Below are 72,089 nucleotides of genomic sequence, written 5' to 3'. Positions count from 1 at the left end.
ATTACTGTCATAGGCTAGGAGGAGTAAAGAGGGTTCATGCTTCACATTCCATTCTTTCCATGTTTTCCTCAAAAATGCATTTGCTGCTTGCAGCTCCTTCAGTGAGACATTCACACATAAGCCCCAGAACTGAAGTCATGCCATAGTAAGATTTCAAGTGAAACTCTTCAGCCCTCTCTTCTGATGCTCCAGGACTTTTGGGAGCAGACTTGACAGCTGCATCACCTCATACAGTCAGCTGTTTTCCTCATGTTTCCTGCTCAGCAAACTAATGTTATGACAAGTACTATGGTAGTGCTGGGTGTTGGCTGGGTGCCAACACCATATTGTCTTGTCACTAGTTGTTAAGTATGACTTGAGGAGAACATTAAATGCACGTTACAGTAAATGGACTCTGTACTGATCCCAGTTTTGCAGTGGGAAAGGGATTGCAAGGAATTGCTGCCATTTCCTCATCTTTTAACTTAAGTTGGAACATAATGCCTCTGTGATTTCAGAGTCAGTTTGTCAGTCTGGAAAAGGGCTAATGTATTTGTATTCTTCAGGCATTATTCTCCTTGCCTCAGTGCTGAAACGTTTTGTTTATTAATGTGGAGCCCCAACACTGTTGTTTACTTACAGAAATTCACGTGAATGTTATGTTCAAACATTGAGGAATGGGCAGAAATCGTCACAAATATCCAAAAATAAGTCTACATGGTATTGAGCCTAAATGAAAACATCTTCTTTAAGAATAGTTAGAAGAAGCTGTTACCAAGAAGAATTAATGTGAGTGTTTAACATCAGAACCTAGATAAAAATATCTTTATTGCTTTGATCAATCTCTATCTAGTGTTTGAGATTTGGTAGTCAAGCTAATGGATGCATCCTGGAACTTGGTTTTAAACAGTTCTTCAGGGTAAAACTTGGCATCAGTTCATTGGGTTTACCATGTCTAGAAGTGATCTATACAATAACTTTCATGTAGAATCCAACTACTCCTCCTTTTCTGAGGTTTCCAATGGAAATGGAGAAATTCCTTTCTGTGAAAGATTTTGTAGAAGTTTCAACAACACCTGTTAGATTGGGGTTGAGGACGATGTAGAAGTGACAGGCACTTGCAACCGTAAATAGAATGAGCAACTGAAGTGTGTTACTGAGACATTTACTACTTACTTTCTAGCAATTATTGAGTCTAGCATATATTTTTCTGTGATACTGTCCATGTCATTCATTCTTTTTATATATGTGTGTATGCGAGTACACACATTCATATGTGTATTTATGTGTGTTTTAGATGTGCACTTAGATTCTGAGTTTTGTTGTATAAAACTCATCTACATCCACTGGGAAGGCTATGACACTAGGGAAGGTGAAGTCCTGAATTACTATGAGTTGAGTTAATTAGTCAAGGGTTATCCTGGAACAAGCTAGGAATAGTATTTGAATTTCACTCAACAAAAGTCAATGCAAGCACTTCCAAAATATGTTTTAATTTTATATCATGTAGAGGTTAGTAAATTAAAATCATGTGGACATTTGAGTAATAAGAACAATAATAACCTTTTTTAGCCATAATTTTGGTAAGAGACATTTAAAAATAAAATATATCTACAAAAATAGAATGTCAGAAAAGGGATGCAAAATGCCCACATGTTCATTTTTATAGCATAAATAAACAGTGTTCACAAGAAAATAAAATTTTGATTATAAGTAATTTAGATCTGATTTGTTTTAACTGAGGAAAAAATGGCACCAAGCCTCACAGCTACTGTAGGGTTTTTTCATAATAGGCATGGCAGCCATGCAGGCATGGAATTAGAACAGTGAATACAAAAGACTCAGGTCATGTACTGCTGCCTATTTTTATAGTAGTTGGAAGAACATTTTTCATGTACCTGTTTGACATTTTTGCAATACTAGTAAGGAAGAAACTCATAAGGTACTCCAAGAATTTGAAGGAGAAACATCATTACTTAATAATATCAAGTTAATATTATTGACAAGTCAATGCTGGTCATGATGCCTCATTTACCCAGATCCGTTCCTGGCAACCAGGCATTTATTATCATGTAACATATTTTTCTACCACTAAAGCACCTCGACTGATAAACTGTGAATAAATTCCATGCTGAAGGTTAGATGATTGTCCATTTTTTTCTTTACTGGTATCTAACATTTGCTTATATAGATTTGAGGGTTTTTTTTCTATAAATGAAAGAATGTTCTGTTCTTTTAACCATATTTACAGTAGGAAAATTTTGTTTTAGATTCCATCAGCATCAGCAAGCATTAATCACAGTTGGACCTCCTATTATAACATTAAGAACATTTCAAAAATGGCATTCACACTTCATTCTAAAATAATCAGGAGAGTAGAATTACATCTATTGTTTAATTTGGTCTATAGTTAGCATATAAAGACATTTCTGCTGACCTGAAAAATCCATCTTTAAAAAAGTATATGCTTGTGACTTCCCCTTGTCAGAAATATTAAAGATATCAAGTTTTCTCTAAAGCTAATACCACCAATTGGCAAGGAAAGGGAATTATGAGGCACATTTTGCAAGAAATAATGTTACCATCTTTGAAAGGATTAAGTGTAATTATGAATTCAATTTATAAAACCTCGTGTCACAAAGAGATATTTCACCTTTCTACTCTGAGCATAGCAATATGCTTGGCTCTAATTTAAAGTGACTGGATACTCAACTGACAAAGGAAGGACACTGTGTGCTGCAGTACTTCAGGCACTGCTTAGCTGCTGTTCCAAGTCCTGTTGCCTCCTCTATTTCCTTGAAAACTATTTACCGTCGTCAATGTTGAACAAATTTCAGTCACATTTTTTATGGCCAAAACTTCTTTATAATTTCCAACAAGTACAATGTACTGAGTTCTCAGAAACACAAAATGACTCAGACTCCAACAATTCTTCTCCCCTTTCACTTCAGGTTGTAGACATACATCCCATAAAACGGCAAACTGCCTTCCAGGTGGGAAGGGCAGCCTATATGCAAAGGATAACATCCTACCAGTTGCAAAGCAAGCATGTCCTTAAAGATAGTTCAGATTCCCAATATCTAGAGATTGCCAAATCCTGTCCCAGAAATACACCACCCAGGGAAAAGAGTGAGGTTGTTATATTCTTCTTCCTTCCCTCATTTTATTCTGAGGTTGTTTTCCATTTCTATTCTTAAATCCTTTACAACTGAAATACTTTGCTGAGATTAAGCCTGAATGTGGCTGCATCTCAAATGAAGACAACATCTGTTTCAAGAGCAATCACGACAAAACTGGAATTGAGGCACAAAGCAAGATGTCTGTGCGTTCCATTTTCTTTCCTTTTTTATGTGCCTGATTCTTCAGGACTCTAGAATATTCTCTAAAAGTAAAGTGTTCGGGAAAGCAATCTCTTTCCACCTTAGGATATATTGTTCCTAGAATAAACATAAAAAAGAATTAAGGCATAGGAGGCTATTCAATCATTAATTATGTGATATCTTAGGAAAAATGCTCGTTCTACTTTTTAGGAACTTTCCAACCTTCCATTTGAATAGGGATGGCATTTAAACGTGAGTGTTAATTTGATTGGACTAAGATATGCTTTGGAATTGAGGAAAGGATATCTGGGTGTGTCTCTGGGGTTTTTCAAAGTTAACCACACCATAAAGACTCTGAAATAATTAGTGAATTAATATTGATGGGATCATAGTAGGATCTCAATTTATTGAGTTAAAATATGTGAACAAGTTGGAGGAGATGCTTCACTTAGTGTCCTGATAGGCTGTCTCTTACATTGTCCTACATTTCTCTGTTTCCTGGTACTAACAGGTTGGTTCCCTTAATTCTTCCCCCTTGTACTATACACCCATGCTGCGAAAATAAATGACCTGAAACAAGTACTTTCTCATCCTAAGTTGCTGTATAAAGGTAATTTTGTCACAGTGATGGGAGTAATACCTAACACAATAGATGTACCACTACCTTACAATAAATGAAAAGAGAATCGTATGTGAGTTTCACCCTGGGCCACCAGAATGGCTGGAAAAGAGATTCATCAGTCTAGTTTTGAGAAGTAAATTATTTTATGCTAAGATTCACATGACATATTTTATTACTGTTTCATTATTAGATTTTTTGGCATGACAAAATGAGAATAAATTCTGGCAGTTGTTTGGAAGCATTGACCTTGATATGAAGGTGTCTGTACTGCTGCAGGGTCTGCTGCCTATGACCATAACCAGAACTCTTGAGCCGTCACAGGACACTTTTCTCTTAGCAAGATGCATAAGCTTCAAGGAGACAAGTGGAAATATGCCTCCATTTCCCTAAACAACTCTCTGTCAGGGTAATAAATAATGGGAAGATATCTTCTTGTCTAAACAGAGGTCAATATTCCAGCTTTACAGTTCTAACAAGACTTTCCTTAAAGAGAGCAAGACAAGATTTCATATCAGTAGTCATTATCAACTACAGTTTGCCTTTCTGGAGCATTTAAAAAATAAAGTCATTACTAACTTAGCGTATTACCTGAAAGAGACAATTCTCCAAACATGAATGCTTCACTTCCTTATATGTATTTCTCTCTATACGACCAGTCAAGCTTCAACAACAGAGCAGGAATTTACCTTTGACTATACTGGCTTGGGATGGTACTTGCCTGGCTTATTTTTTTCTAGAACAGCACTAAACCAAACATTTACCTAGTTGATATAATATTTTATAAAAATATAAATTATATAAGTGCTGCTTTCTCCACTGAGTTCAGAAGCATTATTGTCATTACTGTATGCAAAATAAAATGAAAGTAGCATACAAAATAATAGAAGACTTTCTTCAGAATGATATGTATATGTATTAATATGCTTATATATAAAGAATGTCAGTGATTATCTCTATAGAGAAGGATGTGAGATACCATAAAGGAGCAGCCATTATACGTTGGAGGAGAGATCTGGCACTAGTGAGATCTTCACAGATCTACAAGAATGACACCAACTGGCACTAAGCCTACCCTAAATGCCCTCCCATGATAATGAGAATGATGACTTCCTTATATGCCATCCTAGAACTCTTATCCAGTGACTGATGGATGTTAAGGCAGACACCCACAGCTGGGAACTGAACTGAACTCCTGGAACCCAGTTGCAAAGAGGAGTGATGACCAAAGTAATCAAGATCAGGCTGGCAAAACACACAAAGGTATCTGACCTAAACAAGGGGTCACATGGATCCCAGACTGATGACTGACAGGCCAGCATGGGACTGATCCAGACATCCCCCACACCGAACCTGGGTGTCAGAGAGGAGGCATTGGCAATCTGTGGGACCTTGGATAGTAGAGTTGTATTTATTCCTGGCATACAGGTGGACTCTGGGAACGCATTCTACATGTAGGGATGCTCTCTCAGCCTGGACACATGGGGGAGGACCTAGGCCCTGCCTGGGATAATGTGACAGATCCTGAAAATCATGGAAGCCCTTCCCCTCCTGGGGGAGCAGAAGGGGTATAGAGTTGGGGTGAGGGCTTGGGAAGATTGGGATGTGAAGCCAGAGGGGAGGGAGAGGGAACTCAGAGTGACATGTTTAAAGCATTAAATAAAAAATGTGAAAAAAGAAAATCTATGTATTACTGTTTCCAATAATGTTGAAATATTTATTTTTATAATACTCTTATTTTTACTGTTTTATGGGCTTGGATGACCAATCAATGATTTGAAAACCAGGGACTCTGAAGAAGTTTTCCATGGTGTCTACTAACAATTGTGGTAGAAGAGAACTTCCTGTCAGAAAGATGCTCTGCTAACCAGGAGTATGTACTTTCTTTTGTGATTCTATGAGACATACCAGCAGCGTTGGCAGCCTCTGACAGCTTCAGTTAACTAGGAGTGAGAGCAATATGCAGTATCACACAACTACTGTAGCTACATAGGCAATGTAGGTAAATAAGCATGTATGCCTTTATAACCTGGGAAATGTTAACAGTAAAATTAGATGCAGTAAAACTAAATCAAAATTATTATTGTACCTATTACGAAATGATAAATTGAAACACAGAAGACTTGCTTTTTGCTTGATAAAAAGCATTACTATGCTTTGAAAAGAAATATGATTCCTGTCTGCCTTTTGCAAAGATTCCTGATTTTTTCCTCTGCCTAGTCTGATATTCTCTCGTAAATTTCATCACAGTATCTTTTAAACTCTGTTGCTCTCTGTGAGCTTAGTTTTGTTCTGTATGACTGTTTCTGTAGTTTTTCTGCACAAATAAAACTAATAATGAAAAAAGACACAATATATTTGGCAGGAAGAGGTTGGACTCAGGAGGAACTAAAGCAGGAGGAGTGCTGCAGATACCATGGTCAGATATGAATTTCAAAATTAAAGAAAGAATGTCAAGGCATGACCTGATCAACTAGCAATGTAATTTGGAATTCAGGTTCAGAGACTTGGAGAGGAATGGATAAATGCAGGGGCTGTTCCAAGCTCTGTTCCTGGAGTGTGGTCTCATACAGGTGTCCTCAAAGCCTCACAAATGCATTTTGCTGATTTGTTAAGCAGATACTTGCTGCCTGCTCCAGGAAGAGAGAAATGCATTGGATGGTGTTTATAAAGTCCTTATTTTAATATGTGCAACATAATAAATGTACAGTCATCTCAAAAATAATATTTCAAGGTGGAAACTCTATGATATTCAAACTGTGGTTATTGAAGATTGATACTTCCTTTTCAGTGACTGCCTCAAAATCCCCAGGACTCCCAGATATCAGAATTTCATTACCATTCATTATAGCACTCCAAATTAAGACTGGGGAACATTTTAGGACATAGGTTTGTTTAGGACATGCAGGTGTAAAGCATTTTGTCTTTATTTTGTCTAAACACAATCTTAGCCCTTAGGTTCTTCCACAGGCATTCATACTACAGGAAGACCTGCACCCCTAGCACTAGGATCTCCATTTGCTCACTGATGGTCTTATGGATGCCATCTAGTTATCACATCGTGACGACGGCATTCTTCTGAAGTATGGATAAATCTTTATTCCTTGGTTACTCACACACACACACACATACACACACACACACAGAGAGAGAGAGAGAGAGAGAGAGAGAGAGAGAGAGAGAGAGAGACAGACAGACAGACAGACAGACAGACAGACAGACAGACAGACAGACAGACAGAGATCCTTCTGGCACTGTGTTGAGGCTTGGGGCTTCCTGTGCTTTTATCTTTAGCAAGAGCTCTGCTGCTGAAAATTTTATCTCCCTAATCACAACTCTTCTTTCTCAACTTGAACCTGGTACCAAAATAATCTTTGTATTCACCAGGTTTCTGGTTGAAGCTGATAAGCAGCATACTAAGGAATTAATTTTGGAAGGAGCAGCAGGTAAACACTGTAAAAGCTGATACAGTAACAGCAACATGCTTGTATTCTGCCTGGCTTCATGGCAGTCTCCTGAGAGACACATTGCAGTGTTAATTTCAAATGCAGACATTAGTCTGGTTTTCATAGAGTCTTGTTTCCCAGATAGAATTTACTCATCTGCTGCTATCTAGCACAGTCCCAGATAGACAGCATCTTTGCTGCACTGTGAACACTGATCTTCACTCAGGCATCCCCCACCTCACACTGTGGAGAAACAGGAATGAATTCAGATCAACCTGTGACACTGTTTTCTTTGCCAATGTCCTGGTGTTCTGAGCTTCTTGCAATGTCTGTGATTTTTTTCATTTAATCAGCATTCAATAAACTATTTTTTCATTAAAATATGGATGAATCATCTATTTCCAGGAAATTACTTACACAGGAGTATTTCAAGACTCACCACTAATTAGGCTACTGTTGAAATGGTGAAATTAGTGTTTAATGACAATGTATTTTTTATAAGTCAAGCACTTTCATTTACATATACAAAGATATATACTTAGATTTTCCATCTTTTAAAATACCTATTCTTTTGCTATTTTGAAATATTTTGAAAATATTATTTGAGGTTCCAGGTGACTACTGACTTCCAAATAAGAATCATGAAGTCATGTGAAAACTTCATGTGGAATCAATTCTCACACTCTCAACACATCCAACAGGCACACAAATCAAAAGGTTATAATGTGTGCTCATTCCTATTTTCCATTTTTATTGTGGCATAGTAAGAAGTTTTGCTAGTTCCTATCATTTATACATTTTAGAATAATCACTCAATTCAGAGGATTACCTGAAGTTGGATACATGTAAACACAAAGCTATCCAGAAACTCAGTTATTGCGCTATATTAGACAGGAAATAGTTTCAACTTTCAGTCAAAGAAGTAATGTCCTATGGGCAGATATTATATTTGGTGGGGTTATAATGAAACACAATAACCAAGGAGGTAGGAAACAAAGCAAATCAACTTCTCACAGGTCAAAGGAATGGGAAGTCCATCCTCAAAGGGATTGCAGATTCTGTATCTGTTGAGGGCTGCTGTCTGTTCACTAGATGACTCCTCCTTGATGATCCCTCACAAACTAGAAGATGAAATGGTGTGTTTCTGAAGGTACTATTATCAATCATAAGGGCTCCACTCTTACAAAATCGGCTGGTGAAAAGACTGCAATTCTTACTGTTTTCTCTTTGGTGTTTAGGATTCCATATACAAAATTTTGGAATGCAGAAACATTGAAACCAAGGGGAAAAAGTTTTTCTGTGCTTGGAAAATTTGGGAAAGCATAGTAAAGTGAAATACAGAGAAAATTAAGTTAAAATATTTTATCTAGTATTAGTTTCATGTTTTAACAGTTTCCAAGAATGGAAGGGCTAGTAAGAAAAAAAGACAAGAATCTTTTGACCTAAGTTTCTTCAGAACATTGAATTGTTTTTGGAATGTATTTTGTGCTCCTGCCAGGTGTCAAAGGTAGGAGTGACTTTCTTATAGCTGGTCTTTTTCTCATGCATCTTTGGAAAAACATGTTTTTATCTTGTGTGTCTTGTCCTTATGATGAACCCATTACTCATGTGACTCTTCTCAAAACTCAGAGCACAAGTTGTCTGATGCTCTGAATAAAGTGATTATTGCATGGAACTTTAGTATGCCTCATTTTTAGGCCCGCTTTCCCATGTTCATGCTGCCAATTAGAGAGATAAGCAATTTTCCTATTTTTGTACAACACTTCACCCTTCCGTTTCCTCCCTCTAAACCCTTCCATATGCCTTTCCTCATTCTCTTTCAAATTCCTAGCCACTTTGTTAAAAAAACTATTTTATCACATATATATGTGTATACATACATACTCATAAATATAAAATCTTAAACTCATAAAGTACCAAATGTATGCAAGTTTTCAGGGCTGACCATTTGTAATTGAAAAACTAATTATTGTGATCTACTCTGGGGAAGGCAACCTCTCTTGGTCTCATCTTTTGTCATGGGCCTACAGTTCTTGAGGCCTCATGGACTTTCCTTGCACAGTTTGGCATGTCCGTTGATGCCATCAGTTTTCTGCTCGCATTTGAGCAGTCATGCTGTTGAGACATTACAGGTGTAGCTTCCGATAGTACTAGGAGACATAGTCCCACAGGAAATCCTTGACTTTGGCTCTTACATTCTTTATGCCCTCTCTTCTGCAATGTTTCTTTATATGTCTTAGGTGTGGCAGTATTTTGTAAATGTGTCTGTCACTGAAAGATTATGCAAAAACAATGTGCAGTGAACTACTAAAGTGTAAAGAACAGTTTCTTTGTCAGATGACTTTATTACTTGCTTTAAGAGAAGTAATTTCATTGTCCAGGAGATTGATATTATATTGAATTTTCAGCCCTACTGGATACATATAGAAAGCATCTCTTGCACCTAACTAAAACTTACAGATCATTGCAGAAGCAGTAGCAGAAAAAATTGTATGGTACAGAGGATCAAGGAATTTGCTGTAAAGTTTTGTTTTCTAAGAAGGCCAGGGGAATACACACAAAGCCCCTTCAACATGACTGCCCAATCATGAGGTCAACAAGGACAACAGTAGATATGCCAAAATGGATGGGGAAATCTCAGGGTGCCTCAACCCTACACAAAGATTAAGAGAAAAGGAATGTTGAGAATGAGGGAAATTATCATCCCCAGGGAAGAAAAAAAACAACTGGTTATCTAAATACCAAATGGTCAGGCCTGGAATCATACATACAACTAGCAATATACAAACTGAGCAGTGTATATTTATATATTCAGGAATACATGTGTATATACATATATTTATATAACAACAACTCATGAAAAAAGAGACCACTAATTTGAAAGAGGGCAAGGAGAGTTATATTGGAGTGTTTGGACATAGGAAAGGAAATGAGGAAATGATATAATTTTATTGCAGTTTCAAAAATAAAAGGAAATGATTTTCTAAATGATGTCTTAGTATATCCACTCAACAAAAGGAAAATGAAAACAGACAATGAAGGACAGTGAAAGAAATGGCAGTGAGTTGTCTGTGAGAACATACTTTTCCCCCCATTTTTGCATTACTTTTTATTTGCTTTTTAATTGGGAAAACTTAAATCAGTCTTGCATATATGGAAACAAGAGGAGACAGAAAAATAAAAAAACATAAGAGTCAAAGGCATAATTGAGCAGGGTAAAAGAAATCAAGAGAAGTAGTCATGGAATTAAATGTGAGTGGGCAAAGTACAGTCGTATGATTATGTGTTAGAGGACTGAAGGAGAGAGAAGACCTGATACCACTAAGAACACAGTATTACATGGCTGAGAGTATGTTCATGCTTAATACCATTGACATGTGTTTGGGAGTGAGGTCAATGTTTGTTCTTTGCTCTAGCCATAACTTACATTGAAGAACCCATTTTCCTGACAAGATACGTATAACTGTAAAGGATGAGCCAGCGATTTTTAGTTTGGGGAATAGAATCAATAGCAAAAGCTGTAGGGAAACGTGATCAGAGTCCTCCCTGTGCTTTTTTCTACCTTTGGAAATCCATGCTAATATTGTGTATTGATAGATTCAACAACTAGCGATTAAACATTTTGTCAGATGTAGTAATGATTTCCCGGGTTTATGGAGACAAAACAGGAGTTTTCAGGAAATCAGGACCCAATGAACAAAGCTACCTTTAGAATAGTAAATAGCATTTGCAATTAGGAAACCTAGCACAGTTCTGTTAAACATAGATCATGATAGAACAAAGCTACATCTTGGATTATGGAAACTTAGCTATAATTGATAGAATCTTTAGACATTATCCTTTTCAACATCTTGATTACCCAGAAGCAGATCAGAACTATCAGGAAACATAAGATTCAAATAAACCAGTGTTTGATTTTCATTCTTTATCTGAAGATATAACTGAAATGCCATAGAAAGCCAAATCTATAAAGACTCTAAAATATGTTTATGTTTATCAGGTTGGAAATCCAAATAACAGAGGAAAATGGATGCATTGCTTTCTAATACCTTACATTTAAAGGATAGGTCACAATTTCAAACTGATAAAATTAGCCTCAGTCCCATTTCTGGGAATGTGGGTGGAAAACTCTTTGAAAATGCCACAGCAGCCAACACGATATGGCAAATGTGATTTTAAAAAGAAAATTCTGCAAAGCAATAAAAATGCCTTATGATGGATCACTAATATGTAATGTAAGGAACTCAGCATTCAGAAAGGTACTCTTCTGAGACCTGATCTAATTTTTCAAAATAATTTTGGATGAGAGGCATTTTCAGCTGGCAAAGGTCCAGGAGATGGAACGTTTGATATATCTGCTGTACAAAAAAGATAGAACAGAAATATTTGAATGGTTATGATAGGGTTTCCAATATGGGTGGAAAGGTCCAAGAAGCTTAGAATTATCTTTTAGAAACATTTAAGTTTAATAAGTAGATAAGTTTTCAATTTGCTTATTGATTTTACATTAGAGAAAAAGTAAAATAGCTGAATTGGGGAAAGCCGTCAATGGGTATGTTGAAAAGACTCTGAATCACTGGCAGCTTATGACATTGTATAGCTACATCAGGCTTTAGTTAGTAATTGCAGAAAGGAGAAATTTGACCCAGCAGTTTATGCTTTTGAACATGACTATAATACCAAGCATTGAGTCTACTGATAATCAATTTGTACATGCAGGAATTACTCTCATATCAGTATAATGTATACATTTTGTGTGTACTCTAACATTACATCAATAGTTTGGAACTAATATGTTAGAAAATATTGATATGAGATTTTTGTGACATATTATAACTAATAATTTATTAACTTCTTTATTAGACTATCATGGAAAGTAAAAGGCATTAAGAACTCCCAAACACGGTAGACTACACTAATGTTAAGAAAATCGTGACCATCCCAAGATGACCATATTTTAATTGCAAGAATTTCATTTTGTAATTAAGTTTTTTCTCATACATTACATCCTAATGGTACTTTCCCTTCTTTGGCCCCACCCACTCACCCTTACCTCCCCTCTCCTCTATATTGTCTCTTCCTCACTTTCCCTTCAGAAAAGAACAGGCCTCTCAAGGATATCAACTGAACACAACATAACAAGATACAATAAGACTAAGCATATCAAGCTTCATATCAAGCCTGGACAAGGCAATCTAGTAGTAAAAAAATGTTCCCAAGACCAAGTAAAGGAGTCAGAGACACCCTTCACTTCACTCCCACTGCTAGAAGTCCCACAAGAATACCAAGCTACAAAACCATAACATATATGCAGTGGACCTAGTACAGAGACCTGTGTAGACTCTGTGATGGTGGATTTAGTCTCACATCTATGAGTACTGTTTAGATGGTTCTGTAGCCTGTGTTCTATGGTTCCTTGAACCCTCTGACTCAAAAAATCATTCCTCCTCCTCTTCCACTAGGTTGCCTCATTTCCAAGTAATGTTTGGCTGTGGATCTCTGTAGCTGCTCCCATCAGCTGCTGGAGGAAGTTGCGTTATTGGTGATTGAGCTAGTATCTGAACTATGGGTAGAATAGAATACCATTAGGAATCATTTTCTTGAAAATTTGAAAATGTCGAAGTCCAAACTGTCTTACATGGATAGTATTCTTTTCTGTATGGTTAAATGTAGGGCTGTTGAGACAGAGATATTTATATGGATGAGCCAAAAGACCTCAGTCTAATTATGAGTGTTCTGAAAAGTGGACAGCTTTTTCCAACAGAGAATAAGAAGACATATGACAAACACAAGAAGAAAAATGTAAACTGACATTGTGTTTGTTTGTGAAGGAAGGGACCTCTGCTAAGAAATATGTTTGCTCTCGGGTGTTGGGAAAATTGAGGAAACTGCTATGACCTAGTTGCCTCAATAAAGAACATGATGCTTGATAAAATTTTGATCTGAACCTTATTAGTTCTTTGTCAGACCCCTATTCTACAGAAATATAAAACAAAACATGTATAATATTTTAGTAGCCTACTTTATGATATCCCACTACAAATAAGTGAACACAGATTTTGTGTCTATTATCAAAATCACAGGTTTTTTATGAATGTGAAATTTAATGTGAATATTTATACTATGGATAGTAATATTACTGAGACTCAAAACAAATGGCGTAAAGAACATTCACAGACAATATATGAAATAAAGAAATAACACATAACACACTCAACTCTCAACTCTCTCTCAGACAGACACACACACACTCACACACACACACACACACAGACACACACACACATACAACATATGCTTTCAACATGAGAGAAAATACTGAAGAAGTTATTATTGTCATGGGATTTGGATGCTCACGTTATTAACTGTTTCACGTACTGGACAAGGAAGTGCAGTGTACTGTTTGCCCTTCAGTAAGTACAGTTTTCTGAATTATAGTGCAGAATAAGTTGCAATAATAGAATTATGAATAGAGGAGAGGGTAGGCAAATGACTTAGTCCATGAATAAAATTGTGGGGTAAGATGACTCAGTGGGTAAAGTTACTTGGCAAACAATGTTGATGAGCTGATTTAAATTATTGGAACACACACAATGGTGGAAGGAGATAGCCAATATAGTGAAAAATTCTGAGACTTTCACATGTTCAGTGTGGTATACAAATTCACACATGAAAGTATAATAGATACGTATACTCATACACAGAGTGAAAGAACAACATTAACAGAGAAATAACAACAATAAAGTGACTGTATGTGTCACGTTGTAAAGTTTAGAGTTTTGCTCTACTCTGCTTTGAAGAAGGAGATGATCGAATGATATCTATCTGAAAAATTGGTGCTTGGGTCCAGAATATCTTTCAGCAGAGTGATGCCATTTAACTTTGATCAAATAATGTAATTTTGGGAGATTTTATTACCCACAAACCTACATTGTGATATTATTAAAATATGTTAAGGCATTTTATACCTTGGAAAACAGACTGCTTCTTAAATCCTTGTCTCACAAATGTCACAATCATTGTGAGAAAAATTAGTAGCTGTAAGTTCAAAACACATTTTTTTAAAATCTAACCTAAATCTACTGTTGCCTTTTAGAGTTTCATTATGAGGACTTTTTTCCTTGTCCTGTTGTATCTTGGATATCATCTATTTTCCAGAGAGGCAAAAGACAGAGAGTGGATCTGAAGGAGAGAAGAGGCAGGATGAGTGGAAGGAGGGGACACTGTATTCAGGGTGTGTTGTATGAGAAAAGAATATATTTTCAATAATAATAGTAAATTCTTATCGAACAAAACAATGTGTTTGTTGCCTTAGATCTCATTAGAGAATGATAGAACAGATAGCAAGAAAGCATGTATACACTGGAGACACAGGGAGAGATATAAAATGTCCATAAGGAAAAAAAAAGAGAGATGAGAAAGTCCTAATCCTCTACCTCAGCAAAATTCAGGTTTTTGAGACAGAAACAGAAAAGGTTAATATATCACTGAATGTGGAAGAACAAATGGAAGATTAACTACTTTTCCTGTGAAATGTCTAGTGTCATGAGAAGCTCCTATCCTCTCTGTCCTTCCAAGGAATTGGTTGGATCAGTGGCATTATCTAGAGATAGTGAGTGAAGATACCCAGACTCAAGGCCTTGTGAGGTCATTGTTGTCTCACATCCTGGCCCTCAGAATGTTGTTTAAACTCTGTGCTTTTGTTTTTTGTGTCCAAAGAAAAAAATAATCCAACACCGAGCTTTATTCTGTGATGAAACAGTTTCATCAAGGAGCCTCAGAGGTCACAACGGGTAAGACGAGGATGAAGATGTCAAGCAATGGCTCACTCTTGGAAATACCAACAGTGTCTACTTACTTCAAATAAGAAGAAAAAGTAATTCTAAATTTCAAATAGTAGGGAACTTGGTGTTGAGAGGTGGCACTGTTGGTAAAATGTTTGCCAGGTGAGCATGACCACCTGATTTGCATCCCTAGCATGCAGCAAAATTTGGGCATAGTGGTGTGTACCTGTAATTCTAACACTGGAAAGTGGGAGACAGGAGGGTCCTCTGGGCTCATTATTGAGATATTCTAACCAATCAATTATATCTGTTCAGTAAAATGAATATTACCGAAAGTAAAGGTGAAAAAATGATTGAGAAATACACCCGGTTTCAAACTCTGGCCTCAAAAGCACTTGAAGGCATGGTTTTCAGCCCACACACATAAATGAATGAATGAATGAATGAATGAATAAGTAAATAAATAAATATAGATAAATAAATAAATGAAATTGGATAAAGTATCAGACATCAGACCGCTTTTAGGACAAAAGTATTTTCTAGGTCCATTTTTTTATGATTTAGCCTTCCCCCACACCTGCATTTTTGCTAGATATTTCTTTTTCTGATGACTTCATGGATTCTGTGAAGGCTACCTCCTATAAGAATAGCTGTCACCACTCTGCCATTTCAAAAAGATACATTCTCACGGCTAAATTCCTATCGTTTGTCTCTTCCAGTCATTCCTTCCATTATTTATTTGAGAACCTTAAGTACAGGAGTTGTTTTGTGTATGTGTGTATGTATGTATGTATGTATACAGGTATATAAATAGATTATATATGCACACATAAATAAACATGTATAATGAATATACTGTATATAAAACAATTATTGATAAAGGGGCTATGAATTTGAAGGAAAATAATGAGTAAATAGGAGAGTTTGGAGCAAGGAAAGGGAAGAAAGAATCAATATAACTATGTTATAATCCCAACATATTAAAAAGGATAAGTGTAAGCAAAGAAATTCAGTAGGAGATTATTCCATTTCAACAAGCCAAGTAACCACCCGTGCACCAAGACAATAGGCAAAAGCATATAAGATATCAGTATGGTATGTCTCTTTGTTAGACCCTTATATCTTCTATTATCACAGTTTTCATCCTCCTGTGTTTATTGAGATTTACATAAAACAGAAATCTCTAAAATTAGTGAATATAACATATGTCATTAATACTGTGAAATACTAGCAAGTTCTCGGGAATTCATGATGGGGAAAAGGTTTTAACTAGGACCCAGTAGAACTTTTGGGTTACTTACTTACTACTTGTTACTAATCATTTAATGGCCAATATGTGAGAGCTCCCAATCAAATGATGGTTTTTAAAATCATAGGTATAAGCATAAATATCATAAAGTAAAATTATAAACACAATATTCACAGATGTATTTGATATTTTTGTTCAAGAACATGCCGTTTTCTTCTGTTTGTTAAGCAACTGGGGACATGAGCACATATACAGGGGGTAGAGATAGTACCGTGACTTCAACAATATTAAAGATAAATGAGTGAGAAGAGGAGTGTTTAGAGGAAGAAGATAGAGAAGAGGAGAATAAGGAAGGGAGAGAGAGAAAGAGAGGTAGAGATAGAGAGAGAGTGACCTGTAGATGGGGAGAGGAAAAGGGAGAGAAAGTCATCCAATCTCAAGTCCAGAATGAAGAATTATCTTGATGCATGATATTTAAATCTGTCTGAAGGATTCCTGATATAATAGGTGATTGTCAATGAACAAAGTAAACATTTTAGTATTAAACAGTGCTTTTAGTATTCTTCTTAATCATCAATTATTATGTTTGGACTTTTCTGAGTATTTTTTACTATTTTAATTGTTAGTAATTACACAGAATATATATTTGACAATATCCCTTTATTTCTACAGATGCTAATATACTATAAGGGAAACTAATCATTATTTTTCCCATTTAATGTATAAAATGGTCTAACCTTTCAAATATCTAGTTTATGAGCACAGATATCTGTGAATCATTAATCATGCTGAAGTTGAAAACTCATTTTTTTCATAACACCAAGAGATTATATATTTTTAATTACAAATATATTTTTCAATAATGTGGTCAGAGATGAGATGGCAAAACAATCCCACTGTCACTTACTTGTGCTTCCTTACATTTCTGTTGTGAGATTCTGAGCAGCACCAGAAGTACATGACTGACTTGATCATAACAGAAAGTTCTCTGGATATTGACAATACACAGCTAAATTCTGACCACTCATTTTCGTCAGGGCTTGGGGAGAAGCAATGCTCTAATAAGGAAAGGGAAAAGCAATTCTTCAAAGTCTGAAGTTCTCTTTGAACTAGCCACCTACATTGCTGCCTTGAAAGTACAAGCCCACATCCATATCTACCTCTATTTTGGTGTACTGTCAAATTCTTGCATTCAGTGACAGTGCTGGTTACTTTTTCAACTTCACACTGGTTAGCATAATCAGAGGATAGAGAGAAAGACTCATTTGATAAAATGGTTCCAAAGGATCAGATATAGGCAAGTCTAGGACATTCTTTTACTTATTAGTGGTTCACGGGGGAGGGTCTAGCCAATTGTGGGTGTTGGGTCGGGTTGTATGAGAAAGCAGGGTCAAGCCAGTTTTTAAAAAAGCTCACGCCGGGCGGTGGTGGCACATGCCTTTACTCCCAGCACTCTGGAGGCAGAGGCAGGTGGATCTCTGTGAGTTCGAGGCCGGGCTGGACCGACAGCCTCCAAAGCAATACAGAGAAACCCTGTCTCGTAAAAAACCAAAAATTAAAAAAAAAAGGCTCACTATGGTCTCCTCAGCTTCTGCCTTCTGGTTCTTGCCCCAGTCTCACTTACTTCAGTTATATATAATGATATATAATTGCAAGCTCATGAAAAGTAAGCATTTTCTTCTGAAGTTATTTTTGGTCCAGGGGTTTCATCATGGCAATAATAATCCCAAATCAGTGATAAACACACTCTTAGATTACCTATTTCCTTGACCAAAACTCCCATTTGAGTTATCCTGAAACATTTATTTTTTTTCCACCATCACATTCACAGTGTTGAGATGTAGAGTTGCTTTGAAAACTCCACTACCATTATTTGTTACCTTGTTCCTTAAATAATTTCAAATGTAGTGAAGTGATTTAACAATGTAATCAGTACTTTGTAGAATATTTTTACCATTTATTTTATAAAATGTTTAGCCAGTGTTTACTCATGCTGTTGCCTTCTAAAGCAAAATAGTAGCCAATTAAGAAATGAGCATTAAAAATGTGTGTTTCCTGTTGAGTAAAATCAGTGGCATCATAGTTGTTTCCTATAAGCATGAAATGTGTTTATCATTTGGTGAAGCATGCAGTAGCATCATTTTCTCAACATAATATGAAGCATGTGTGAGCATCATGTACTCATCATACTGTGAGTCATATGCTAGTACCATGTGCTTATCAACAAGTGTTATAATCATGTGTTAATCATAATGGTTAGTATATTAGTACATGTTTTCATGAAAGTAAAGTATATGCTAGCATCTTGTATTCATCAAAAAGTAAAGTATTCACCAATGTCCATAATACATCCCTTTTCTTCCCTAAAATAATATTTTTTTACAAAATTGCTAGTTCTTAGAAGGAATTAAGCCATAGCATCAAATCATTTTACATATTTAGTGACCATTTTCTTCTCCAAACAATAGCCAGCTGATAACTTATTCCAGCTTTAACTATTGTGCCTGACAATTACTTGATATAGGATTTTAGGCAGACCATTTAGATTCACGTTGCATAGTATTCTGATAATTAAATCTCAGAAACTAAATCTGTCAGTCCTCAGCACTTACAAAACGTTTGTGATGATTAAACCAGAAACTACAGCTAAAATGTTTAAAACAAGACTACTGATGGTAAATATGGGGGAATACCCTTCATAAATAAATGGTTAATTCTTTGAAAAGCTAAAAAAACTGTATTTACAAAATATGCCTCAGTTTTACATGTATAAATTGAAGTAGTCACATAATTCACTCAACAAGCAAAAGGAATCTTGATTTTGTTTGCTCCAAATTAGGCAACTGTCTTCTATGATAGTTCATATTTTCGGTCTTGAGATGTGTTTCACAGGAGTGACCAGGCATAGATAGATATTCAAGCACACACTAAAAGGTAGATAAAAAAATATCTAAGATTGAGACACACTCAAAATGTTTCAAATGCAAACTTTGTAATCACCATCCAGCACACCTATTAGTTTCACCTGATATTTCAGTAATGGCTATCTTCCAATACTGTTATTTGTAAAATTTTTAGGAACATCAGCTATCAAGATCATGTGCTGATAGATTGTTTATGATCTAATAAACCCACTGAAGATAAAAATTCAAGGACAGTCACACTAAACAGCCATAGAAGTTAGGCAGTGGTGTCATATACCTTTAATCCCAGGACTCAGGAGACAGTGGCAGATGGATCTCTGTAAGTTCGAGACCACCCAGCGATACATGAGAATAAATAAGTCTGAAAGATAAGCAGAACCCATGTCATTATCTCAACACTAGAGAGATATATAAAATAGGAGTGGCGCATTCCGCATTCAGTCTCAGGGCAATTAGCCTCTAGTCATGTTGAGGAAAAGAGGGATTTAACCAGCTAGGCTGATGAATCCTGAAGCCAGGATGGACCCCTCAGTCTGAGGTAGAGGTAACAGCTAGTGGCTGGATGTTTTGTTTCTCACATCTTCATCTTGATGTCCAATATCTGTTTCTGGGCTTGTATTATTTGTACTACTGCATCACATAAAAGACAGGACAAAGCTAAATAAAAATTAGTCATTGTTAACTAACACAAATATTTTGACTAGGCATGAACATGTAATATAACTCACATTAGTAGCTTCTTTTCTATGAAATAAACAACTAACTTTGAAGACAAATATAAAGCTATTTGTGCAATAAACTATATGATGGATTTATGGAGATGGCTGATAGGGTACAATCCTAACCAGGCTAGCATAGTTTCTTGAGTTTGGATCCCCTGCACCCAGTACAAAACTTGGTAAATTGTCACATCCCTGTAATCCTAGTGGCAGGTTGGGTAGGTAAGGATACTTGCGGAAGGCTGGCCAGTCAGCCTAGAGGAGTGAATATGCCCCAGGTTCAGTGAGAGAATATCTATCTAAAAATATGATTGGAAAACTTACAGAAAAACCTATTTTTGACCTTTGAACTTCATATCCATGTGAATAGAGAAGCATGGACACACAGAGACAGACAAAGAGTGACTATATTAACAGTATTTGGGTAAGTATCATTATGTAGACAAAGAACTCAATGAATATCTAAGTTAAAAGGGCCAATCTTATATTTTTCTCTACTGACTGGAAAAACAATGGTAAAAGGTGAGTTGGGTCATGTACCCCAGGATATTACTTACCACAAAGAACAGTTAACACAATTTCAGGTTACACAATTACATTGACTTTCTGCATTTTCTTCTGAAAGGAAAAAAAACTCAGGTAAAATGAATGAAGAACCTGTGGGAGAAACTGTATCCACCAAGTATAACTTCTGCTATATCCTAGCTTTTGGTTTTTGAAATCATAGAATGCTGGAGTTACAGGCTGTTATACACCACTTTACTTGGCTTCTACAAATCAAACTTGGGATTTCTGAAAGAACAGTATTTGCTCTTAACTGCTGGAACATCTCTCTAGTCTATGCCCTTAACAGTTTTTAAAGTTATCACCTTCTCACAACCCTGGGACCCAATATGATACAGACTCACAGAGGCCCTGTACATGCAGCCAGTTTTATTGAGTTCATATGTGTCTTTTTCCTGCTGTATTTAGAGGGCCTTACTTCCTTGGTGTCCTCTACCCTTTTGTTCTTACAGTCTTTCAGCCTCCTCTTTAACAAAATTGTCTAAGCTCTGAATAAAGGTATTTATTTATTTATTTTTGTTTATTTTTATTTGAAATTATTTGTTTTTTTGTTAAATTGAAACACTTTTTCCTTATTACAAGACACCCTTCTGTATCCACAGAAAATAAATTTCTTTTTTTTATTCTTTTTCATTTAAATTATAAACAAGCTTACTTCACATGTGAATCCCAGCTTCCTCTCCCTTTCCTCCTCCCCTTCCTCCCCACCAGCTTCCCCAGTCCCTACCCAATCCACACTCTGATTCCCAGGGAGGGTGAGGCCCTCCATGGGGGATCTCCAGAGTCTGTTATTTCATTCAGGGCAGTGCCTAGGCCCTCCCCCAAGAGTCCAAGCTGAGAGAGAATGCCTCATTGTGGGATGGGCACCCAAAGTCCATTTTTATGCTAAGGATAAATACTGAAAGGTATTTAATAAAGAATTCTGGTTAGGACTGTGTGTTCCAAGATCTCAAAATCTTTTCACATTGTCGAGCTCTGAATTCCTATATTTGTTTCCATCTACGGCAGGAGTGAGTTTCTGTCATGAAGCCTAAGCCAGAGTCTATCTCCAAGATGAAAAATATTTTTCTCCAATGGATTCTTTCTCAGTATACAAAAAATTCTTCAGGACAGGCCTGATTTCCAGAAGTAAATGGCCATCACAAAACAAACTCAGAGACATCTTTGGAGGTTCTTTTTCTCATAATATTTTGTTAGGACATTTTTTTCAAACATAATAGTTGCCATACAAAATCCAGTAGATTCTGTGTGACAAGTTCCACAGATTAAGGCTATGGAACTGGTTGTGGAACTCTTGAGCCATAGTTCTCATGGCAATTTATCTTCATCTATTCTTTTTTTTCATATTTATGAAATATTCCTGAAATCGTACGTTGAGTCTTTAAGCAAGATAATTAGATAAGAAACCATTTCCTGAGATGAGGTCACTAGCCATGACCTCATCTCCTTGAAAGCCAGGATTTTCCAAATCAGTTACATAAGTACAAATAGTATGTTAAAAACTTTCCCAACAATAAAATTTCCTATGTCTGTACATGTGTCATCAGGAGTAGGCTAAAGTGTTTGGTAAAGAAAGCTTTAATGTGAAAGAATTACAATAGCTCAATATGAACTAGGTAATAGATGTTAAACAATAACTGACCATAATAAAAATTTATTAAGCTGATCTAGGAAAGATGCAGTTAGCGTTGGATAATTGTATGCTTTACTATTATGGTTAGCCTTGAAAGATTTTGTATTTTGGTTAGCCTTGGATGATTTTGTTCCTTACTGTGCCAAGTGACAATGATGTCATCAATTCTATTTGGGTTTGCTTCACTAAACACAGCCTCTGTGAGAACTAACATCTGTTTCATTATGTATAAAAAGCCTTGCTTGAGAGCTGCAAAATACCCTCAGATTCATACTGACTCTATGTTTGTGCTGCTTGTCAACTATGAATCCTGACCTATGTTGTCTTTGAAGATCTTTATCGCAGGGACCCCCATAATCAACTGGGGTGGTCTGTGGCAACTAGTCTTTTGTGCATATATCATGGCATCCAGTTTTATGTTTTTATGCAATTCTCTGTGTATGAATATGAGTATCTTTGCATCTATCTTGTGCTTTCTCACTGGCTTTTCTTCTTCTGTATGTTATTCTACTTTGGTTTTTTATCTTATTTTATTCTTCTTCAGATGCCATTTTCAGTATCTCTTAAGGAAATTGCAGTCTTCTAAGACATAACAATCAAACATGACAAAATAAATCATAACATAAGACATATTTTCAATAAAAGAAAAACAGAAAAAATGAAGAACCAAAATCTAAATCTAAATAAATAAATAAATCTAATGTTCATGTAGACTTGTCAACAAGAATTTCTCATTTCTTTGATTATTACGTATTTGCTGTGGTTTGGAAGTGAAAAAGCAACTACCTGGTGGCAGATGTCGATATGTACATAATGTTTCTCTTATTGTTTGATGACTAAAACACCAATTAACCAATAGCCAGGCAGGAAGCATAGAAGGGGTTGCAGGACAAAGAGAATTCTGGGGAGAGGACACAGAGAGGAGCTGCCAGAGAGATACCATGTTGCCTCTGAAAGAGTACCATTCTGGAGTATTCTCTGTTAGGCCAAAACCACGTGGAGATAGGCAGTTTAATAGAAATTGTTGACTAATTAAGGGAGAGCTAGCCAATAAGAAGCCTGGGCTACTGACCAAACCATTTGTAATTAATATAAGTCTCTGTGTGTTTATTTGGCACTAAATGACAATAGGACTAGGAGGGAAAGAAACTCTGTCTACACCCATATAACAATGTGTTAGAATTCTCAGTTCCTGATAGTGGTGTTCTTAGCAGACCCTTTAAGAGCTGGAGTCTTCCTGGCAAAAGTAAATCATGGGGATTTGAGGTTTGGTGTTGAACAGCATGGATACACTTCCTGTTTGTGATTTGATTCTTCACTGCCAATGAACTATCAGTAGGCAGCTTCCCTGCAATGCAACTAAGAGTTTTCTGCCATAATGGATGGTTTCTTTAGATGGCAGTAATGACGTCTCAAAGAATCAACTCCATAAAAGCCTAGCTTAGCTAAGCAAGGTATTGGTGCTACAGACAGTAACATTTGTGATGAGTTGCTTATTAGTAATGGATACCCCAAAGACATTGAAAAACTCACCACAGGATATGGGATGATTCAGGACAGCTGCATCGAGTTTGCCAGGTAGGTGCCTAAGCAGGTCAGAGAGCCTCCTCTGCCTGACATTCTTACATCTTCTGCAACACTGGAAGAAGGAGCATTTGAATCTTCTTGTAAATTTTAGGAGCTTCCTGATGTATATAAACTTTTTTCCTAATCCTTGTAAGATTATTTTGTTTGTTGTTTCATTACTTCCCCCCAAAAAAAGCCATAACAAATCTCTTTGAGAGAATATCTCTAATTCAGAGTAAATAGTGACAATACATGTTATTTGTCTCTTGCTCCTTCTCAGTTTTCAGGTTGTTTTAGGGCTTTCAACGTGGCAATTTTCTTTGTCATTTTGATTTTATTCATAAAATGTATACAATTTTAAGATTAAAGTCTTGATTTTTAATTTTAACTTAAATAATTTGATACAGCTATTTATATCATCTTTGAATTTCTGTCGTCACTTTTACTTATTTTTTTTTCATTAAATATGAAATTTTATTAATTTTCTACAGGTCTATTTCGTTCATGTATCATTCCAAGTTTTTCAAATATAGTCACTTTAATGACTGGCAAAATGATTCAAAAAGGGGCGTGCTTTTCTAAAAAAATTCCTCCTTTGTCAATTTTTTTATATTATTGCCACCATTTAAACTGATAATTTATTTGGCTTGGGGGCTGGTAATCAATTTTAAAAAGTTATTAAAGATACAATTCATACAAAGAAAACTGTAACGTTGTCAATTTAAGAGAATTAGGTGGAGCCTTAATGATGGATCTATTTCTGTGCAGCAAGCAAATGTGAAGGCTGACATGACAGAGTGTCTCACACATACATCAGATTTGATAATACAAAGTTCATATGGGGGACCAATGGCCTTTGCTTAGGGGTCCTCTCAATTACCTGCTTACATGATGGATGGAGACATGATTCAGCTGGAATTGATTCCTTTTGTTCAGAAACGGGTGTTGGATGCAAACCACAACTATATTACTAACTGTATATCACTACTTAACATTTAAACATTCCACTATTTTGTCCATGTTTTGCCTTAATGCTGATATTTTATTCATATAAGACCCAAACTTATTGCTCTACATAGACAGATAGCCTTTGTTTGCAATGTTCACTGAATGAATCCTATTATTCTATGATTCCTTTTCCATCTTGAAATTCAGAATCTTCTGCAGAGAGCTGGCAGGTGTTCAACTAGGGTTGGCATTCGAAGATGTTCTTGACTATGAGAGTAGTATGCATCACATGTGAACTACCTGGAAGGGAAGTTGGTAATTAAATATAGGTCCTTGGCTATGTGCCTAGAAATTACAGCCTGTGTGAAAGAGGACATTATTTTGTATTTAAGACACTGCTGACTCAGCCACAAGGCCCTGGGAATTAAAAAAAGGAAAATGTCAGTAGATTTTCCATTTATCATCAGTTTAAGAATAGTATGTGTAACTTACCAAACCTCACAGGACCATCAAGGGTGAGTTGGCGAGTATGACCCAGTATACTACTGTCTCATGATTTATTTATTGTTCTCTTAAGTCCCTTTTATGAATATTTACCTTTAATGATAAAGCTACAGTACACTGACAGTAAATTGGAGCTCACTGATAATGAAAATTAATTACGAAGTATGCCAAGGTAATTTTCATTTTGAATAAAATTCCTTTAATTAAAATTGCAAGTTTAAATCTGCTACACAAGGGTAGTAGAGGTGAGTATTTAAAGATGCTTTATTACCAGAGGGGTAACATTTAAGAGTAACATTTAGGAGTAACATTTCCCTCTTAGAAAATCATTCTTGGCCAGACATTGGAGTCTTCTCAACTGTTTGCTTATGGTCTGGAAAAGAATGATTTTCTTTACCTTTTGTTTTCAAGACAGGGTTTCTCTGTATTGTTTTGGAGCCTGTCCTGGAACTCACTTTGTAGACCAGGCTGGCCTCAAATTCAGAGATCTGCCTGTCTCTGCCTCCTGACTGCTGGGATTAAAGGCATGCACCACCAATGTCTGGCCAAAAATGATTTTCAATCTTCCTTGTCTTTATGTATTCTTATAGTATAGCTATTGATCAGGCCTTGTTTAAACAGCCGGTTATAAGAAACACAATTTAACAGAAGACTCTCTGATATTCTGGCTATGACTATATTTTACCCCTCTTTGTTGATGTTCTCTGAGCCATAGATGAAGGATCTGTGCTGCAGATGTACTCACTGGGGCCACACTATCCTCTATTCACTGATATTGTATTATATCCAATTCTTTATTTTTTTATTTTTTATTTATTTATTTTTATTAATATTTTTTTATTTTCCATTTTAAATTTAGATAAGAAACAAGGTTGCTTCACAAGTCAGTACGAGGTCCCTCTCCCTTTCCCTCCCCTCCTCCCGTGCCCTCCCCCCCTCCCGTGCCCTCCCCCCCATCCCCCCCCCTGTTATCCCCTCATTCCCCCAGGGAGGGTGAGGCCCTCCATGGGGGTGTCCATAGTCTGTCATTTCATATAGGGCAGGGCCTAGACCCTTCCCCAAGAGTTCAGGGTGAGAGTGCACCTCACATTGTTCTATGGGAGTCCAGAGACCGTGTGTATACTTGGGATGGGTACTGATCTGCTGTCCAAGGCTCAATAGATTACCTAGGCCTCCTCACTGACACCCAGATTCAGGGGGTCTTGATCAGTCCCATGCTGGATTCCCAGGCTGATGCCTGGGATTCAAGAGTTAACCTTTGTCTGGTCAGCTGTTTCTGGGGGTTCAACCAGCCCAGTCTTAATCCCTTTGATCATCAGTCCTCCCTCTCTGATACTGGCTTTCTTGAGTTCAGCTCAGTACTTAACCAGCCAGTAAATGAAGTTTCTGTTTCCCAGACTCTCTGGCAATAGGATTGTAGGCTGGCACTCACCAGATCTATGTCTAAAATCCATATATGAGAGAGTACATGCCATGTTTCTCTTTTTGTGACTGGGTTACCTCACTCAGGATGGTTTCTTCTAGTGTCATCCATTTGCCTGCGAATCTCATGATTCCATTATTTTTTTCTGCTGAATAGTACTCCATTGTGTAGATGTACCACATTTTCTCTATCCATTCTTCGGGTGAGGGACATCTAGGTTGCTTCCAAGTTATGGCTATTACAAATAAAGCTGCTATGAACATAGTGGAACAGACATCTTTGTTATATGAATGGGCATCTTTTGGATATATGCCTAAGAGTGCAGTTGCTGGGTCTTGTGGTAGGTTTATTCCCATTTTCCTGAGGAATCTCCATACTGCTTTCCAAAGTGGCTGAACCAGTTGGCACTCCCACCAGCAATGGAGGAGTGTCCCCCTTTCACCACATCCTCTCCAGCATAAATTGTCATTGGTGTTTTTGATTTTAGCCATTCTGACAGGAGTGAGATGGTATCTCAGAGTTGCTTTGATTTGCATTTCCCGGATGGCTAAGGATGTTGAGCACTTTCTCAAGTGCCTCTCAGCCATTTTAGACTCCTCTATTGAAAACTCTCTTTTAGTTCTGCAGCCCACTTCTTAATTGGGTCCTTTGCTGTTTTGGAGACTTGCTTCTTGAGTTCTTTGTAAATTTTGGAGATCAACCCTCTGTCAGATGTGGGATTAGTGAATATTTTTTCCCATTCTGTGGGCTGCCTTTTTGTCTTGCTGACTGTGTCCTTTGCCTTACAGAAGCTTCTCAGTTTCAGTAGGTCCCATTTATTAATTGTTGATCTCACTGTCTGTGCTACTGGTGTTATGTTCAGGAAGTTGTCTCCTGTACCAATTCGTTCAAGGGTACCACCCACTTTCTCTTCTAAGAGGTTCAGTGTGGCTGGATTTATGTTGAGGTCTTTGATCCATTTGTACTTAAGTTTTGTGCATGGCGATAAACATGGATCGATCCGCATTTTTCTACATGCCAGTCTCCAGCACTATTTGTTGAAGATGCTTTCTTTATTCCATTGTATATTTTTAGCTTCTTTGTCAAAGATCAGATGTTCGTACGTGTGTGGGTTAATACCCGGATTTTCAATTCGATTCCATTGGTCTGCCTGTCTATTTTTGTGCCAATACCAAGCTGTTTTCAGGACTATAGCTCTATAATAGAGCTTGAGGTCAGGGATAGTGATGCCTCCGGACGTTGCCTTGTTGAACAGGGTTGTTTTGGCTATCCTGGGTCTTTTGTTTTTCCATACAAAATTGATTATTGTTCTTTCAAGGTCTGTGAAGAATTGTGCTGGGATTTTAATGGGGATAGCATTGAATCTGTAGATTGCTTTTGGCAGGATTGCCATTTTTACTACATTGATCCTACCTATCCAAGAGCATGGGAGGTCTTTCCATTTTCTGAGGGCTTCTTTAATTTCTTTCTTTAAAGATTCAAAGTTCTTACGATACAGGTCTTTCACTTGTTTGGTTAGCGTTACCCCAAGGTATTTTATGTTGTTTGTGGCAATTGTAAAGGGTGATGTTTCTCTGATTTCTCTTTCAGCCCTTTTATCATCTGTATATAGTAGGGCTACTGACTTTCTTGAGTTGATCTTGTAACCTGCCACTTTGCTGAAGGTGTTAATCAGCTGTAAGAGTTCCCTGGTAGAGTTCTTTGGGTCATTGATGTAAACTATCATATCGTCTGCAAACAGTGAAAGTTTGACTTCTTCCTTCCCAATTTGTATCCCCTTGATCCCCCTTTGTTGTCGTATGGCTATAGCTAGAACTTCAAGTACCATGTTGAAAAGGTATGGAGAGAGTGGACAGCCTTGTTTTGTTCCTGATTTTAGAGGAATTGCGTTGAGTTTCTGTCCATTTAGTTTGATGTTGGCTGTTGGTTTACTGTATATGGCTTTTATTATGTTTAAGTATGTCCCTGTTATCCCAGATCTCTCCAAGACCTTTATCATGAAGGGGTGTTGGATTTTGTCAAAGGCTTTTTCAGCATCTAGTGAGATGATCATGTGATTTTTGTTTTTCAGCTTGTTTATATGGTGGATTACGTTGATGGATTTTCGTATGTTGAACCATCCCTGCATCCCTGGGATGAAACCTACTTGATCGTGGTGAATGATTGTTTTGATGTGTTCTTGGATCCGATTTGCCAGTATTTTATTGAGTATTTTTGCATCAATGTTCATGAGGGATATTGGTCTGAAGTTCTCTTTCTTGGTTGTATCTTTGTGTGGCTTGGGGATCAAGGTTATTGAAGCCTCATAGAAAGAGTTTGGCAAAGACCCTTCTGCTTCTATTGTGTGGAACACTTTGAGAAGAAGCTGTTCTTTGAATTTGTGGTAGAATTCTGCACTGAGGCCATCTGGACCTGGACTTTTTTTGGTTGGGAGACTTTTGATGACAGCTTCTATTTCCATAGGGGTTATAGGTCTATTTAAATTGCTTACCTGTTCTTGATTTAGTTTTGGCAAGTGATAGCTATCCAGGAAGTCATCCATTTCCTTTAAATTTTCGAATTTTGTGGAGTACAGGTTTTCAAAGTATGACCTAATGATTCTCTGGATTTCCTCAGAGTCTGTTGTTATGTCCCCCTTTTCATTTCTGATTTTGTTAATTTGCGTGTTCACTCTCTGCTGTTTGGTAAGTTTGGACAAAGGTTTGTCTATCTTGTTGATTTTCTCAAAGAACCAACTCTTCGTTGCATTGATTCTTTGTATTGTTTTCCTGGTTTCTACTTTGTTGATTTCAGCCCTCAATTTGATTATTTCCTGGCGTCTACTCCTCCTGGGGGAGTTTGCTTCTTTGTGTTCTAGAGCTTTTAGCTGTGATGTTAATTCTCTGGTATAACTGTTTTCCTGTTTCTTCATGTGAGCACTTAGTGCTATGAACTTCCCCGTAGCACTGCTTTCAAAGTGTCCCATAGGTTTGGGTATGTTGTGTCTTCATTCTCATTGAATTCGAGGAAGTTTTTAATTTTTTTATTTCCTCTTTGACCCAGGGATGTTGCAGTTGAGCATTATTCAATTTCCATGAGTTTGTAGGTTTTCTGCAATTTGTGTTGTTGTTGAATTCTAATTTTAAGGCATGGTGGTCTGATAAGATGCATGGAGTTATTCCAATTTTTTTGTAGCTGCTGAGGTTTGATATGTTGCCAAGTATGTGGTCGATTTTTGAGAAGGTTCCATGTGGTGGTGAGAAGAAGGTATATTCTTTTTTATGTGGATGAAATGTTCTATAGATATCTGTTAATCCCAGTTGGGTCATTACTTCTATTAGACCCTTTGCTTCTTTGTTGAGTTTCTGTCTGGTATTCTTGTCTAGTGGTGAGAGTGGTGTGTTGAAATCTCCCACTATAACTGTGTGGGGCTTTAGATGAGATTTAAGTTCTAATAATGTTTCTTTAACGAATGTGGATGCCTTTGTATTGGGGGCATAGATGTTCAGGATAGACACTTCATCTTGGTGGGTTTCACCTGTGATGCGTATGTAATGACCTCCTTCATCTCTTTTGATTGATTTTATTTTAAAGTCTAGTTTGTTAGATATTAGGATTGCTACCCCTGCTTGTTTCTTGGGTCCATTTGATTGAAAAATCTTTTCCCAACCTTTAACTCTCAAGTAATGTCTGTCTTTGAGGGTGAGGTGTGTTTCTTGTATGCAGCAGAAGGAAGGGTTTTGTCTTCGAATCCATTCTGCTAGTCTGTGTCTTTTTATGGGTGAGTTAAGGCCGTTAATATTGAGGGATATTAATGACCATTGATTGCTCATCCTTCTTCGATTTGCGATGGTTGTTGTTGGTGGAGTTATGGGTGGAATTTCATCCCTTTGTTCTTTTGCCTGTTGGTAGAGAGGGATTCTCTAATGCTTATGTTTTTCTGGTTGTAGTTAGCTTCCTTGGGTTGGAGTTTTCCTTCTAAAATTTTCTGTAGGGCTGGGTTAGTGGACACATATTGGTTGAATCTAGTTTTGTCATGGAATATCTTGTTTTCTCCGTCTATAGTGATTGAGAGCTTTGCCGGGTATAGTAGTCTGGGCTGGCATCCATGGTCTCTTAGTGTAGGTAGAATATCTATCCAGGACCTTCTGGCTTTCAGAGTTTCCATGGAGAAATCAGGTTTAATTCTGATAGGTCTGCCTTTATATGTTACTTGACCTTTTTCCTTAGCTGCTCTTAATATTCTTTCTTTATTCTGTATGTTTGGGGTCTTGATTATTATGTGGCGAGGGAATTTTTTTTTGTGGTCCACTCTATTTGGTGTTCTGTAGGCTTCTTGTACCTTCATTGGCATATCTTTCTTAAGGTTGGGAAAGTTTTCTTCTATGATTTTGTTGAATATGCCTTCTGCCCCTTTGAGGTGGATTTCTTCTCCTTCTTCTATACCTATTATTCTTAGGTTTGGTCTTTTCATGGTGTCCCATAATTCCTGGATGTTTTGTGTTAAGGATTTGTTGGATTTAAGGTTTTCTTTGGTTGATAAATCCATTTCTCCTAATGTATCTTCAACACTTGAGATTCTCTCTTCCATCTCTTCTATTCTGTTGGTAATGCTTGTATTGGTAGTGCCTGACTGTTTGTCCAGCTTTTCTATTTTCTGCCTTTCTTCAGATTGTGTTTTTTTTAGTGACTCTATTTCAGTTTTCAACCCTTGCAGCGTTTGCATTGCTTCTTGCAATTTTCTGTTTATCTGTTCGTCCGTTTGTTGCCTTTTATGAATTTTTTGGTTTGTTCTTTCTTCCATTTCTTGCATTTTTTGGTTTGCTTTTTGTTCCATTTCTCGGATTTTGTGCTTTGTTTCTTCTTCCATTTCCTGCCTTTTTTGGTTTGTTTCTTCCTCCATTTTTTTCATTTTTTGCTTTGTTTTTTCTACCATTTCTTGCATTTTTTGCTTTGTTTCTTCTTCCATTTCCTGCCTTATTTGGTATGTTTCTTCTTCTAATTCTTGCATTTTTTGCTTTGCTTTTTCTTCCATTTCTTGCATTTTTTGCTTCATTTCTTCTTCCATTTCGTGCCTTTTTTGGTTTGTTTTTTCTTCCAATTCTTGCATTTTTTGGTTTGTTTTTTCTTCCATTTCTTGCATTTTTTGGTTTGTTTTTTCTTCCATTTCTTTGAGGGATTTTCCAATATCCTCTTTTAGGGCCTCTATCATTTTCATGAAAGTGCTTTTAAGGTCGTTCTCTTCTGCTTCCTTCGCATTGGAATATTGGGGTCTTGCTGGTGTGGAGTCTCTAGAATCTGGCGGTGTCATATTTGTTTTTCTGTTGCTGACTGTGTTTTTGTATTGTCTCTTTCCCATCTCTTCTTCTAGTGGGTGCAGAAAGAGCCCCTTCCTGGTCTGGGGACCAGAGTTCCCTTTTGGTGGGTGCTAGTAAGTCCAGTAATCTGGTGGTTCTTCTATGCCTTGTCCAAATGCTGGTCCGTGGGTAGAGAAGAACAGGAATCTGGGGCGCTTAGCCTCCTACCTGGTCCCCTGGACCCTATGCTGGGTCCTGTTGTACCTGATCCGGAACTGCTACTCCCCTGGTCTCCCTGGCTCCTGTAGTTTCCTGGTCTCTTTGGTGGGAGAGAAGATCTGGAGTCTGGGGTGCTTGGCTCCCGCCGGGATTGGGAGCTCTGTGCAGTTCCCAGGCGATCTGCAGGCTCTGGAACACAGGCCGGGAAGCTGGCCTGTTTACCTGATGCTCCCGCCGGGATTGGGAGCTCTGTGCAGTTCCCAGGTGATCTGCAGGCTCTGGAACACAGGCCGGGAAGCTGGCCTGTTTACCTGATGCTCCCGCCGGGATTGGGAGCTCTGTGCAGTTCCCAGGCGATCTGCAGGCTCTGGAACACAGGCCGGGAAGCTGGCCTGTTTACCTGATGATGCCAGAGGGACAGCTACTTCCCTGTGCACCCAGCCTTCTCTAGTTTCCTGGACTCGTTGGTGGGAGAGAAGATCTGGAGTCTGGGGTGCTTGGCTCCCGCCGGGATTGGGAGCTCTGTGCAGTTCCCAGGTGATCTGCAGGCTCTGGAACACAGGCCGGGAAGCTGGCCTGCTTACCTGATGCTCCCGCCGGGATTGGGAGCTCTGTGCAGTTCCCAGGCGATCTGCAGGCTCTGGAACACAGGCCGGGAAGCTGGCCTGTTTACCTGATGATGCCAGAGGGACAGCTACTTCCCTGTGCACCCAGCCTTCTCTAGTTTCCTGGACTCGTTGGTGGGAAAGAAGATCTGGAGTCTGGGGTGCTTGGCTCCCACCGGGATTGGGAGCTCTGTGCAGTTCCCAGGTGATCTGCAGGCTCTGGAACACAGGCCGGGAAGCTGGCCTGCTTACCTGATGCTCCCGCCGGGATTGGAAGCTCTGTGCGGTTCCCAGGCGATCTGCAGGCTCTGGAACACAGGCCGGGAAGCTGGCCTGTTTACCTGATGCTCCTGCCGGGATTGGGAGCTCTGTGCAGTTCCCAGGTGATCTCCCAATTCTTTATTTTTATAGTGATCATTATTTACTATATAGAGAAAGTTCTTTGATGAGACGTGACAGTAACCCTAATCTGTTGGTATAAGGATGAAATTTAGAACACACCTCGTACATGTGTGAATTACGCTGGTCTAATAATGTTTCATGGGAAGCTGGCCAGGTTTCCAGTACTAGACATAATTTCCTTCCCATTTATTGGGCCATAAATCTAAGTCAGCTAGTGAGTACCACTAACATTCCTTTATGTATATCTTATCATGCTGTTTATTGTTGTAGCCAATAGGTGTCACAGCTGAAAAGAACAATTAAGTGCTTCCTCCCTTGACAGTTTTTAAAGTATTTTCTGATACCACAGAAGCTTCGCTTTCAGGTTAGATCCAGCTCAAGTAATTTGAACACTGTGTCCTAATGTCGTATATCTTTAGTGATAGAAGTGTATCTTTGACCTCTGAGAGACATCAAAGGACAATGGAAATAGCTTATTTTGCTTTGAGAGTAATTCAGACTACCCTCACCAACCACTAAGGAACACAAAACTATGTAAAAAAAATAATATCTTACCAAATGTTATAAGAATACTGTCACATTTGCTATCTTTCCACAGAATTATTTTTAATACTCAACATATTTCTTTTGTTTCTAAGAGATAAAACTTCTATTCTGAGAAATTATTCATATTACTCAACTAGACAATACCAACTTACAAATAATTTAAAAGTTAAGGGGCAAGTTATGAAATAGTGGTATTCATATTAGTCATCCTATACGTAAATTTTAAGGTAAAAATATAATAGGAGGTTTTATGCCATTTACATATAAAATAATTACGGTGAATGTAAGAATTTGTCTTTAACAATAAGCACTAACTGAACATAACGTACCATATGGAGAATCATTACCATTGAAGTTTTCTTTGTTAAAAGTTCATATTTCAAGTATATTTTGTGTATATTCAAAAAGTTATTTCAGGTATTTTATTTTATGAATCATTGTTATCATTTTGTATGTTTTGCATGGATGTGTGTATGTCTTACTTCATTTGTACCTGGTACACTTGGAGGCCAGAAGAGAGAAACACATCTCTGGAACTCGAGTACCAGCTATCTGTGAGCAGTCAAGTAGGCACTGGGATTGATCTCTGATCCTCTGGAAAATAGGCAAGGGCTTATAAGTACTGAGCCATCTTTTTCATTCCTCACAGCTCTATTTTATAGAGAAGCCATATTTGAAATTGTTATAAGCCAAATGAATTACAATACTGTGATACAGTTTCCAAACTTGCCCTTTTAGCAATACTTCAGGTATCACCATTTTAGTATTTAATAACATGGATAATTTCTTCACTTTCTTTATTAAATAAAAGGTTACAGTTGCTGTGAATGATGCCTTCATATTTTTCCATCACTCTGAGCTTGCCACTCTCTACTTAATAGACATTATACCTCCTACCTTCAAATAACCCTTCTTGGTTAAGAATATTTGGGCCTTGCAAAAAAGTAAAATATATAGTGGGAGTTGTCATTTTACCAACTGCCCTCTGATGTGTGAATTGTTAACTTATGAGTTGTGGATGCCATATATTGTTGAAAATATAAACTCAAAATATTAGACTATGGATCTCAAAAAACATATTTTGTGTCTAATAGTTACTTCAAGATAGTCTTTATTTCTCCTCCACCTAAAAGAAGCTGCTTACTTGATTCCTGACATGAAGTAAAAGTGAATCTCAAGCTTATGGATATTTTTTTTAATTTATAGGACCAATTTAATTCAGGGAAGCTGTGACGAGTATTAAAAAATTCCAAGGGTATAGCTAACTTATTTCTAGTTGACTAATAGATCTATAGATTTATGTAACACAGGAGACTCTACTTCCAATGACATCAATTTGCTATGATTGATCCTTTAAGATAAACATCTAATAAAACTACCATTCTTGTAGAAAACACATTGTTTTGGTTTGAATCAGAACTGTTCCCCACAGTTTCATGTTTCCAAGTTTTGTGTCCACATTGTGGCCAGGTTATTATAGCACAGTTTTAGGAATTTATGGGTTTATTTGGAGATGATGTCTCATTGGCAAAAATAAGTCATTAGGGAATTAAGCTCTGATGTTACAGCAGATCCTAAGGCTCTATTTCCAGGTACTGTATGGTGTTAAGCGCCCCCTACCACACTGTCTACCACATCTATGAATGCCACCTTGCCTGCCCAGTCATGGGGAATTGAGATTATCTGGAGATATGAACAAAAGTAAATCTTTTTTGCTGGAACAGTAACAAGATCACTGTGGAAGGTTGAAGACAACGCCTTGGTAAGGGGAAAATGGGCATAAGCACAGAAAGTTTACTCATGAACAACTCTTCTCTATTGTCTGCTACACAGACTTAATGCAGGTACTGGTTTGTAAACATGTTTTAGTAAGGTGAACAAAATTGTTTCTCTACATACCAAGTAAATGTTACTGTTTTAGCCTGTCTCTTTAAACATTTTAGTCCCAGATAGTGAAAGAGTTCTTCATCTTTGCAATGGCATACCCAGTCACTCTTTCATGGAATATAGAGACCCATGTGCCTATAATAGACATTCATAAAGAAGTACAGACTCTCCAAAGAAATATGAGCAGAAATAGCAGAATGAACTCAGTTGGCACTTTGGGAAATGATGTGCATATACTTTTAAAAGTCATGCTACCCAGGGTGGGTTCTTAGAATCCATGATCAGTGTTTTCTACACAGGCCTACACTATGCAGGGATGGCCATGGATGTAGCCACTAAGAGTCATTTTATTTATGTTTCCTTGAAGAATAATCAAGATTAACCCAGTACAAATACACAGACCTAGAATTCATCAAAGTACAAACCTAAGCATTTGCACACTTAACAAGTAGTTTAGGTCATTATGTCAGCAAGGAAATGTTGGTTTATCATAAAAAGTCATTAGGAGCACATGAGAGTCTCTCAGAATGAGATTGGACACATACAACCTTCTCTGAACATGCCTACCACAGTGTGATTACATTTGCTTTGATGAAGAGTCAGACCTAAATGAATATGTAACATACTTCTAAGATATAGAAATGAGGTACAATTGAGTGTAGGTCATTAGATGGAAATGATGTTTCATACCAATTTCTCAAAAAAGCAAAATCTATTCCAAACCAGACATCCACCTGGACTGACATGTGAATCATTATAGAGCTGAAGCATTCTAAGTGTCCATTTATGACACATGTGAATGGCATGAGAATGGCAACTCAGTATTCACTTGTACCTTTGGGTTACAGTTAGTTTGGGGAGTTCCTGATATTCACCATGCCTAAGCATATCTTTACCCATGTTACAGAATCATCTATGGACTGGCAGTTCTATGTAATCTTGTATACAGTAATATAATATTTTAAATAAGTAAAATAACACAATGTTGACTGGCTGAAGATCATGTGTCCGTTTAATTAGTAATAAGCAGTAAAATTTCAAGGTTCAAAATAAAAGCAGGTAAGATTGCTCTTCAGAAAAGCTCGCATTCCCATCCCCTTGATTCTTCTGTGAATGTTTCCACATACATACAAAAGAGTGGTATATTGTACACTTTACTCATTGTCTTGTTCAGTCCTTTCTCCACATAGGATAACTTTGGGAGGTTTTTTTTGAGTGCCAGGACTCAGAGAGCTTTCTTATTTTTACTTTTACCTTTTTATTTAATGAATTCATTTATCTTACATCCCAACCACAGTTTCCTATCTCTCCTCTGCTCACACTCTCCCATTTACTCCTCCTCTGTTTCTGTTCATAAAGGGGCTGGCCTTAAGAGGAAGTTTAATTCATCAAAGTCTCACGACTATTAGACTCACAAGCTGAAAAGACACTGAGAAACCAGAGGGAAAAATGTCCCCTCATCTGTTCTTACCAGGATGTCATAGCATTTGAGATTAATAATTTAGAAAATTTCTATCCTTTCTTTGCTTCAATTATTGATTCATTTAATATTATGATGGGTCCATGATGTGAAATATGGCTCACCTACACAGAGAGAAGACTCTTTTACAATAAGAGGATCACCCATTACTTTTATTTTTTGTTTTCTTTACCTACTGATCAAATTACAAATATAGGGAAGGTTGAGCTTTCTCTCAGTTAAGCAGAACACAGGTCATTTTCAGCAAAAGAAATATAAAATGAAAGGAAAATCAGAAAAGGACATATGTAAGAAGTAACAGCTACTGTAAAACCCCAACAGAAAAAAATTCCCACAATATAAACATTGAGTATGGAGAGGTAAATGAAAATTCACATATGTCTTAGAAATTTGGTATAAATATTATTCATCACAAATAAGCATCAGGAGTCTTTCCTAGAGAAACACTGTTGGAAAAATATGTTTCCCCCATGGATCCATTGATCTTCAACAAAAATATCAGGGCAACATATTTGGTTTGAAAATGGCTAGTCAAAACATAATTCTCTTTAAACACAGCAGGGAGATCATTTCCACAATTCTTTACTTTTGAACAAATTATAAACTATTTAAATTCTATAGAATTTTAGTATAATCCTGACTAAAATATACTAAATTGCTGTGTATTAGAAAACATCCACTCTAATATATTTATGTCCCATTAACCCACTTAACACAACATAGAAATTATGTCAGTTACTTGAGTAGATAGTCCTTTCTATATAAATCTTATGTTATCAGGAAAAATAACAAACTTATGGCTCATTAAATCATTTTAAGAGAAATAATAGTGAATTTCATTCGATAACATATAAATCTGTCCAACAATGTAGAAAAATTTATTTGTGTCTAAGTTGGGTAAGATACATACATATGAGATGGCAACAGTACTAAAACCATGTAGTACTAAAATATGTAAAGTGAGGTTTATGACAGTCTGTTATGATCTTTAATTGAAGAAAATGCACTTTTCTTCAGTGAATATAATTTATTTCTGTATCATTGTCTATTACCTCTCTTTACTCACCTAGAAAAGCTTCTTGAAATTCGATGCAAAACATTATTGCTATTCACATACACAGCCCCTCACATATTATGTTAAGAGATGGTGAAGATATACACAATGTTAAGTGTGTTTAACAAAGTGATGTAAAAATCAAAGATTATTAGCCTTTATATATAATTTATTGTAAAACAATGCCTTTTATTTTTGAGGGGAATTGCAAAGCCTCTTACTTTTATGTTAAAATTTCTCTTATATTTATTTCCAAGTGTCCATCATTGTACATCTGAAGATGAATAGGGAGGAAAGTCTACCACCGTGGTAAGAAATTACATTTCAGTAAATCCAGAAGAAATGTGCTGAACTTAAGGACTTTTACTCCAAAGTAACACAAAGTGGCCTTCAACCCAGTGCATAAAATAGCAAACATGATGGGCATAACTGTTCTCTATATTATACAAAGAAAAAGTAATGGAGTTAGAAGGAAATTCTCTCTAGAATGCAATTATTCTCAATAGTCACGTGGATATTGCTACATGTAAAATCCATACATGAATTATATCAGAGAGCTCTTTTGGGAATTCCAATTATCAAGAGAAGCACATTATAACTCCTGAGAGAAGAGATACAGCCTGTTTCCATGACTGCTGGTCCTCTGAATTAACAGTAATGTCTGACTGAAAGAGACTTTCCACAATGTTTAATTAAATGTGGATAAGTTCTTTCTACTTCTTCAACAGGGCTTCCTGAGTGCTGAGATGAGGGGCTTGATGACAATGTCCCATTTAGGGATAGGTGGTCCAAGATTTATAACTCTGCTTAATGTCTGTCTGTGGTCTCAATGTTTGCTTCATGGAGAAGTTTCTTTGATGGTGGCTGAAGAGCTGAGTATAGCAGAATATGGTTAGGTATCATTTTATCAATACATTTATTTTTCTTTTTTTTAGATCAGTATTATTTAGTTTTACCCAAGGTATCTGTGGTATCAAGGAGTATTAGGTTCTCAGTAACACAGATTCAGTATAGATTCCATCTAAGTCAGAGAAGTAATAGGTTTGATTCTCTCACAATGTTTGTCCCACCATTACCCTAACATATCTTACACCATTGTAAATAAATGGTTTGTAGTTGACTTGGTGTTTCTGTTTGTCTTTTGATAGTAGGCAGAGTACCTACCCATAACAAAGATGCTGGACCATAGTTGTGAAAGCTCTGTGTAGGCACCAGATAGACATCTCCATGTTTCATGAGTTGTGTGATTGTTGCTTCAGCAGTTCAGCATCCTGTCAGCTTGTAGAGAGCAATGAATAATCTTGGCCACAGCCTGGGTTATTTGTCGATACCCATGGAGCCGTTTTGGCCAGCAACTCAATCAGACACCAAGAGTACAATGCCCTCTAAACCAACATGATCAAAGCTCATATGAACTCATAGAGACTGAAGTAGTATTTAGAGGGCATTCAGGAGTCTGCACCAGATCCTTTTCACTTTTGACTCTCAGATAAGTATTTTTAAGGATTCCCGAGTGTGGGAGTAAGTGGATGTCTTAATATTGTGCCTTCGTTGAGCCCCTTTCCGTCTGTTGATTTGCCTTGTCCAAATTCCATGTGATAGTTTTTGTTTTATTTTGGTATACTTTATTTTTATATTAAAAAATGAATGAATGTGTGGAATTCCAGAATCAAAAAAGGCAGTGCAGTGTGCTTGCACCCTGAAATGTCTAAGAAATATACTGTAGGAGACCGGTTTCCATTCCTGATCCACTTCACAGGGACAAAAGAAGGTCATGCTGTTTAAAAGCCAACTTGTCTTATCTACCGTGCCAGAAAGCTGGCAGCAATGCATGTTATTTTGCTGACAACCTGTAGGCTGATAAATTAAAGGACATGCTGCCTCTGCTGCTGTGAATTTCCTGGTCCCTCGTTGCACTTCCCCCAGTGCCTAATTTCCTTGGTGCTCCAACTGATAGTACCTGCTGTCCCTTGGTATAACCTGTGTATTCAAATTAAGTGTAATTTGATTGTACCTTTAGAGAGAAGCCATTTTCTTGTCTGCCATTTTGTTTTTTCCCCTCCAGTCACCTGGGCTTTGCCGTGTTGTAGTCCCCAAAAAACACACAAGATGCTGTATTAATTATGAAGCTGTTGGCCTTGCTTGTTTCTTACTGGCTAGCTCTGACTTAAGTATTTACGCCATAATTGTTAATCTAAGTATTTCTCTTAACAGAGAAAAGTTCCCGGGCTTCTTACCCCGGGTTACATCTTGACTGTCTGTGTTTCTCCTACCCAGAGTCCTCCTGGACTCCTAGTTCCACCTATCTTGCTTCCCTATTGGGCAACAGTGCTTTATTGACATATACACAGGACTTCCTCCATCATACCTATGTTTTCAGTCTGGAGGCAGAGGCAGGTAGATCTCTGTGAATTAGAGGTCAGTCTGGTCTACACATTTAGTTCCAGGACAGATAAGACTGTTCCACAGAGAAACTGTGTCTCCAAAAATAACAAAAAAGAATAAATAAACAAACAAACAAACTAGCCTTTTACCATAATCAAGAAGTTGTCCCTGAGGCAGCCTTCCTAGTAGTTCTTTGAGCAGTTAGTTGCTCATATGTATTCACAACCATCAGATATCCTACCCTGTTTTTCCCTGGGCGTTAAAGACAGCCTGCCCAGGGATCCTTGGGGCTAGGAGAAAAAAAACCTGAATGAATGTAAATCTGACAAGGAAGGTAAAGATCAACAATGGAACTATGATTTATTCCTTCTGGGAGAGAAAAAAATCAGTTTTCACCAAAAGAATGGAATTTTGTCTATCAACTACTATAGGGTAGATCTCATGTTCAGGAGTATTTGGCCAACAAATAACAGAGTACACTGGCATTGTGTTTTGTTTTGATATTTGTTTCTTTGTGTATGTGTGTTTACTTATTTATAATTTAGTTTTATGTCCTAATTTTTTGAGTACTTTGCTTTCAAGTTTTCACTGTTGTATTGGGTTCTTGGTATGTTTTTTGAAAAGAACTTAATGTTATGATTTTGGGGGATCAGGATATACTGGGCGGATATGGTCAAAATACATTTAAATTTTAAAAAGTTATATACTAATAAAATATTGTAAAACTCATAGCACAACTTCAAAAATAAAAACTGATAAGTAATTGATACCTATTGTCTCGTGGAGCTGGTCAAATTGGGGCAGCTGAGTGTGAGAGTGCCAACAACTCTAGTGGGTACATAATTACGAAGGTTACTGTTGTGCCAGGGTTGCAGAAACCCAGAGACTAACCCAAGGAGTCAACACTTCTGATGCAAAATCAAAAGCTTTCTTTTAATTATTCAAGCTGGCCAACTTGGATCCCATTCCACAGTAGGGAAATGAGATGCCAACCAGCTAAAAAGAGAAGCTTTTAAAGGGGAAAAGGGGGGGGAGTCCTGAGATCATAATTCTCAATTCCCAAGGTTACAGAGATTACTTAGCACACAAGCTTTCCATACAAGATTAACATGAAATGAAGGGCCTTGAAGAAGGCAGTAACTGTCACCTGATTAGGTAAAATTAGTTGGCACATCTGTGGGCTGGGGGCTTACAGTCAGAGGACATCCTGCGATCTAAATGTTTTAGGACCAGTAGGTCAAGTGGCTATCTGGTTCCCAGTCTTCTCAAGGCAAGAGGGTAGGGGCAGATGTGACACAGTGGCTTGTGAGTTCGAGTTTCTGTTCACATACTCCATGGTGAGAGGGCTCTCTCTTTGTCACAGCCTAAATGTTTTCGTCTTTTAGTTATTAATTTTTCATCACCCAAACAAGTTATTCTTTCTCCTGTATAGCAAGTAAGTGTTTAAAGTGAAGGAAAACATTCTCATTTGTACTGTTATAGAATAATATGAGTGTTTTCTAAAAGAATAACCAACCATCATATAGTTCTATCATAGTGTAAATTTTAAAAATTGTGAACTTAAATTTAAAGTTATGTCTTATTTGCAACTTAATAGATATGATGACATACTCATATTCCACCTAGCTCCTTTTTAAGAAAAAAATTATTTACTTTTGTTTTCTGTGCATGGGTGTTTTGTCTGAATGTATGTCTGGGTACCATATGCATAGTCATACCAGGAAAAGGACATCCTTAATCAGGAATTACAGAGGGATATAAGCACCAAGTAGATAATCAGAATGAAAACAGAGACCAGGAGGTATATACTGAACCAACTGAGACATCACTAGGGACGCTTCTTAACAATCAATTCAAGTTCTTCTCACTGAGAATCCAAAGCTTTCTCATCATAAATCTTCACACACTCCTCTGAGGAGAAAGCATGAGTTGCCTAGCCATTTAGGGCAGCATCTACTGCTTCCTTGGCTTTTGGAAGCAGCTCCTTTTGTGTCACACCCAATTGTAAAACTGGAAGTGAATCAAACTGCAGTTTTCAAGTGTGTGATTCTTAAGTTAATGCCCCTCAAAACACAGCAGAGTGAACAATTGCAGGTGTTTTGGTTTTGCCTGCTTATCCTGCCACTGTAGCTTCTGCAGTAAAGGAGGTAAGGATGTTTTTCATTGTAGGAGGTGAGGAATGGAACATAGGGGCTTTCATTTCCAGTCCTTCCTGAGAAAAATAATGATACAACTCCAAGAAAAAGTTTCAGACATCCAGGAAAAAATGCTTTATTTCCTCACAGTATGGAAGGAAACACTGAGTCTGTGTACATCTTTCTTTTAAGTGTATACAAATAAGCAAGCAAGCAGATACATATTTGAGAATTTTGGAACTTGTTTTATTAAAGCACAGTTTTATTTTCACATGCAGAAATGCTATCTCAAGTGCAAGACAAGGTGAGAGAGAAGCAGATCTCAGCACACTTGAGCTAGAGGGCTGTGTAGGGAAAGTGAGCATTACTAAGAAACCAAGTTAATCGGGGTGTACATTACTTAAGAAACAGAGTGAATGGGGGAGAGCATTACAAAAGAAACAAAGTGTGGGCCAGGGAGAGGAGGCGAGAAGGGCTGTGAGGGAGAACTTTGGTTGGAATGTAAAATAAAATAAATAAGTAAATAAATAAGTAACAAATAAATAAAAATAATAATTGGAACAAAAGAAAAGGAAAAGAAAAATAAATGACTGCTGAGGTTCCCAAGTGGTGAGGCTGCGTGCACTCCTGAAAAGTTAGGAAAACAATGATTTCCTCCTCATGTTTTATAGTTTTCTGTATTTGAACCACATGAAAGGCAACCAGTGACTATGAAATATCCACAGATTTTTGTGTGATTCTTAAGATTTAGAGAATTAGGTGAATATTCAATTTAATTAGATTTTTGTATTTCACTCTTTTGTTTATGGAAGAACTCCATTTATCTCTTGTAAATCTGACCCCTTTTGAGAAATCCTATGCAATTAGAATTTTAATTATGTGACCAACAAATTAATGTTCAGTTTTAATCAATATCATCAATATATTATTTTCTAAACACATTATCTTAACAATGACTTCTTTAGTTTCCTTTCTATCTATTTTAGTGTAAATAAAAATGAGATAAAACATATATAATTTCAAATTCTTTGCAAGAAAAATAGAAAGTCTCCAGTTAGTTAATATTGACACTGACATTGTGTGTGTATGTGAATGCATGCATATGTGTGTGTGAGTGTGTGTGTGTGTGTGTGTGTGTGTATGTGTGTGTGTGTGTGTGCCACCATGCTGTAACAAGTATGTGGAGTTCAGAAGACAAGTTGCAGAATTTAATTCCTGGGTCTTCATGTTTGTTGGGAAGCATCTCCTCCCACTGAATTATTTCCCAGATCAAATATTTTTTAAGCTTAGTGATGACATACTTTTGAATTTCTCTTTTGGAAGAAGTACTTAGACCTGGAGAGACCACAACTCTTGTTCATTTACTCATGTTAAATTTTAGATGGTATATTAAAATAAAATTATATATTTTTAATTTGTAATAAAGTCAATATATTCAAAGTAAAATGATCAAGTGAAAACCTTATAAAATATTTACACTAAGCTTATATGAAGTCACCACCTCCATCCACATGTCCTCCCAGGTCTAGTCTTATAAATAACCCTGACTATTTATTCTATTCTTGTTTCATTGCACACTGCCAGGTCTGGCCTGGGTACCATACCCAGTGCCCTAGCATGCTCTGTCTACCCATGCCTGCACATCAACCTACCTTAATGCTCTGAAGATTCCCATAGCCGATGTCACAGTCTATACTGACCAATTGTGCATGTGCCATAGGCAAGCTATAGACCTAAGCCAGGGCCTGCAGTACACGCAGCTACCCATGGGTACCAGATTTACTACCTCATATCTAGGTAGATGACTTCCTCATCCACACCTTTACTGAAACCCACTAAATTTATCATGGGTCCCACAACCAGCTCATCAGCCTTGGCTGGTCTTCCCTGACTAACTCCAAAGGAGATCTAGGCTTAGTTTAGGACCCTCCCTCCCTATCACTGAAAGCACAGCTCCCTCACACATCACACCAGAGCCCCTTTTCTGGCAACTAAATTGAACGGAACTTTTAATTATTAAAAACAAAAACAAAAACCTACTGTGGGGGCTGCAGAACTGGATCATTAGGAAGGTGTACTTATTATTGTTCCATAAAACCTGAGTTCAGTTCCCAGCCATCCCCTAACCCAGAGCAGTTCACAATCTTCTGTAACTCTAGTTTCAGTGGATCTGATACACCTTTCTGATTTCTGTTGGCACCATGTATTATGTGCCACATTTACATAAATGCAGACAAAACACTCATAAACATAGAAATATATATACATATATATGTGTGTGTGCATGTGTGTGTGTAGAATACATATATATATATACACACACACATATATAAAAAAGAAAGTTGATTAAGTGTGTTTTCTAAGGGAGAGATTGATGCCTTTCATAGACATGAGAATAATTATGATTTATCAAAGCACTGGAAAATGTCCCTATTCTTGTTTATACTATCAAAACCAAGTATGCACAAAGACTAAGCATTGAAACGTGTTTGAAGTAAATGTTGCTGTGTTAATATAAAAATGTACAGTCTTCTATTAGAATTAAGAATTAACAACAAAAATAATAAGCAATGAACTAATGGAAGTATTTGTTTGTCCCTTAGAGTTTATCTTGAAAGTCACCTTTGTATGTAATAATACCTTATATGGTTGTATTTAAACATGAAAACCAAACAAAAACTTTCTTAAAACCCAGACCCTCCAAGAGCTTCTGCATGCATGGGGGGAGCAATATTAACATCCAAATCCTTTGCTACACAGGGTACAAAACATCATGATTGTGGTCACACATGAACTGAGCCCAACCCTCCAATTCAGGACCTTTGTGAACACTGCTGTACAGTCTAAAAGTTCTGTTCCTCTACAATTGTCATATAATGTATTGACTAAGCCTGGTTCTTTTTTTCCATGTCGATTCAGTTACCTCTACCTCCTCACCTCCCTCGACCCCCATCCTCCCAAACCATCCTCACCCCCAACTCCATCCCTCCTCTGCTCCCCAGGGAGGGCAAGGGCCTCCATAAGGGATTTTCAGTGTTTGTCACATCATCCCAGGTAGGGCCCAGGTTCTTCTTTTGTGTCCATGCTGAAAGAGAATCCCTCCATGTGGTATCGGTTCCCAGAGTCCTTCTGTATGCCTAGAATAAATACTGCTACACTCTCCCAGATCCCACAGATTGCCAAGGGCTCCTCTCTGTCACCCATGTTCAGTGGGAGGGTGCCTGGATCAGGCCCATGCTGGCCATTAAATCATCAGTCTGGAGTCCATGTGTTCCCCCATGTTTAGGTCAGTTGCCTCTGTGGGTTTGCCAGCCAGATCTTGCTTCCTTTGCTCATGACTCTTCCTTGCAAGTGGATTCCAGGAGTTCAATTTGGTTCACAGCAGTGGGTGTCTGCCTCTGCTTCCATCTGCCATTGAATGAGAGTTCCACGATGGCATATAAAGTAGTCATCGTTCTCATTATCATGGGAGGACATTTATGGTAGCCTTAATGCCAGTTGGTGTCATTCTTATAGATCTGTGAAGATCTCACTAGTTCCAGATATCTCCTCCAACTTATACTGGCTTCCTCTTTTCTGGTATCCCTCATCCTTTTCTCCTCTATTCTTACCCTGGATTAACCTTCCTACGCTCCCATGTCCTCCTCTTCCCTTCTCTTTTCTATACCTCTTTCTCCAATCACCTCCTACCCTCCCCTTCTCCCCTGCCCAATCCAATTAGGAGATCATATCCACTAACCCTTCTCTGGATTACCATGCATATCTCTCTTAGGTTCTGCCTTTTACCTCAGACTTTCTGGCAGTTCGGTTGTGGGCTGGCAATGCCCTGCTCCATGTCTAAAATCCATACATGAGTGAGTATATACCGTGCTTGTCTTTTTGTGACTGGGTGACCTAATTCAGGATGGTTTCTTCCAGTATCGTCCATTTGCCTGTAAATTTCAAGATTCCATTTTTTTTTCTGCTGAGTAGTACTCCATTGTGTAAATGTGACACATTTTCTCTATCCGCTCTTCAGTTGAGGGGAATCTGGGTTCTTTCCAGGTTTTGGTATTTACAAATAATGCTGCTATGCACATAGTTGAACAGATGTCCTTATTGTATGAGGGTACATCTTTTGTGTATGTGCTTAAGAGTGGAATTGCTGGATCTTGTGGTAGACTGATTTCCATTTTTCTGAGGAATCCACATACTGATCTCCAAAGTGGCTGCATTAGTTGGCATTCCCACCAGCAGTAGAGGAGTGTACCCCTTTCTCCACATACTCTCCAGCATAAACTGTCATTAGTGGTTTTGATTTTAGCCATTCTGACTGGAGTGAGATGGTATCTCAAAGTTGTTTTGATTTGCATTTTCCTAATGGCTAAAGATGTTGTGCACTTTCTCATGTGTATCTTGGCCATTTTGGACGCTTCTATTGAAAATTCTCTATTTAGTTCAGTCCCCCCTTTTTAAATTGGATCCTTTGGTATTCTGGAGTCTTGCTTCTTGAGTTCTTTATAAATTTTGGAGATCAGCCTTCTGTCAGATGTGGGGTTTGTGAATATCTTTTCCCATTCTGTGGACTGTCGTTTTGTCTTGTTGACAGTGTCCTTTTCCCTGCAGAAGGTCTTCAGTTTCAGGAGGTCCCATTTATTAATTGTCTAACTCAGTGTCTGTGATACTGTTGTTATGTTCAGGAAGCAGTCTCCTGTACCAATTCGTTCAAGGGTACTTCCCACTTTATCTTCTAAGAGATTCAGTGTACATGGATTGATGTTGAGAACTTTGATCCACCTGGACTTAAGTTTTGTGCATGGTGATAGATATGGATCTATCTGTTGTGTTTTACATGCCACCATCCAGTTATTCCACCAACATTTGTTGAAGATGCTTTCTTTTTCCATTGTACAGTTTTAGCTTATTAGTCAAAGATCAGGTGTTCAAAGTTGTGTGGGTTGATACCAGAGTCTTCAATTTGATTCCGTTGGTCTACCTGTCTGATTTTGTGTGAATACCAAGCTGTTTTCAGGACTCTAGCCCTAAAATAGAGCTTGAATTCAGGGATGATGATTCCTTTGGAGGTTCCTTTATTTTACATGGTTGCTTTGGCTATGCTGGGTCTTTTGTTTGTCCATATAAAGTTAAGGATTGTCCTTTCGAGGTTGGTAAAAAATTGTGCTGGTAATTTGATAGAGATTGCATTGAATCTGTATATTGCTTTTGGTAAAATTACCATTTTCACTACATTGATCCTACCTATCCAATAGCATGGGAGATCTTTCCATTTTCTGTTTCTTTCTTTAGTTTCTTTTCTTAAGGACTCAAAGTTCTTATTATACAGGACTTTCACTTGCTTGGTTAGAGTTACCCCAAGATATTTCATGGTGTTTGTGGCTATTGTAAAGGGTGATGTTTCTCTAATTTCTTTTTCGTCCCCTTTATTGTCTATATACAGTAGGGCTACTGAGTTTTTGAGTTAATTTTGTATCCTGCCACTTGGATGAAGGTGTTTATCAGCTGTAGGAGTTTCCTGGTAGAATTCTTTGGGTCACTTACATAGACTATCGTATCATCTGCAAATAGTGAAAGTTTGACTTCTTCCTTTCCAGTTCATATCCCCTTGATTTGCTTTTGTTTTCTTATTGTTCTAGCTAGAACTTCAAGTACAATATTGAAGAGATATGGAGAGAGTGTACATCCTTTTCTTGTTCCTGATTTTAGAGGAATTGCCTTTAGTTCCTCTCCATTTAGCTTGATGCTGGCTGTTGGATTGTTGCATATAGCTTTTATTAAGTTTAGGCATATTCCTGTTATCCCTGATCTTTCCAAAAACTTTGCCATGAAGGGGTGTTGGATTTGTCAAAGGCTTTTTCGGCATCTAGTGAGATGATCATGTGTTTTTTTCTTTTTGTTTATATGGTGGATAACATTAATGGATTTTTGTATGTTGAACCATCCATGCATCCCTAGGATGGAGCCTACTTGACCATGGTACATGATTTTTCTGATGTGTTCTTGGAATTCAATTTGCCAGTGTTTTATGGAATATTTTTGCATCAATGTTCATGGGGGAGATTGTTCTGTAATTCCCTATCTTGGTTGTGTCTTTGTGTGTGAGAAAATGCTGCAATGATTGGTTGCTGAGATTTTTCTCACTGATTACAAAGGGGAGAGTGCTGTTGGTGACATAAGAGTATGTGTTAGCTATAATAGTCTTGTTGGGATAACAGAAAGTACCATCCAGTCACATGGCTAAATAAAAAGTCAGGATAGTGCTATCTTTGAAAGACTGTTCCTAAATCCAAATAGAAGCATTCCAGGAAACAAACAACAAGGAATTCCTGATGGTTATAAGTTTGTGAAATACCTCTTATCACCCAATCATAGTGTAAGACATCAGAGTGGTTAGACACATAAAGCAGAATAATAAGAGAGTCAGAGCTGAGATGGAAAGACAAGAGGGAGTGGAACTTTACTGAAATAGATTTTGGTAAGTTAAACAATTTTAAAAAATTGAACAAATAAGCCCATTAAATAAAATCAGAGTTTTCCCTCTCAAATGAATAGGTGCAGCCATATTAATTACCAGGCATTTACAGTCAAACCATCCACATGCAACATTTAAATTTTTTCATTGTAAGTGTAATGAATGGCTAAACAGTGCATAGTAATTTTTTGCAGATATTATCAAGCCTTCAGTTAATGGACATCTGTGGAAGAGGCATGTATATAACATATAAAAGATTGCATGATCAAGTGAGTAACATTTAATTTATTCAATAATATAACATAGCAGTTAAGAATGGGACCTGTTAAGACTGATAAGATGGTTTATGGGATGAAGGTACCAGTTCCCAAGTCTAATGACCTTAGTTCAGTCACTGGAAATCTTATTGTGGAAGAAGAAAACTATCTCTTATGATATTTTCTGTGACCTCCCCATGAATGGTGTGGTATACCTATTCATACAAACACACACACACACACACACACACACACACACACACACTAACATACAGTAACACACACTAAACAAATAAATAAGAACACATTTTAACATAGGACATTTCATTTTCATATCTAACCTGTTGAGTGCAAGGATCTTTTTAATTTACAATTGATTTCCATTTATTTTATTTTGTTTGTTTTCAGAAAGTGCTTTTGTTCTTCTTTTTTATTTTATTTTTAAATTTAAATTAGAAAAAAAGGTTGCTTCACATGTCAATTCCAGGTCCCCCTCCCTTTCCCTCCCCTCCTACTGTACCCTCCCACCAACCCCCCCAATATAACCTCATATCCCCAGGGAGGGTGAGGACCATAATGGGGGTGTCCATAGTATGTCATTTCATCCAGGGAAGGGCCTAGACCCTCCCCCAAGAGTTCAGGGTGAGAGGGCTTCTCTCATTGTTGAATGGGAGTCCAAAGTCCATTTGTATACCTGGGATAAATACTGATCTACTCCCCAAGGCTCAATAGATTACCTAGGCCTCCTCACTGACTCCAACATTCAGGAGGTCTTGATCAGTCCCATGCTGGAATCCCAGCCATCAGTCTGGAAATCAAGAGCTAACCCTTGTCAGGTCAGATGTTTCTGGGGGTTAATCCAGTCTAGTCTTAATCCCTTTGCCCATCAGTCCTCCCACTCTGTTACTGGGATTCTTGAGTTCAGCTCAGTTCTTAGCCATGGACATCTGCCTCTGCTTCCATCAGCGACAAAATGAAGGTTCTGATTCCCAGAATCCCTGGCCATGGGATTGTAGATTGGAACTCACCAGAACTATGACTAAAATCCATATATGACAGAGTACATGCCATGTTTCTCTTTTTGGGACTGGGTTACCTCACTCAGGATGCTTTCTTCTAGTGCTATCCATTTGCCTGCAAATTTCAGGATTCCATTGTTTTTTTCTGCTGAATAGAACTTTCTTGTGTAAATGTACCACATTTTCTCTATCCACTCTTCGGTTGAGGGGCATCTAGGTTGCTTCCAAGTTCTGGCTATTACAAATAATGCTGCTATGAACATTGTAAAATAGATATCCTTGTTGTATGAATGGACATCTTTTGGATATATGCTTAAGAGTTGAGTTGCTGTGTCTTGTGGTAGGTTTATTCCCATTTATCTGAGGAATCTCCATACTGATTTCCAAAGTGGCTGTACAATTTGGCACTCCCAACAGCAGTGGAGGAGGGTTCCACTTTCACCACAACCTCTCCAGCATAAATTGTCGTTCGTGTTTTTTTATTTTAGCCATTCTGACAGGAGTAAGATGGTATCTCAGAGTTGTTTTGCTTTGCAATTCCCGGATGGCAAAGGATGTTGAGCACTTTCTCAAGGACCTCACAGCCATTTTAGCCTCCTCTACTGAGTTAGTTCTGTAGCCCACTTTTTAATTGGATCCTTTGGTTTTTTGGAGACTTGCTTCTTGAGTTCATTAAAATTTTGGAGATCAGCCCTCTGTTAGTTGTGGGGTTAGTAAATATTTTTCCCATTCTGTGGGCTACCTTTTTGTCTTTCTGACTGTATCCTTTGCCTACAGAAGCTTCTCAGTTTCAGGAGGAACCATTTATTAATTGTTGATCTCACTGCCTGTGTTACTGGTGTTATGTTCAGGAAGCTGTCTCCTGTACTGATTCGTTCAAGGGTACCACACTCTTTCTCTGCCAAGAGGTTCAGTGTGGTTGGATTTATATTGAGGTCTTTGATACATTTGGACTTAAGTTTTGTGCAAGGCAATAAACATGGATTGATCCACATTCTTATACATGCCAGGAGCCAGTTATGCCAGCACAATTTGTTGAAGATGCTTTTTTTTTCATTGTATATTTTTAGCTTCCTTATCAAAGATCAGATGTTCATACATGTGTGGGTTAATATCAGGTTTTCAATTCAATTCCATTGGTCTACCTGTCTATTTTTGTGCCAATCCCACACTGTTTTCAGGACTACTGCTCTATAATAGTGTTTGAGGTCAGGGATGGTGATGCCTCCAGATATTGCTTTGTTGAGTAAGGTTGTTTTGCCTATCCTTGATCTTTTGTTTTTCCATACAAAATTGAGTATTGTTCTTTCAAGGCCTGTGTAGAATTGTGCTGTTATTTTATTGGAGATTGCATTGAATCGGTAGATTGCTGTTGGCAGGACTGCCATTTTTACCACATTGATCCTACCTATCCAAGAGCATGGGAGATCTTTCCATTTTCTGAAGCATCTTTACTTTCTTTCTTTAACGACTCAAAGTTCTTATGATACAGGTCTTTCACTTGTATGGTTAGCATTATCCCAAGGTATTTTATGTAGTTTGTGGCCATTGCAAAGGGTGATGTTTCACTGATTTCTTTCTCAGATCTTTCATCATCTATATATAGTATGGATAGTGATTTTCTTGAGTTGATCTTGTAGCCTGCCACTTTGCTGAAAGTATTAATCAGCTGTAAGAGTTCCTTGGTAGAGGTCTTTGGGTCATTGATGTAAACTATCATATCATCTGCAAACAGTGAAAGTTTGACCTCTTCCTTTCCAATTTGTATCCCCTTGATCTCCTTTTGTTGTCGTATTGCTCTGGCTAGAAATTTAAGTACAATATTGAAATCGTATGGAGAGACTGGACAGCCTTGCCTTGTTCCTGATTTTAGCAGAATTGTGTTGAGTTTCTGTCCATTTACTTTGATGTTGGATGTTGGCTTAGTTTATATAGCTTTTATTATGTTTAGGTATGTTCCTGTTATCCCAGATCTCTCCAAGACCTTTTTTTATACTATTTTTAATTTTAATTTTAAATAACTTGTTTTACATGTCAATCCCAGTTCCCTCTCCCTCCCCTCTTCCCGCACTCCCCTTCCCCCCAGCCTCCCACCCTGTTGCCAATTCCTTCCACATAGGGGATATCTAAAGAGTCTGTCATTTCACTCCGGGTAGGGTCCAGGCATTCCCCTAAGAGTCCAGGCTGAGAGAGCATCCCTCTTTGTGCTATGGGCACACAATGACGATTTGTATTCCAGGGATAGACACTGATCCACTGCTCAAGGCCCCATAGGTTGCCCAGGCCTTCTCACTGACACATGCTGTCCTCCCCGCTGTCAGTCTGGGGTCCAAGAGCTCTCCCCTGTTCAGATCAGCTGTCTCTGCTGGTTTTGCCAGGCCATTCTTTGCCAATTTGCTCATCACTCCTCTCTATCTGCCACTGGGTTCCTTGGGTTCAGTTCAGTGTTTAACTGTGTGTTTGCCTCTGCTTCCATCAGCCACTGGATGAAGGCTCCCAGATGGTTATAGGCATCAAGTTCACTATCAGGAATGGGCATTCGAGGTGGCCTCTCCACTATTACTTAGCTTGCCAATTGGTGTTATCCCTTTAGATCACTAGAGGTCACTCTGGTGCCTGATCCGTCTTCTAACCTATGATTCCCTCTTCCCCCTATTCTACCCCCACCCACTCAACTTCCTGTTCCCCCATGACATACTCTGTCTTTCTCTTCTCCCCCTCTCTTCTTCCCAGGTCCCACTCCCCCTTACCCCTCACCGTGTTCCCCATCCATTCAGAGGATCTTCTCTCAATCATCTTCTCTTGGATACTATGCATATATGCATATCTTTTAGGTTCTTTCCTGTTTCCTAGACTCTCTAGAAACCATGTATGAGTGAGTACATACCATGTTTGTCTTTTTGTGACTGGGTTACCTCACTCAGGATGGCTTCCTCCAGTGCCATCCATTTACCTGCAAATTTTAAGATTCCATTGTTTTTTTCTGATGAGTAATACTCCATTGTGTAAATGTACCACATTTTCTCCACCCACTCTTCAGTTGAGGGGCATCTAGGTTGCTTCCAGGTTCTGGCTATTACAAATAATGCTGCTATGAACATAGTGGAGCACATGCCCTTGTTGTATGAATTTGCCTCATTTGGATATATGCCAAAGATATTCACTAACCCCACATCTGACAGAGGGCTAATCTCCAAAATTTACAAAGAACTCAAGAAACAAGTCTCCAAAACACCAAAGGATCCAATTAAAAGGTGGGGTACAGACCTAAATAGAGAATTCTCAACAGAGGAGCCTAAAATGGCCAACAGACACTTAAGAAAGTGCTCAACATCCTTAGCCATCAGGTAAATGCAAATCAAAACAACTCTGAGATACCATCTTACTCCTGTCAGAATGGCTAAAATCAAAAACACTGAAGACAATTTATGCTGGAGAGGATGTGGAGAGAGGGGAACTCTACTCCACTGCTGGTGGGAGTGCCAACTCGTACAGCCTCTTTGGAAATCAGTGTGGAGATACCGCAGGAAAATGGGAATTAATCTACCGCAAGACCCAGCAATTGCACTCTCCAAGACCTTTAACATGAAGGGGTGTTGGATTTTGTCAAAGGCCTTTTCTGCATCTAGTGAGATGACCATATGGTATTTGTTTTTCAGCCTGTTTATGTGGTGGGTTACATTGATGGATTTTTGTATGTTGAACCATCCCTGCATCACTGGGATGAAACTTGATCATGGTGAATGAATGTTTTGATGTGTTCTTGGATCCAATTTGCCAATATTTTATTGAGTATTTTGCATCAATGTTCATGAGGGATATTGTCCTGAAGATTTTTCTGAGTTGTGTCTTTGTGTGTCTTGGGGATCAAGGTTATTGAAGCCTTGTAGAAAAAGTCTGGCAAAGACCCTTCTGCTTCTATTGCATGGAATATTTTGAGGAGAAATGGTATAAGCTGTTCTTTGAATTTCTGGTAGAATTCTGCACTGAGGCCATCTGGATCTGGGCACTTTTTTGTTGTTGTTGGGAGATTTTGATGACGGCTTCTATTTCCATAGGGGTTATGGGTCTATTTAAATTGCTTATCTGTTCTTGATTTAATTTGGGCAAGTGATAGCTATCCAGGAAGTCATCCATTTCCTTTAAATTTTCGAATTTTGTGGAGTACGGGTTTTCAAAGAACGACCTGATGATTCTCTGAATTTCCTCAGAGTCCGTTGTTATGTCCCCCTTTTCATTTCTGATTCTATTAATTTGCATGTTCCCTCTCTGCTCTCTGGTAAGTATGGACAAAGGTTTGTCTATCTTGTTGATTTTCTCAAAGAACCAACTCTTCATTGCATTGATTTTTTGTATTGTTTTTCTAGTTTGTACTTTAATGATTTCAGCCCTCAATTTGACTATTTCCTTGTGTCTACTCCTCCTGGGGGAGTTTGCTTCTTTGTGTTCTAGAGCTTTCAGCTGTGCTGTTAATGCTCTAGTGTAACTATTCACCAGTTTCTTCATGTGAGCACTTAGTGCTATGAACATCCCCTGTATCACTGCTTTCAAAGTGCCCCATAGGTTTGGGTATGTTGTGTCTTCATTCTCATTGAATTCTAGGAAGTCTTTAATTTCATTTTTTTATTTCTCCTTTGACCCAGGAATGGTGCAGTTGTGTGTTATTCAATTTCCACGAGTTTGTAGGTTTTCTGCAATTTGTGTTGTTGTTGAATTCTAAAGCATGGTGGTCTGATAAGATGCATGGAGTTATTCCAATTTTTTTGATGCTGCTGAAATTGGATATGTTGCCAAGTATGTGGTCAATTTTTGAGAAGGTTCCATGTGGTGGTGAGAAGAAGGTATATTCTTTTTTATGTGGATGAAATGTTGTATAGATGTCTGTTAATTCCAGTTGGGTCATTACTTCTATTAGACCCTTTGCATATTTGTTGAGTTTCTGTGTGGTATTCTTGTCTAGTGGTGAGAGTGGTGTGTTGAAATCTCCCACTATAAGTGTGTGGGGCTTTATATGTGACTTAAGTTTTAGTAATTTTCTTTTACAAATGTGGATGCCTTTGTATTTGGGGCATAGATGTTCAGGATAGACACTTCATCTTGGTGGATTTTACCTGTGATGAGTATGTAATGACCTCCTTCATCTCTTTTGATTGATTTTATTTTAAAGTCTAATTTGTTAGATATTAGGATTGCTAACCCTGCTTGTTTCTTGGGTCCATTTGATTGGAACATTTTTTCCCAACCTTTAACTCTGAGGTAATGTCTGTCTTTGAGGGTGAGGTGTGTTTCTTGTATGCAGCAGAAGGATGGGTTCTGTCTTTGAATCCATTCTGTAAGCCTGTGTCTTTTTATGGGTGAGTTAAAGCCATCAATGTTGAGGGATATTAATGACCATTGATTTCTCAATATTCTTTGATTTATAATGGTTGTTGGTGGTGGAATTATGTGTGGAATTCCACCCCTCTTTATTTTGGCTGTTGGTAAAGTGTGATTATCTAATGCGTATGTTTTTCTGGTTGTAGTTAACGTCCTTGCTTTGGAGTTTTCCTTCCAGAACTTTCTGTAGGGATGGGGTACTCGATATGTATTGCTTGAATCTAGTTTTGTCATGGATTACCGTGTTTTCTCCATCTATAGTGATTGATAGCTTTGCCAGGTATCCATGGTCTCTTAGTGTTGATAGAACATCTGTCCAGGACCTTCTGGCTTTTAGAGTTTCCATGGAAAATCAGGAGTAATTCTGATAGGTTTTCGTCTATATGTTACTTGGCCTTTTTCCTTAGCTTCTTTTACTATTCTTTCTTTTATTCTGTATATTTGGGGTCTTGATTCTTATGTAGAGTAGGGACATTTCCTTTGTGTTCCACTCTGTTTGGTGTTCTGTAAGCTTCTTGTAACCTTCATTGGCATGTGTTTCTTAACGTTGGGAAAGTTTTCTTCTATGATTTTTGAATATGTTTTCTGCCCCTTTGAGGTGGTTTTCTTTACCTATTATTCTTCTATACTAATTATTCTTACATTTGGTCTTTTCATGGTGTCCCATATTTCCTGGATGTCTTGTGTTAGGAATTTGTTGGACTCATGATTTTTTTTTGGTTGATGAATCTATTTCTCCTAGTTTATCTTCAACTCCAGAGATTCTTTCTTCCATCTCTTGTATTCTGTTGATAATGCTTGTATCTGTAGTACCTGACTACTTGCCTTGCTTTTCTATTTCTAGCCTTTCTTCAGATTGTGTTTTTTTATTGTATCTATTTCAGTTTTCAACCCTTGCAGTGTTTGAATTGTTTCTTGCAATTTTATGTTTATCTTTTTTGTCTATTTGTTGCATTTTATGAATTTTTGGTTTGGTCTTTCTTCCATTTCTTGCTTTTTTTTGCTTTTTCTTCCATTTCTTGCATTTTTTGTTGGTTTCTTCCATTTCTTGCATTTTTTGCTGTGTTTTTTCATCCATTTCTTTGAGGGATTTTCCTATATCCTCTTTTAGGGCCTCTATCATTTTCAGGAAGTTGTTTTTAAAGTCATTCTCTTCTGCTATATTTGCATTGTAATGTTGGCATTTTGTTGGTGTGGAGTCTCTAGAATCTGGTGGTGTCATATTTTTTTTTCTGTTGCTGAGTGTGTTTTTGCGTTGTCTCTTTCCCATCTCTTCTTCTAGTGGGTGCAGAAAGAGCCCCTTACTGGTCTGGTGGTTAGGGGACCAGAGTTCCCTTTCGGTGGGTGCAATCAAGTCCAATACTCTGGTAGTTCTTCTATTTCTCGTCCTAGTTCTGGTCCCATGGGTGGAGAAGAAGACCAGGAATCTGGGTTGCATAGTCTCCCAAATGTTCCCCTGGTCCCTGGTCCTGCCGGACCCACTGGTCCCCTGGTCTCCTTGGTGGAAAAGAAGACCTAGGATCTGTGTTTCTTGGCTCCCACTGGGATGGTAAGCTCTGTGGCAGTTCCCAGGCACTGGGAGGCATGCCTGGATGCAGGGCTGTGTTTACCTGGATCTGCTGGTTTCCTGGTTTCGGTGGAAGTGAAGACCCGGTATCTGGGGTGTTTGGCTCCTGCTGGGATGGGAAGCTATGTGGCAGCCCCTCCATTTATTTTATATTGATTAAGGCATTGGGAATCATTTAAATTCATTCTAACTTCTTTATGTCTATGTACTGATTCTTGTGCTTCGATTATTAGTCATAACCCAATCAACAAACACTTGTTATATTTATACAATGGTGTACTACTCAGTGGTTAAAAAAACAATGAGATCTTGAAATTTGTAGGCAAATGGATGGAACTAGAAAAACCATCTGTGTGTGTTAACACAGACTCTAAAAGACAAACACATTGAGGACTCCCTCACAAGTGTATATTAGATGTAAAAAAAGGATAACCAGGTTACAATCCATACTCCCGGACAAGTTAGGTCAAGAGGAGGACCCTAAGAGGGACACATGTGAAATGACCCAGGAAATGGAAATACCTTATATCTCCTCTATAAAATGAGAAGTAAAGTAGAAGAGAATGGATGGGGGATGGGAACATGTGTGCTCAAGATGGCCTAATTGTGGAAAGGATGGAGAGGGAGCCAAGGATGAAAGAGAAATCTTCATAGAGGGAGCCATTATGAGAATAAGGAGGAAACCTTATGCCAGGTAAATTCTGAGGATCCCAGCTAGAACTCCTAGAAATAATGGAGGAGACGGTGCCTGACTTGGCCTTCCTCTATAATCAGATTAGTGACTATCCTAATTGTCATCATAAAACCTACATCCAGCAACTGATGGAAGCAGGTGCAGTGATCCACAGTCAAGGGCTGGGCTGAGCTCCTGGAGCTTAGTTGAAAAGAGGAAGGATTATATGAGTAAGTCTAGGGAGAGTTCAAGATCAGGATAGGGAAATCCACAGAGACAGCTGACAAGAGCTAATGGGAGCTCATGTTTTCTGAACTCACAGCTTGGGATTCTGCATGACACATAACTTAGCTCTCTGAATGTGGGTGATAGTTATGTGGGTTGCTCTGTTGCCAGTAGGAGGGAGGTGTAGTGGGTCCAGGACTTATCCTGAGTACAAAAACCGATATTTGCAGTCCATTCCCTGTGGTGGAATATATTGCTTAGCCTTGGTACAGTGAGGCTGAGATATGGTCTTGCCTCAACTTTGTATACCAGACTTGCTGACTCCCCAAGGGTGGCCTTGGCCGCTTTGGAGAGGGAGTGTTGGAGGGATGGGGAAATTAGGGGTAGTGAGAGAAGAGGAGGGAGGGTAACTGAGGCTAGTATGCAAAATAAAAAAATTAAATAAAAATTTTGTTTTGCCAAAAAAAGAAATGAGAAATGTCAAACACTTGAAGGACAAGAAAATCAGAGTGACAGCTTAGAGATGACAGTGCCTTCCTTATTTGTTGAGAAAATATTTTTGGTGGGGTATGTTCTTCTGTTTATATGTCTCTTATTGGTTGATGAATAAAACAATGTTTGGCCAATAGACACAGGAAGATAGGCAGTATTAAGGTACAAGGTGAATTCTGGAAAAGATATGCAGAGAGGATAATATATAGCCACCAAAGGAGAAACATGTCCAGACATTCTCCAGCAAGTCAAGACTACTTGGAAATACATAAATTAATAGAAATGTGTTAATAATTAAGACAGAGCTAGGCAGTAAGATGCCCTAGCCATTAGCCAACAGTTTAATAGTTAATATAAGTCATTATGTATTTATTTGTGACTGAAGAGGCAGGGGACCTGTAGGGGAAGACAATCCAGCAACTTATTTTGGATTGTCTCAAATATAGCGATGCATTTGTTTATTTTAAAATATTCATAAAGTCTTGCAGTCTAGAAGAGAGCAGAATACTGCCATGGGATATAGGAAAAGATTAATGGATTTGAAGGACAATAAGAGCAATAGAAATGAGAACTTCCAATTACAGAATCTGTGTCTTATAGTCACATGCTCATAGGTGCTATAGACTGGCCTCCTTCCTCCCCTTAAGAAGAAGAGAAAAAAATAGGCATAAAACACTAAGGTAATTTGAAAAATCCATAGATAATACTGTTTTATATTTACCAAAAGTTGTGTGTGTGTGTGTGTGTGTGTGTATGTGTGTGTGTATTAAACCAAGTTACGCCACATAGAGTGTAATCCCTAATAATGATATTGTGTCTAATCAAAGCCTCAGGAGCAATCATTAGAAAACCACTTTCAAGTTATTGGTCAGGGAAGTCCAAGAGACTCTTCAGTCAATATAAAGGATTGCTTTTAACATTCATTGCCTGCTAAAAGTTGAAGCAGTTGAAGCAAAACATCACATGCACTTTGGACACAGAGGACAAAAGGGGACTGTACTGGACATTATCCCAACACCTCTTCTCTGAGGATTAGGTACACTAAGTACTGAGAATTAATATGAAAGCATCAAAAGGATGAACATAATTAAGTACTATGATTCTCCGCAGAAAAAATAATTACGGAAAACCACAAGTAAAGGTTAAAAAAAAAAACCTCTTACTATGAATGTCCACCTCCAAGTGATGATCTAAACACAATCCATTAAGGAAGCTTGTAAGATCCAGACAGCCAGGATGGTGATTGTTAGACTGTTGTGTTTTCTAAATACAATGTGGAAGCTATATCCATTAAATCTCATCACTATGGCTGTCTAAGCAAGACTTTAACAATGAAAATACCCATTGACATGAAAACACAGATGGGGAAAATCTCATGGCAACTCATTCCTAGATGAAGAACTACATGAAATTACTAAATACTGCTTCTCAGTATCACCTGATCATTCCTAAATACATATGTTCATATATTTACTCACATGTCATTATAATATTTTTTTTTTGGTTTTTTCGAGACAGGGTTTCTCTGTATTGTTTCGGGGGCTATCAGTCCAGCCCGGCCTCGAACTCACAGAGATCTGCCTGCCTCTTCCTCCTGAGTGCTGGGATTAAAGGCATGTGCCACCACTGCCTGGCTATAATAATTTTTTAAAGATGTGAATTTGGGAAACTGAGAGGGGATCGAAAGTGTTGGAGAGAGAATGGAAGAGTTATGTATACATAGTATGTATATATGACTTTTAATTGTTTTAAATAATAAAAACAGATCTACTCATATTTATTGTATTTTGGTGTCTGGGTGTCTAATACAGTGAGTCCCTGTCTCATATGACAACAGCATCGACAACAAAAAAACCTCCCAACAAAAACAAGCCAAACCAACCGACATACCGAACTAAAATACAAATTTTGTTAATGATAAAGGCTTCTGATTTTCACTTATTTTATTTCCAAAATATGTCTTTGAACACATTTCTAACTTTCTATCTCTTTTCCATAAAATAATGTGTATAGTAAGGCCTAAGACGTTAATTTTCTAAATAGAGCTTAAAAACTGAATAAATAAATAATAATATTTGATTCATAATAAAATTGTAAGGATGCCTTTTCCTTGGATACTTTTTTAAGAAAAGTGAAAATAGAAGGAATAAATTAGGAAATTTGTTGCAAGATAAATGCATATTCAAATGAATAGATATATGAAATGATGAGAAAACATGTGTAATAGGAGAGAGGAGGAATATTCAAGGGCTGGTAAATAGAAGGATAATTCAAGGAACAAAATACATGAGAAAAGGAAATCACAAACAGAAAGAATTACATGTTCTTTACTCAGTGAAAGAGTCCTTGTGAAAACACAGAGTATACTTGAGGGAAGACAGGATGGGTGGAAAGAGAGCACACATTTGATTACGCACAATGCCACAGTTGCTGAGCCCATGTTGTGGGATACCTTCTTTTTTTCTGACTTCTCTTTGCTTGAGTGGGATGACTGTAGACTACTGGTGCGGGAAATCTAGGGGAAAGAGTCACGAACAAGGAAGAGGGGCTACTACAGACTATATAGAGTGTAATATGTGCTCAGTGACTGGAGGATTGAGAATAACCCCAGTAGCACTGGGCAAAGAGAGAATAAAGACAATTTTACAATGCATAACTTGGGGTGAATTTACAGTATTTCTTACCAGTGAGTAGGATAAGTGTTAGTGTGGCACTGTGAGAGCTGTAAGAATTGGCAATAGAATAATAAATATTGCAATGGATATTAAAAGTGCTAATCAAAGTGGTACCTACCTGTCCTCAAGCATTGGTGGAAATAAACGAAGTGATCTGCTTCATATATGCAATAAACTAAGTGTTTGTGAAACCGTAGCGCTGGCATTTTTGGCTTTATAAAACTGTATGATTTACAGTGAAAATACTATGGTAAAATCTGTAGGTAGCATCAGTGGTATTGGCCTTAGAGACAAACTCCAATGATAGATGATTGCATTAGCTAACTAACATTAACTTCAATTTCCCTGCACAGATGTAGGCAATGGATGCATATGTTTATGCCCCTGAGGAAATTATTTAAGTATTCAGAAATTCTACTCCCAAAGAAAACCTGCACTCCAGGTATGTGTATTTAACATTTGGAATAAATTCTAGACAAAGAATAAACAACTTTTAAATTGTTCAACATAAATCATTTCCAGGAAGCATGAATTAATAACTAAGAAAATATTTGCATCAAAGAAATGAGAAAAGAAGAACTGCAAAAGTGCTCATAGTATAATAAAGACATCCGTCTACTTAAATTAATAATTTTAAAACTCTTGCAAGGCCTGACACCTGTTCAAGAAAGCTTTAATTCTAGACCTGTGTTAATCCCAAAGATCACACCCCTACATTGGAATAGATAAAATCCTGACATACCTTACCATTAGCTATTTATATTTGTCCAAGTGTATTAAGACAATGGACTCCAAGTTTATATACATATTTGATATACTTTCATTAGAAGAAGTCAAAAGATAGTGGGTAGAAGGAAAGGGCTATAAAAGAAATATAATTTATATCTTCTACTATACAAATTTTATACATAGAATTTTTCTATGCTTGATGGGACAAATTTAACCAGAAACAATGTTCACATAACTGCAATACATTTCCTCAAGAATACTCCCTGATCATGAAAGTAAAAACATAGCTAGCAAGGTGGTTCAGCCTATAAAGTCTCTTCTACCTAAGCATGAAGATCTGAATTCACATGTTCAGTTCCAACATAAAAAACTGAACATGGCAAGCTTGGAATTCCAGATCGGCAGTAGCAGAGAAAAAAGGTCCAGAAGTCCTACTAGCAGCTAGTCTGGCAATTCACTGAGCTCCATGTTCAGTGAAAACACTGTCCTATACAGTAAAGTGGGGCACTAATGTCAAGGCTTCATACAGCAAGTGGAAGCTACTGTTTTTAAATGACTTGTTTCCCAGATTCCTGATGAAGGAAAAGAATGAAGGAAACATAAATGCACATATCCAGGAAAGTGGGGAGTGGACGAACTGTGCTCTCTGATGGAAAAGCCTTAGCAGACCAGTAGCTTAGAATGTTTAATATATAAGTTTGCCAATGACTTAGTGTTATTGGACACAGTTAAATAAGCTGGTGGGTTATTAATAAGATAGCAGAAGGAAGGGATATTATTTCTATATTCAGGTTAACAGGAGACAGCTGTATCTAATATTGGTAGTCTCTATGGGTGATCAGTCTTCAGGCCAAGTGCTTCCAGTGGGACAAAGCTGCAGAAGACATTTTCTGCACACACTGTGTGCATTCACACTTAGAAGCAGGGAAAACTTTGCTCTTCCTCTGAGGCTTATCCAGGAAGACTTTGTTACTCCTATGGGGAGGAACCAACGGGGCTTATGATATTGCCATGCCCATGTCAGGAAATAAATATTTATTCAGTCAGGACATCATGTGCTCCCTACAGGGAACCGTGGCTTCCTCTATTAGATCTACCTATATAAGCTAGGATCCTCTAGCACAGGATAAGAAAGCTCAGCTCTTCTTACTTAGTATACATACTGTTCAGAAACCGTGTTCCAGGTATTGACAAAGGCCTTCATCACCAGGCACATATACATCTCACAGAAATTTTGCTTGATGCTCCAGTGTTATATAACCTCCTGCCTCAATTAGAGGAGGCCACCTTCTCCTGCTTAAGCTTATCTACTTTTCCCTTATCATCTATAGGGCTCCAAGCTACAGATGTGACATCTGTATCGTTACTTAATTAATTCAAGTCTCAAGGGTCATCTCAGAAGCAGGGAAGAAAGATTGTAAGAGACAAAAGTAGTGGACATGTGAAGCAAAACAGTATTTGTCGGACATGACAGGGACGCCACACACAGGAATCCTCTGGACTAAAGGCAGAGGAACAAACAAGCACAAGTTCCATCATAACCAGGGGACAGACTAATGAAGCCCCACCTCCGACAGAGGAGATATTGGCAATGTTGCTGACTGGAATAAGGAGTCAATTTTTCTCTTGGTGTGGCTCCTGAGTTGATATTTAAGTTCCAGTATACGATCTTTTTTTTTTTTTTTTTTTTTGGTTTTTCGAGACAGAGTTTCTCTCTATTGTTTTGGAACCTGTCCTGGAACTCGCTCAGTAGACCAGGCTTGGTCTCGAACTCACAGAGATCCACCTGCCTCTGCCTCCCGTGTGCTGGGATTAAAGGCGTGCACCACCACCGCCCAGTCCAGTATATGATCTTATATCCAAATACATATAAGCAATAGCTAATACAGTCAGGAATTTTGTTGTTGTTGAGGTGGGTTTTTTTGGTAATTTAATTATTTTTGGTAATTTAATTTTTTTGGTAATTTATGTGTGGTATTGGATGTGCTGAAAGGTAGGAAATGGAGGCGAGTCTGATCAACATATGCAAGTGTGTAAAAATTCCCACACAAAAATAATTAAGAATAATTATAACATAATGTGGATTCCAATAGGATTTATTTGACTTTTATTTGACCTTTATAAGAATATGCTTTTCTACACACAAAATATACACATGCCTACATCATACACAAGTAAGTAAAATTTTTTTTCACATAAAAAGAGTATATTATCACAAAATAAACGTGGGTTTCTTGCACTAAAAATGAAAAACTAAAGTTCTGATGAAATTATAATATTTTGTACTTTAAAATATCATAGCAAAGTCTCATTTCTTAGTTCTGAAAAAATCTCTTTCTTTCAGAAGTTAACATAGGCAAGAGACAGTTGGAATGTCTATGGAAAAATACCTGCAATATTTTTGCACTCTTATGTATATCTATACTTATCTCAAAATAATATACATATTTGCTTGTATATGGTGTGTATGACAGAGAGAGAGACAAAGAGAGTGACAGAGAAACAGAGAGACAGAGACAAAGTCAGAGACACTGAGATAGAGGGGTAGTAGCAGAATTTATATTCTTTAAAAGGCAAGCTTAACTAGTATTAAACCAAAAATCTCATATATAAAATCCTTATAACATATCCTTATATAAATATAATATCCAAATGAAAAAACATAATCACAAATGAAAAAGTCTGTAACATTTGAAATCTGACAATTTGTAATTCAAGAAGGATATCTATATATCCACTGTTTTAAGACATGATTAAATAGGATTAAAGGTGAATTTAAGGCATTGGGCCTCTATATTCTTCATGCTTCAACCCTTTAATATAATTCTACATGTTTTGGCAACCTCCAACCTTGAAATTATTATTTTTGTTATTTCATGATTGTAATTCAGATAGTTGAGTTGTAATTTAAATATTTGTGTTTTCCAATGGTCTTAGGAGACCCTTGTGAAAAGGCCATTTTACTCCACCCCAAGGGAGTAGTGACTCACATTAAAAGGGAGAGGATGATGAGACTGACTTCATCAAGAGAACTTAATACTTAAAAGTGGAGAGAAAGAGAAGATGACAGAATACATATTATGCTTCCTATGTGCTTGATGGAGTCATTTCTATGTCACTGGTAACAAAAGCTCAATGACATGAAGTGGAAAAGCCTTTGTTGGACTGTCATGGATGAAAGACTATTGTACTAAGTGAACTATTAATAGCAAGATGCTCTGGGGACTAATGGTACTCCACATATATTTGAGAAGATAGTAAAAGTTCTTTATCATAATGAAGTGGAATGCAATTAATTAGTTTCAATGTACTGAACAATGGCATGGTATAAATACCTTTTAATCAGTTGTCAAAGTAGAACATTTCTGTTCAAATTGTGCTGTTCTCTTTTAAATTCAGACTCCAAAAAGACTAAAAGGGAAATCAATTAAACTAAGTAACATATTTTATTTCTCCTCAATAAGAATGTTTAGATGTACCTAAAATCAATAAATTCAGATGACAGCGTTATTTAGTTGCTATTATAAAGTATATAAAAATCAACATTCTCTTGCACAAAATCCAATCATCAGATATAAGTTTAGTCCTCATCCCGGTTTGAGGAAACATCTCTTTGACTTTACAAAAAAGCATAATTCTGATTTTCTAAAAGTTCCTTTATTCTAAAAATATCTACATGGAGTTCACTATATATTGGACAGTATTCCTGGTATTTCAGGTAAATCTATAATTAAATTTATGATGACATTAATTAGGGCTAAAGATGTATCATAGCATAAAAGCCTTTTTCTTTTTAGCTTATCCAAGATCGTGTGTTTCTCAGTATGGCATCCAAAGTACAAATACCCAGTGACTTTCACAAAGCATATATCGAGGTGGGAGGGGGTTAGTCATGTACAAGGAAAAATTCATTCTAAACTGGTATAAGCTGAAAAAAATACTGTTTTAAACTAGAAGCTCAGAATCTAGGACAAGTGTTTGTCTTAGTCTTACTTCCCATTTGGTTCGAGTTGTGCTTTTATGTCAGATTCACAAAACAGCATCATGTAATGTAAATATGGCAGTCAAAGTCTCTAATTTTTGAGTCCCCTATGCTTTTCATTTTAGTTGTTAAAAGTTTGAAAAAAATCATTCTCTTAGAAACATTTTTTTAATTTTATTAATTTAAATTTTATTTAAATTAGAAACAAACTTGTTTTAAACGTCAATCCCAGTTACCCTCCCTCCTCTCCTCCCCTACCCCCCACCGTCCCCTCATCCCATCTCCTTTCTGCTCCCTAGGAAGGGTGAGGCCTTCCATGGGGGATCTTCAAAGGAAGAATATCATATCATTTGGAGCAGGGCCTAGACCCTCTTATTTTAATTTTTCTCAATATATTTTTTCATTCTTAGTAGATTTTATTGGTTTCTTTTGTTTTTGATTTAAATTAGAAACATGCATGCTTCAAATGTCAATACCAGATCCCTCCTTTTCAATCCAACAGCCCAACCCCCTGACCTCCAGCCCAATCTCCACATCATTACCCAGGTGAGGCCCTCCTTGGGGGGTTCTCCAAAGTCTGTCATTTCATCCAGGGCATGACCTAGGTCCTTCCCTATGTGTCAAGGCTGAGAGAGAAACCCTCCATGTGGAGTGGGCTCTCAAATTCATTCATATGCCATGGTGAACACTAACCTATTACACAAGGCCCCAGAGATTTCTGAGGCCTCCTCACTTACACTACATTCATGGAATCTGGATCATTCCCCTGTTTGCTTCTTAGCAATCCATCTAGGTTTCAAGAGCTCCCCCTTTTCCAGTCAGCTGTCTTTGTGGGTTTCACCAGCACAGTCTTGACCCCTTTGCTCATCACTCCTCCATATCTGTCATTGGGTTCCAGGGGGTCAGTTCAGTGTTTAGCTGTGAGTATATGTCTCTGCTTCCATCAGTCACTGGATGAAGCTTCTAGGATGTTATATAAGGTAGTCATCAACTTACCCATCAGGTAGTGGCTATTAATGTAGTCTCTCCGCTATTACTTAGTTTTCCAGTTGGTGTTATCATTGTAGATCTCTAGAAATCTCACTAGTGTCAGCTCTGTCCTCAAAGATAAAATGACTCCTACTATTATGGTATCTCTCATCCTGGTCTCCTCTATTTTTACCTCAACTCAATCTTCCTGCTGCCCCATGTCTTCTACCCTCCTCTTATCCCCCTCTCTTTTTCCTGGTTCCCTCTCCTCTCCACCCATGTTCCCAATATTCTCAGGAGATCTTGCCTCTTTCCACTTCTCTTGGGTATAACTCATATGTCTTGGAAACCTCCCTGTTTCCCAGTCTCACCGGCCCTGAGATTGTAGGCAAAAACTCACCTGATCCATGTCTAAAATCCTTATATGGGTGAGTACATATCATGCTTGTCTTTTTTGTGACTGGAGTAAGATGATATCTCAGGGTTGTTTTAATTTGCATTTCCTTGATGGCTAAGGATGTTGAGTACTTTCTCAAGTGTCTTTCAGCCATTTTAGGTTTCTCTATTGAGAATTCTCTATTTAGTTCAGTTCCCCACTTTTTAACTGGGTCTTTTGGTGTTTTAGAAAATAGCTTCTTGAATTCTTTTAAATTTTGGAGACCAGCCCTCTGTCAGATATGGGGTTAGTGAATATCTTTTCCCGATCTGTGGGTTGCCTTTTGTCTTGCTGATTGTGTCCTTTGCCTTACAGAAGCTACTCAGTTTCAGGAGGTCCCATTTATTAATTTTTGATCTCAGTGTTTGTGCTATTGGTGTTGTGTTCAGGTAGCAGTCTCCTGTACTAATTTGATCAAGGGTACCACGCACTTTCTCTTCTAAGTGTTTCAGTGTGGCTGGATTTATGTTGAGGTCTTTGGTCCATTTGGACTTAAGTTTTGTGCATGGCGAAAGAAATGGATCTATCTGTAGTCTTCTAAGTGCCAATATCCAGATATGCCAGCACCATTTGTTGAAGAGGCTATCTTTATTCCATTGTATAATTTTAGCTTCTTTGTCGAAAATCAGCTCTTCATGTGTTTGTGGATTAATCTCAGAGTGTTCAATTCTATTCCATTGGTCTACCTGTCTATTTTTGTGCCAATATCAAGCTGTTTTCAGGACTACAGCTCTACAATAGGGCTTGAAGTCAGGAATGGTGATGCCTCCAGATGTTGCTTTGTTGAGCAGGGTTGTCTTGGCTATCCTTGGTCTTTTGATTTGCCATATAAAGTTTAGAATTGTTCTTTCAATATTTGTGAAGAATTGTGCTGTAATTTTGATGGGGATTGCACTGAGTCTGTAGATTACTTTTGGCAGAATTGCCATTTTTACTACATTGATCCTACCTATCCAATAGCATGGGAGATCTTTACATTTTCTGGTGTCTTCTTTAATTTCTTTCTTTAAAGACTCAAAGTTCTTGCGATACAGGTCTTTCACTTGTTTGGTTATCATTATCCCAAGGTATTTTTTTCTTGTGTGTGGCAATTGTAAAGGGTGATGTATCTCTGATTTATTTCTCAGTCCTCTTATCATCTGTATATAGTAGAGCTACTAATTTTCTTGAGTTGATCTTATATCCTGCCACTTTGCTGAAGGTGTTAATCAGCTGTACGATTTCCCTGGTAGAGTTCTTTGGGTCACTTATGTAAATTGTCATATCAGCTGCAAATAGTAAAAGTTTTACCTCTTCCTTTCTAAATTCTATCCCCTTGATCTCCTTTTTTTGTCTTATTTCCCTAGCTAGAACTTCGAGTACAATATTGAAGAGGTATGGGGAGAGTGGGCAGTCCTGTCTTGTTACTGATTTTAGCAGAATCACATTGAGTTTCATTCCATTTAGTTTGATGCTGGTTGTTGGTTTGCTGTGTATAGCTTTTATTGTGTTTAGGTGTGTTCCTGTTATCCCAGATCTCTCCAATACCTTTACCAGGAAGGGGTGTTGGATTTTGTCAAAGGCTTTTTCAGCATCTAGTGAGATGATCATGTGATTTTTCTTTCTCAGCTTATTTATATGGTAGATTACATTGATAGATTTTCATATGTTGAATCATCCCTGCATCCCTGGAAAGAAGCCTACTTGATCATGGTGGATGAGTTTTCTGATGTGTTCTTGGATCCGATTTGCCAGTATTTTATTGAGTATTTTTGCACCAATGTTCATGAGGGAAATTGGTTTCAAGTTCTTTTCTTAGTTGTGTCTTTTTGTGGCTTGGGTATCAATTTTATTGAAGCCTCATTAAAAGAATTTGACAAAGACCCTACTGCTTCTATTGCATGGGATACTTTGAGGAAAATTTGTATAAGCTGTTTGTTGAATGTCTGGTAAAATTCTGCACTGAAGCCATCTGGTCCTGGACTTTATTTGGTTGGAAGAATTTTGATGACAGCTTCTATTTCCATAGGTGTTATAGGTCTATTTAAATTGCTTATCTGTTCTTGATTTAATTTTGTCAGGTGATATCTTTCCAGGAAGTTGTCCATTTTCTTTGCAGTGCTGGATTACATGCTTATATCTAAATATTGATCCTTACCAAATAATGAGGAATGTGGATTATCTTACTCTTGTATTTTGTGCTATCTGTAAAAGCACAAGGTGAAGTCAAATTACATATGACCAGGTGGACTGTACTACAAGGAGAGAAATTCAGAAGATACTGTGGATGGAAGAGAAGAGCAGGTAGACAGGGAGTCTATAGAAAATAGGTAAAATAATAATCCATTATTTTATCTGAACATAGCACATAAATTCATTAGTTTTTAATAATTGTCATGCATATTTAAACATATCTATACATTACTAAATGTTTGTCTCTTTTAGGGACAAATGAAAGGAATATAGAAATATCACAAAACTGAGGAACTGAAACCTTGTATGACTGTTTGTCAATCTTTTTTTGTGCATGATCCTTATGCAACTCAACATAGAGACAAGGAATTTTCATTTCAATTTGTGATTCTCACAGCTTTCTTCATTGCCTGGACTGGTTCAGTTTCTTTGGATTTGTGCCTATAAACAGTGGTGGAGCAGCAAAGAGAGACAGGTTTTAACTTTATATCTAGAAATGAAAAAGAAAGTGATAGAACTTCCAAGATCTCACAATCAGTGGACACCAGGTATGAGAATTCCTACAATTACTTGCCTTGCCAAGTGGATGATCAACTCTTTGATATTTTGGCCTTTGGAAACATTCCAGATCCAAACTGCATCATTGTGCTGTTTAACTTTTGATGTTTAAATATGCAAAAAGTTTCTTATATAAAAAATTGTTTAAAGATTTATATTTATTTCAAGACATGTGAGTTATTCTATGTGTTCTCTGTGTAGATATGGATGAAAGTAGAGATCACATGGCCCAAAGGAGTTAAAGATGTTTGGGGACCACTTGATAAAAGTTCAAAAGTAATAAGCACTGTCAAGCCATCTCTCCAACCCCAGAAAAAAATGTTTCTTTACTTAATGGGATATTCCCTAAAGAAAAAAAAAAACTCAAGAGGGAGAGAGAGACAAAGATGGAGACACAGAAACAGAGTACACTAACAGGGATATTCTGCATTTATCAGCAGCAAGGTTTCCCTTGTTCTCACTCTCCAGCTATAGCATACAGAAACAGCTTCAGCTGCAGGTGCTGCTCATTCATTTTGCAACCAAGGTTCTGAGTAAAGGAGATGATTCACAACCCCTCTCTGTTTTTTATTTGTGGGGTTCACTCTCCCTTTGTCTTACCCAGAACAAAGATTGCATCAGATCTTTGTGGTCATCCCCTTTGAGTTATCTCAGCTATTCCATCATGCTCTTACAATGGTTTGTTATTATATCACTAATTTTTCCTATTAATGCTCTTCTATCATAAATACCCAACCGTGTGTGGATTTGCTTAATATATTAGATTCTTAAGCTATAGGAAAATATTAAAAATTAAGGAATTTCCACCGAGAATAATGAACAATTAGGAATCATAAAAGAATTTAGAGGTTTGAAACATGAAATTCTCACCCCACAGCTCAGTATATAATCAAGTTTTCTTTACAATCAAAACTTCAATTAAGATGTATGTGTATTTTACTATGTTTAAAAATATAGCACATATGTACATCATCTTAGGGTTAACAAAATCTTAACATCAACAACTTATTATGATGTCTTTGGAATCATCAAAGGAAATTTTGCTATCAATGCCCGGAAGTACACAAAGGATTTTATACATGTACACATCTCTAATAATACAAGAAAATGATGACTGCGAGCTGCAAGAATTGGAAATAGGGAATATTAGATTTACAATGTTTGGCATACTTCTATGTGTAGTTATAACAAGCTAGAAACTTTATGAATTTTATTTCTAATTAGAGACTTTTTGATTCTTAATTCAATTTACTTTTGAGGATTTTGGAAAAACAAACCATGATCATGTTTGCAAATGGACAGTCTAATTGTTCATACATGAAATATTTATACTTTGAAACTCTTTGCCACAGTGATTGTGGTGAATTCCTACTCTAAGTATGTTAATTACATAATACAAGAATATTTAAGTAGTTTACTAGTGATATTTTTCTGTAAAATTCTAAATTATGGAATTTTTCTCTAAAAATATTTGTCAATTATGTTTTGTTCTAAATTTCTCTGAAATGTTTATGAAAACTTACCATCTCCAAAGAGAAGCTGAGTAGAGAAAAAATGCACAAAATTTGAATTTCTTTAGTTCACATTGTGTTCATTTTTCACAATCTTACATTCTGCAGCATGTATAATGTACTGCAGAAACACACTCATTTTCTTGTATAACCTAAACATAGTGAAAAACAAGGTTTACAAAAGATATTCAATCCTCAGTCTATCTTCTTTACCTTCCCCCAGTCCAATATTTTGAGATTAATCCCAGACTTTGCATGAGTATACAGAAAAATTAATTTATTTTAATTTATGTGTCTGCTTTCCGCCAATGT

This window comes from Mesocricetus auratus, unplaced genomic scaffold, assembly GCF_017639785.1.
Source record: "Mesocricetus auratus isolate SY011 unplaced genomic scaffold, BCM_Maur_2.0 Super-Scaffold_100676, whole genome shotgun sequence".
In the NCBI taxonomy this organism is placed as follows: Eukaryota; Metazoa; Chordata; class Mammalia; order Rodentia; family Cricetidae; genus Mesocricetus; species Mesocricetus auratus.
Note: the sequence above shows the minus strand (reverse complement) of the source record.